At 36.4% G+C, this 72,089-nt stretch overlaps 1 protein-coding gene across 2 annotated transcripts; it reads right to left on the reverse strand.

Annotated features, from left to right (window-relative positions):
• Positions 1–30,823: 30,823 nt before the first annotated feature.
• LOC131159769 (transcription elongation factor SPT6 homolog) lies at positions 30,824–57,343 on the reverse strand. 2 transcript variants are annotated; one of them, XM_058114931.1, is made up of 17 exons: positions 57,052–57,343; positions 56,863–56,949; positions 56,044–56,164; positions 55,882–55,969; positions 55,608–55,761; positions 55,330–55,465; positions 54,972–55,218; positions 54,669–54,875; positions 54,460–54,585; positions 53,965–54,354; positions 53,090–53,200; positions 52,188–52,967; positions 48,682–48,823; positions 47,408–48,591; positions 38,003–38,212; positions 32,629–33,130; positions 30,824–31,710 (listed from the first exon to the last, which is right to left on the reverse strand). In XM_058114931.1, exons 1-17 carry the CDS (start codon positions 57,080–57,082, stop codon positions 31,043–31,045), a joined length of 5,184 nt encoding a protein of 1,727 aa, XP_057970914.1. In that variant the 5' UTR covers positions 57,083–57,343; the 3' UTR covers positions 30,824–31,042. The 2 variants fall into 2 exon arrangements, with proteins under 2 accessions (XP_057970914.1, XP_057970915.1); XM_058114932.1 differs by having other exon boundaries at positions 53,965–54,351; positions 57,052–57,337.
• Positions 57,344–72,089: the final 14,746 nt, after the last annotated feature.

Here is a 72,089-nt window from a genome sequence, read left to right on the forward strand (position 1 = left end):
GATTGGCTAGCCGCTAATTTTGCCAGCATAGACTGCCGAGCACGAGAAGTGATATTCAGACCTTCGGGGAATGTGAAATTCAGGTTTGTAGGATCACAGGTGCATTCCCCACCTTATCTAGTTTTAGCTATCCAGGCCAAGAGACTACTGCTGAGTGGTTGTCAAGGGTTTGTGGCAATTATGAAGGAGATGTCAGAGAATGAATTGAAATTTGCTAGCACGCCTGTAGTAAAGGAATTTACAGATGTTTCCCAAGATGAGTTACCAGGCTTGCCACCTGATCGTGAGGTAGATTTCCCTATTGATCTACTTATAGGTACAGCACCGATTGCTAAAGTACCTTACCAAATGGCGCCAGTAGAGTTACAAAACTGAAGAATCAGTTGCAAGATCAACTTAATAAGGGCTTCATACGACCTAGTGTATCTCCGTAGGGAGCTCCAGTTTTATTTGTGAAGAAGAAAGACGGGTCTATGAGGATGTGTATAGACTATAGGGAGATTAATAATGTGAAAATCAAGAACAAGTATCCTCTACCCCGTATCGATGATTTTTTTTACCAGCTCCAGGGTACACGGGTGTATTCGAAGATTGACCTCAGATCTGGTTATCATCAAGTGAAAGTGAAAGCAGAAGACGTCTCGAAGACAGCCTTCAGGACCAGGTACGGGCATTATGAGTTTCTTGTTATGTCGTTTGGTTTGATGAATGCTCTTGTGGTATTTATGGACTTGATGAACAGAGTCTTCCATCACTACCTAGGCCAGTTCGTTGTTGCTTTTATTAATGATATACTAGTCTATTCGAGGAGCCATGAGGAGCATGAGATGCACTTAAGGCAGGTTCTACAGACGCTACGGGAAAAGAAGTTGTATGTCAAGTTCAGTAAATGCGACTTCTAGCTTGAGAAAGTTGTATTTTTGGGGAACGTTATCTCTGGAGACGGTATTTCTGTGGATCCTAGTAAGGTTGAGGTCGTAGTGAATTGGACTAGACTGAGGAATGTCCAAAAGATCAGGAGTTTCTTAGGGCTAGCTAGGTATTACCGTCGTTTCATTGAGGGATTCTCAGCTTTGTCAGGGCCTTTGCACGACTGACTAGGAAGAATGCCAGAATTGAATGGGATGATATCTATGAGCAAAGTTTTCAGGAATTGAAGCAGAGGCTAGTCACAGCGCCAGTACTAATCATCCCGTTAGGGGGTGAGGGTTATTTCATTTACAGTGATGCGTCCTTGAAGGGACTTGGTTGTGTATCGATGCAACATGGTAGGGTGGTGGCGTATACGCCCAGGCAGTTGAAAGAATATGATAAGAACTACCCTACACATAATCTTGAATTGGCTACAGTAGTACACGCCTTGAAGATTTGGAGGCATTATCTGTACGATGAGCGGAGTGAGATCTTCTCCAACCATAAAAGTTTGAAGTACTTTTTCACTCAAAATGAACTAAATATGAGGTAGAGAAGGTGGTTGGAACTAATTAAGAATTTTGATTGTACCATTAGTTATCACCCAAGGAAAGCAAACGTGATAGCTGATGCATTGAGTAGGAAGTCCAGGGAATCAACGTTGATGACTATGGAGATCTAGTATCCAATCATGATGAATCTGGAGAGATTCGACATTGAATTAATTGAAAGTGGTTCTCAGGCTCACATTGCCAGTTTAGTGGTGCAACCTATTCTGCAGAAAAGGATTAAAGTTGTTCAGAAGGAAGACCCAGAATTAGCAAAGGTGATGGATAGAGTGCATAATGGTCAAGGGGAGGAATTCAGTATTGCAGATGACGGGGCTTTGCGGTTCCGTTCCATATTATGTGTTCCTGCCGATACTGAGATCAGAAAGGCTATTTTAGAGAAGACTCACAGATCTTTGTATACAGTTCATCCCGGTAGTACAAAGATGTATAGGGATCTACGAGAGTCATACTAGTGGAGTGGTATGAAAAGAGAGATCGCCAAGTATGTAGCTCAATGTCTGACATGCCAGCAAGTAAAAGTTGAGCACCAGAGGCCAGCAGGGCAGTTGCAGCCGTTATTTATCCCAGAGTGGAAGTGGGATCATATATGCATGGATTTCGTGTCAAGACTGCCGATGGCGTTACATGGCCAGAATGTCATCTAGGTGATTGTTGACCGTTTGACTAAGACCGAGCACTTTTTACCTATCAAGATCATATACTCCCTTAATCGTTTAGCGGAGATCTACATTCAATAGATAGTTCGTTCTCATGGGGTGCCAGTATCGATTATGTCAGATCGAGACCCACATTTTACGTCATGTTTCTGGAAGAGCTTGCAGGAAGCTCTAGGGTCTTAGTTATCGTTTAGTATGACATTCCATCCTCAGTCAGATAGGCAGACTGAGAGGACGATACAGACATTAGAGGATATGCTCCGAGCGTGCGTATTGGATTTTGGGGGTAGTTGGACTCAGTTCATGCCATTAGTAGAATTTGCGTATAATGATAGTTATCATACCAGCATTGGCATGGCACCATTTGAGGCTCTATACGGTAGGAGATGTCATTCTCCTTTATTTTGGGATGAAGTGGGTGAGCGGCGAGTAGTGGGGCCAAAGCTTGTGCAGCAAGCATGTGATAAGGTTCGGCTTATCAAAGACAGAATCAGTGTAGCTCAGAGCCGATAGAAAAGTTATGCTGATAATCGCCGCAGAAATGTGGAATTTGATGTAGGTAATCATGTGTTTTTGAAGATAGCTCCATTAAAAGGGGTTATGCGATTTGGGAAGAAGGGTAAACTTAGTCTTAGGTTTATCGGTCCATTTGAGATTCTAGATAAAGTGGGATCGGTAGCCTATAGGCTAGCTTTGCCACCTGTCTTGTCCAGGATCCACGACATACTCCATGTTACTATGTTGAGGAAATACATCCCAGATCCTTCTCATATCATCAGTTATGGTGAATTAGAACTCAGTGATTCACTGGTGTATGAGGAGGTACCAGTACAGATTCTGGATAGGAAAGTACAGGAGCTACGTAACAAGAAGATTCCTCAGGTAAAAGTTTTGTGGAGGAATCATGCAGTAGAAGAGGCTTCTTCGGAGTCCGAGGAGCAGATGAAGCAAAAGTACCCACAACTATTTCAAGAAGCTTAAGTAGTTAGGTAATATTTCTTTTGCAGGTAAATGTAATTTTTTAATTAGTGTAGCATTTTAGTTTTGGGAGAATTTTTCTTTTGTATATGTAATCTTCCAGGACTCGGAATGTAACCACGGTATTCCTTTGCCATAAGTGAGGGTAAGTAATAAAATAAGTAGACCCTTTTCTTGTTAAGGGATGACGAGTTACGTGAATAGTAAATTTCGAGGACGAAATTTTATAAGGAGGGGAGAATGTAACGACCTGAGGAATTTTCCAGGCCTCATCGACGAACATAGGGGTTTCTTTGATGAAGGTTCTTCAGGATCTCGTCGATGAGAAGATACCGAGAGAGGATTTTTGGAAGCCTGAAATTCATCGACAAGGGTTGAAGTTCGTCAACGAACTTTCTACAGGACTTGTCGACGAGATGACGTGGCTCGTCGACGAATCCCGCAATATAAGTAGGGTTAAATGTGATTTTTCAGTTCATTTTCCTGCGCAGAACTTCTCTCTCTCTTACCCTTCAATTTCTCCTCCTTCTCTCTAGAATTCTGGGCTGGATTTCTGTCGGTTCGACGATCTGAAGCCACCACGATGCTCCTGGAAAAGTTCTCTGCAAGTCTGCCAGAGCAGATCGTTGGTGGGGTTGAGTTGGAAACCATCTCAAATCCAGGGTAAGGCATTCTACTAAGTATTTGATTATTTGAAAGTTGTAGAAAGTGTAGTACGCGTAGAAATACTGAACTTTAGTTCCGAAGAATGTTGTTTTCAGGGTGTTGAGTAGGTAACCCTGCGGGTACAAGACAGATTTTCTTAGGGGCTTTTCAGAATTCAGGTAAGGAGATAAACTAAACTAATATTTTTATGGAAAGTATGTACAATATTATAGTAATTGATTTCAGGGAAATAAATATATTTATATATTATTTATATTTGAAAAATACTGTTGACAATGATGGTATGTTAAATATATGAAAAACCTGTTTAGTGTGGCATTAGTAGAAATTGTTATGAAATACTGTTTTCTGAGAATGTGATTATGATACGGATTTTTATAATGAAAAAACAGCGTACGGGCCAAGATTTTAATATATGTTTGCCGGCATACGGGCCGAGCTATGTGTATGATTTGCCGGTGTACGGGCCGAGCTATGGAAATGATTTTCCAGCATATGGGTTGTGCTATGGATATGATTTGCCGGCATATGGGCTGGGCTATGGTAAAATGTGAAATACCGGCGTACGGGCTGATGATTTTCATGATATACGTATATATGCAAAATGATATGATTGATTTGATAATTAATGATATGAAATATTCATGTATCAAAGTTTCAATATATGTTATATGATATCAAAACCTGGTTAGCTTGGTCTAGGCTAGCACTTGCACGGTACCGTTACTATGTGTCCATGGTCATCATGATCATGATATTTGTGTTAACGCCATTGTATGGATTGGTATGAGATTAGATGGTCGATGTGGTTTTTAAGAAGTGTGTGAGCGCCCCTGGTGTATGGACCAGGTCTGGCAGACCCATCAGACTTACAGACTGTACTTTTGATTTGGCAGTGGTCGGCCAACCATTGTTAGGTCCCGTCTTCGGGCCACACAACCCAGTCATGTGGGGGTAATACATGGCAACAGCCAGCTAACCTATCAGGAATGTTTTTGCATTATATTTTATGAGATGAAATATGATTATGAAAATGCAGTATGTTCTGCCATGTTATGATGATATATACATTTTCCTAGATATGACATGATAGTTTACTAAATATGTTTTTATATGATATATGTATAACACGGAATACTCATGTTGTCACACACTAGTATTAGTTTATTTCCCTTACTCATAAGTGTCTCACCCCAAAACCTGATAGGAGAGCGGGTCAAGCCCCGCTGATCTAGTACAGTTGGTCTGCCCTTTCAGAAGGGTAAGTGTCTTGATAGGGTCAGATGTATTTTGTGGGATGGCCCTAGATATCTTTTGGGTTGTGTACCGTATGTATATAAATACGGTGATTGTAGTAACTCTGGTGTTATGATGTATGGTATAATGAGATATATATATATATATATATATATGATTGTTTGTTTCCTACTGCTTAGGCTTCCGTTATGTGTTCTAATGTATCCCTGGTACCCACGAGTCCTGATGGAATATGATCTGCTGAGTTTTGTGATATTGAGTTTATTATATTATGGAACAAAATGTGGAAATTAAGCAGGTCGTCACATTACAATCATATGCCTTAAGGGGTCATGATGAAATATTGGATTCAATGAATGGAGACAACTTTATTAAAATGGTTAAGATTTTAGTCTCTTACAATGAAAATGTTTCATTTTATACTTCAAAATGCTTTACAAAATGCATCCTATGTTTCTCATGGAATTTAAAAAGAGATATTGCAAATCATTGCTAGTAAAGCATGAAAGGCCATTAGGGACGGGATTGACAATGGAAAGTTTTGCATTATCATGGATGAAGCAAAAAGTGAATCAAAAAGAGAGTAAATTGCTTCTGTTTTGCGATATGTTGATATTGATGGTTATGTTCGATAGTGTTTCTATGATCTTGTCCATGTGTCTAATACTACATCATGGACCTTGAAGAATAAGATATCATTTTTACCATCTCAACACAACTTTAGCATACAAAATATTCGAGGCTAAGGATATGATGAGTAAGGGTGGCACTACAGGTTAACGAGACGGGTCTGGGCGGGTCATAAACGGGTCGAGGTTAAATGGGTACGAGTTCGAGTTGACCCATTTATTAACGAGTGATTGATAGGTAAACTCAAACCTACCCCTTTAATAAACGGGTCATAAACCATTACCCATTTAAAAGTATAATTTATTTATTTTATATTTTTTTAACATTTCATATAAATGACAATTTTTTAAAAAAAACTGTGATGACCTGCTCATTTTCCACATTTTTTTTATAATAATATCAATGTCATACATTCCAGCTCCGCAGGTCACCATCCACCTAGACCCGTGGGTACCAGGGATACATCAGAACGCAATCGGAAGCCTAAGCAGCAGGAAATATATATATTCACAATATTGTAAATACAAAACATCCATTATTTTACCATAAATACCACAACCACTACATTCACCGTACTTCCATATATACATCTCAAAAATAAGACCTATGGACATTTCCCCAAAAATCTAACTGTCCCTACAAAACTTACCCTTCAAAGGGGCAGATACACAACACTAGCTCAGCAGGGCTTTTCCCACTCTCCTATCTGGGGCTCCTGAAAAGTTTATAAGATTAAGGGGTGAGACACCTCTCAGTAAGGGAAATAAACTAATACCAATGTGTGGCAACATGAGTATTCTGTGTTATACATATATCATATATAACATATTCAGTACTGTTTATCAAATCTGGGAAAACATATGTTTATCAAAACATGGCAGAACATACTGCATTTCATAAGCATATCTCATCTCATATCATAATAATAACATAAAAACATTCCTGGTAGGTTAGCTGGCTATTGTCATATATTACCCCCACATAATTGGGTTGTGTGGCCCAAAGGCAGGACCTGACAATGGTTGGCCGACCACTTCCAAGTCAAAACAGTAGTCTGTAGGTCCGATGGGTTTGCCAGACCTGGTCCATACACCAGGGGCGATCACAGCACACTTCTTAAATAATCACATCGACCATCCAATCTCACACCACTTCGTACAGTGGCGTTAACACAAATATCATGATCACGAAGACCATGGACACATAGCAATGGTACCATGCAAGTGCTAGCCTAGACCAAGCCAACCAGGTTCTGATACTATATAACATATGTTAAAACTGTGATACATGGATATCTCATATCGTTAATTAACAGATTAATCATATCATTTTGCGTATATACATATATCATGAAAACCATCGGCCCGTATGTCGGTATTACACATTTTATCATAGCACGGCCCGTACGCCGGCAATCACATCATAGCACAGCCCGTACGCTAGCAAATCACAGTCACATAACACGGCCCGTACGCTGGCAAATCACATCCACATAGCACGGCCTGTACGCCGACAAATCATAACACAACCCGTACGCTGGCAAATCACTTCCACATAGCACGGCTTGTACGCCGGTAAATCACACACAAAGTTCAGCCTGTACGCCAAAAAATCATATAAAATCTCTGCCCGTACACCGATTTTCCATCATAAAAATCCATATCATCCACATTCCCAGAAAATAGGTATTTCACTACATTTTTACTCATGCCACACAAATGGATTTTCACATATTCAACATACGATCATTTTCACAGTATTTTACAAAAATAAATCATATATATATATAATTATATTTATTTTTCCTGAAACCAGATGCTATATATACATATACATGCATTTTCTCAAAACGAAACTAGCTTAGTTTATCCCCTTACTTGATTCCTGGAAAGCCCCTAATAAAACTGCCCCGCACCCGCAAGGTTCCTAACTCAACACCTTGAAAATGAAAAATCTCAGTATTAAAGTTAAGTATTTTCATACGTACAACATTTTCTATAACTATCACTAAGTCAAATTCGGCTTAAAAGTCTTACCTCAACTTAGGGATGATTTCCAACGTTCCCAATTCAACACCCCTGGAAATGAAAACTCCCAGTACAAAAGTTCAATATTTCTAAGCGTTTAACACTTTTCTCAACTGTCATAAATACAAATATTGAGTAAAAAGTCTTACCCTGGATTCGAGATGGTTTCCACCTAGCTTTTACCAACAATCCACTCCAGCGGATTTGGAGAGAACTTCCCCAGGAGCGTCGTGGTAGTTTCAAATCTTCAATCTGGCGAGAAACGAGCCCAAAATCAAAGAGAGAGAGAGAGAGAAAATCGAAGAGGAGAGAGAGAAAATCGAAGAGGAGAGAGAGAGAGGGAAAACTTAGCTTCTTTAGGAAGTCAAAATCCGGATTTTCATATTTATAGAACAGGGGATTTCTTCGATGAGACACGTCACCTCGTCAACGAGTCCTTCATTAAATTCGTCGATGAGACCCTGTATTCGTCGATGAAATTTAGGCTGCCCCAGAACCTCTCTCGGTATTTTATCGTCAACGAAGCCCTATGTTCGTCGACGAATTTTCTAGCACTCGTCGACGAGGCCTTGTTTTCGTCGACAAGTTCTAGCATTTTCCTTGAAATTATGGTTATCCCCCAAAATGTAATGTCATCGACGAAGTCTACGACCTCCTTATGTTTCTGTTTCTATTTCTCTCCCTCTTATTATTAAAATCATATTATTCTTTGGGTCACTACAAAAACACTCCGTGGCAGGGGGAGGAGGTGGGGGTCGAAGGCTTCTGCCAATCTTCGAGCTGACTGTCTTCTGGCCATCTGGGTAGCACCGCTACAAAAATAGGGTAGGAGGGGGTGAGGGTCATCAGGCTTATGTTATTCCAAGCTGATTGTCGTCTAGATAGCACCGTACCAGGGGGAAGGGGTGAGGGCCATAAGGCTTCTGCCTAGCCAATTGTCAATTTCTACTTCTCACAATCTCTCCTGTGAGGTCGTGCTCTGTGCATGAGGGTCCTAAGGCATAGAGGCAGTAAGGGCTAAGAGTGAGGGAGAAATAAAGAATCAGGAGTCTGGAGATCAGGAGCTTCTCGGCTTTCTAGCAAATTGCAATCTCGCCTATGACCATGAGTGAGGCTGTGTAGAATTGACACCAACATCCCATTCCCAAACAGATATGATATGCCCCAAATATACTAGCTCTAAAACAATCCATCCACCATAATGGAGTATTAAGGAGCAGCCACGATCAAGGCCATTATTGCCCAAGGGCAGTTGTTCTTGAGGAGTCAACTCCATGCACACCAGAGCGATCCACGCACGTGCCATTAATAACTATTATCAGCTCCTTAAAGGCTAAAGTGATTCACGCCCACGCCATAACTAGCCAATAATTGGCCATACCCCCTCGGGTCAACTCTAGCCACTATAAGAAAAGGCATGGGGAAGAGGCTAAGGTAAGTCATTCAGCACCCATTCTTACTGTTGCATTTAGCCTCTTTGAAGCATTTCCCTTACTTAGGCATCGAAGTGATCCCCCGAAGTACACCCCGAGTGCTCCGGGCCTTTTCCCTTTTCCCCTTTTTAGGTCAACGAAAGTAGGAGAGCAGACCCGCTGGTCACCGCTAATTTTATCCCGCAACAGTTGGCGCCGATTTTATTCCACAACAAGATACATCTTGAATATCTTGTGACACTGCTTCCCAGTGTAGAATTGCTTCAACATGCCATCTATGAGGAACCCCATTTCCAATATATAATGAAATAGGAAGCAAAATGACTAAAACCTTCGTAAAAAAATAGTGTGGATGCGAAATGGGCGCGATGTGTGTTTGGAAATTCTTGACCTCTAAAGTTGACATCAATATTCGCTAGGATTGACGATTTGGCAGTTCATGATTGTTAGCTTTACCATGATCCCAAGAGGGGGGGGTGAATTGGTATTTTTAAATTTCTATCCCCTAGGTGTTCTTCCTAACAGCAGTATGTTCACAACCCTATAATCAATCTAATGCAAGTAATATCAGAAGTTAATTAAAGCAGTTTAATCAATTACACATGCACCAGAAAGCTGTAATGAATAGGGTAACACACATATATGTTATCGAGGTTCGGCCAACTGCCTACGCCCCCGCCTTGGCTAACCAGCACAAGGATTATCACACTAACTTGCTCACTTAAACGGGTGGAGCGGCACCTATACAAACCAGGTCAAATTAACACAGGACTGACCTTAACCTTAACTAGGTCAATTAGTACAGGGCTGACCTCAACCTTTACACCATTCCTTACCGGGCTAGATTACCGGCCCCTCAGGCCACGCCTAGAATCTCTCAGATATACAAGCAAAAGGTACAGTATAAGGGTGCTTTCACGTAAAGCAGATTTGTACCACAAATGCGCACAATCACAAACACCACAGATGATTTACTAATTTAAGCTCAGTGTAGTCTAAGTAGTTCAACTCTTAAATATATTTTATATCAGTGTTATATGTACGTGAGAGTGTCAGCAAGCAATCTTTGTATTTCTAGATGTTCTCAATCAAGAAGCTCAAACAAAGATATCATGCAATATTCAAATATCCCAAATAGCAGAATATGTCAATCATGTGAATAGTGTATATGCTTGGTTTGCAAGATATATGTAATCTTTGTATTTCAGCAAATGATGTAGACTTGAATGGATATTGCCACAAAGATTAATATAACACACACAAATATCTTTTCACAAATGTATCAATATGAATACCACAAGATATTTGAGTACGTTTGAAAATATTTTTACAAGCCAAAAACAAATACAAACTTCCTAAGATATTGCAATGAGAATGCAACACTTAGAAGTTCAGCAAAGTCTTCTTAGGATAGGCTTATGAGAAAAGCCCCCTAAGAATACTTAGGTAATGCTCTCGAGAAAATCGATTTAAACAATCAAAGAATGAGAGAGCAAAACCTCAAACCAATAACACTCAAATACACTTACAAAAGATACTGAGATGAAGTAGGTAAGTTTGAGTGGATTTGGAGATAGTATAAGTAATAGGAAGTATTTAGCTTGAGAGAGAAATTTGATTTTTGGTTTTTTCTAATTTATGTCTAATTCTCCCAAATGAAAGAGTATATATAGACATACCAAAATATTTGACCGTTGGGGACCTATTAGGGATTGTTGAAAAAGTTTAATGACATTTTAACCAATTTAACCCTGTTTAAAAAATATTAACTACGGTAAAAAAATCAGGGCAACCCGAGAGGTCCGGTCGACCAGATTAGGTTCGGTCAACCAAGTCTCATATGGTTCGGTCGACCAGGGGACTTTTGAACTAAGGGCTCGGTCGACCAGGAGAAGGAGATTTCTTAATTTTTCAAGGTTCGGTCGACCAGACCATTTTGAACTGGCTGGTTCGGTCGACCAAACCGCTGGGAATTCTCCCGAGGACCTTCCGGTCAACCAAGTAGTTAGAGAACAAAAGTTCTCGGTCGACTAGATGGTCAAATGTTGACCAAGGAGGGTTTCGGTCGACCAGGTATCTTTGAACAACCTAGTTCGGTCGACCAGGTAGTCAAACTTTTGACCTAGGGAGGTTTCGGTCGACCAGGGTTTTTTGAACTACCTAGTTTGGTCGACCAGATGGTCAAAATTTTGACCCAGGGAGGTTTTGGTTGACCAGGGCTTTTTGAACTAACTTGGCTGGTCGACCGAAAGTGCACCATGTGTGCATTTCAGTCCCATTTCGAAACATACAAGCCCTATTCAAGTGGCTAACAAACATATGTGTAAATGTGTGTGTCCTAGGGTCACTTGGGGTCCAATTTGAAGACACTGAAAAAGTCCAGTGTCGGTCGACCGAATACCCTAAGGTCTTTCTATGGTCATTTTTGGTTTGTATCTAGTTTGAGCTTACAAAATAAACCATGCATGTGATGTGTGTGCTTATTACAAACCGAATACCCTAATTACTATTACAGACAAATTTCATTACAAAAATATTACAATTAAGAGCATGAATTTGTCTTCAAGCTTTGAGCTTTCACGTGCCATTAATGATCTACTAAAATGGACCTGCACATGAACTAGATATTTATTAAATACAATCGTATTTGTCATTATCAAAACCAGGGCGTGACCTATAAGGTCAACAGTGATCAAAGAAGCTAGCTTCAGTGTGCAACATCTAGCGTGCCTTCACGGCCCATGCGTGATCGTCCTGAGGTTGAGGCACAGAGGCAGTGAGGCTGAGACTAGAAGTGAGGGAGAATCGGGAGATCAACAACCGCTAGCTAGGGTTTTTGGGTTTGATTGTTATATATATATATATATATATATATAATAAGTTCAACAAGTCACCCATCCAACCTGCCTAACTTTTTTAATAAATGAGTCGAATTCGGGTTGACTCGTTTATAAATGGGTCAGCTTGTATTAAACCTAAACCCGGTTTAAACGGACGAGTTACGGGTCACCCATCGAGTTTTGACCTGTTTTTCCACCCCTAATGATGGTGCTAATAATATGTGTAGACAATAGAATGGATTACAAGTTTTGTTCTCTAACAAGCGTTTTTATGTATACTACATTCATTGCCTTGCTCACTGTCTCCAATTAGCATTAGTTGGGGCATCATGATAGGTTATATCCATTCCTCATTTTCTCACTAAGTTGGTTTTTTTTTCAACATCATTAGTTCCTCTTGTAAATGACATGACTAATTGAAAGTTGCTCAAGCTCCAAAAATTCAAAAGCTACTTGCTAGTCAAGAGCTTAAAATTGGTAAAGATTGAATCAAGTTGGCACTCTTAAACATCTTGGTGATACTTGTTGGAGTTCTCATTTGAGCTCATTTGTAGCTTGATAAATATGTTAGCAACCACTTATTTTTCCTTGAAAAATATAATTGCTGAAGGGGCTTCTTTTTCTCGTAAAGGTGATGCAGATGTAGCTAATGACACCATCATTTCATTTTAGTTTGTGTCATTCCTTCATTTGATTAGAGAGATTATAGTAACCACTGATGATCTTTGTCAAGCATTGCAATGCAAATCTCAAGATATAGTGAATACAATGCATTAAGTATCAGCAACCAAAAGTCTCGTTCAAATGCTTAAAGAAAATGGATGGGATCCATTGTTTGAAAAGGTGAAAATATTTTGTAAAAAGAACAAGACAAACATTCTCGATATGAGTTGTTTATATACAGTAGGTTGAGGTCGACCTCATTATAAAAAAGAACCTCTTACAATAGACCATATTTTTTTATCTAATGTGCTTCTTACTACCATCAACTGTCACTTGCAAGAATTGAACACAAGGTTGAAGGACGACGTAATGAAGCTTATCATTCTGAGCTCCACATTGGATCCAAGGGATGATTACAAATCCTTCAATGTTGATAATATTTGCAAGCTTGCAAATAAAGTTTATCTTCATCCTTCAATGTTGATAACATTTGCAAGCTTGCAAATCAATTTTATCTTGAGGATTTCACTGAGTAAGAGGAGTTGCATTTAAGATATCAATTGCAACATTTTGAACTTGATGTTTGTTAATGCACAGAGTTCCAAAAACTATCAACCATTTCTCCTATGTTTAGAGTTGGTAAAAACAACAACAAAAAAATTGTAATCTATCCTCTTTGTTGATAGATTAATCTGACTTTTTTTAATTCTCGTTTCTATAGCTACAACTGAGCATATCTTATTGAAAATAGGCTTCATATTAAGATGAAAGATGAGTATCTTGTGAATAACTTGGTTATATACATTGAGATGGAAGAGTAGTGAGCACAGTTATAGGATTATTAGTTTAGATTTTATCTTTGACATATAACTTTTTTTGTATACACCAAGCTCATAGTGATGTAACTCTTGCCTCTTTCGTTTTAGCATTGACGGTTAATGAAATCATTATTTTTATTATTTATGGATATTGATACAGGGATGATTTAGATAAAAATAAATAAAATATGTAATAATTACAAACATAATAAATTATTATTAGTAAATTTTTTATGTATATAGTTTGCCCCCCTAGCCATGATTCTTGGATTCACCACCAATAAACACAAATACTAACACACACACACTCCGAAAGAGAGAGTGAGAGAATAGAAAAATGAGGTGGCCTAGGAAGTTCAAAACATAAAAGGCAAAATGGATTCTCATAACATTCATATTCAAAAGCAACTTAATGGTTTCGAGACAACTAAATAAATAGCACTATATATATCTGTGTGTCTGTGTGTGTGTGTGTGTGTGTGTGTGTGTGTGTGTGTGTGTGTGTGTGTGTGTGTGTGTAGAGGGAGAGAGTGTGATAGAGAGAGGGTACATGTTGAATCATTGTAAGATGATAATGGCAAGTGGACAATGACAAGCAACGATGAGGATAAGCGATGACCTGCAACAGCAATTGGGTGACAATGCTTTGCATTTGCAAGGGTTAAGGTTTCTTTGGGCTTTTGGGGAAATGAAGATGAATAGGAATGAAGCATTCAAATCGCTACGAGATGATGGCAGCCAGTAGGCAATCGTGAGTGACAGTAAGGATGGATGATGGCATGCGGCAATAGTTGTTGAGTGATGGTGCTCTGCATTTGCGGGGGTTAGGGACTTATGGTTTGTTTGTGCTTTTGGGAACATGGGTTTGGGATTTAAAAATTTTATTCCCCTTAGTCTTAGTTCTTTTGAATTATAACGATAATCAAAACTTAAACACAATCACAAAATTTATCTAGAGTAATCACAATCAAAACAATATGATCAAACACTCAATCTTTGTAACAATAGCTCTGTATTGATATGAAATTTTGTTGAACTTGTTATAAGCTATGTATCACAATTATTCTTTTTCCTAATGTTCAGCTTTTAAATAAACTTTTAGATTAATAATTCAAGGTTGATCAACCAACGTAGTCCCTTTCGGTTTCCGCAATCAATGTTGATCAATCCAAAACAAATTACCTTCTGGTCTATTTAACAACCAAACATTCAGAATTGAATTTTAAAGCAACCACACAGATTTTATCTTTTGATGAAAAATAAAGAGTAGGGAAGAGAAAGAAGAACATAGGGTTTTTTACGAGGTTCGGCTTCAACACAGCCTATGTCCTCACCCTTGGCAAAACCACTAAGAGATTCACTATCACTGCTCCTTTACCACATGGAACAATATAAGTTACAACACTCCTTGGGTAAGCCTAGAGCCCGCCTTCTCCAAACAATATCCCCTTGTTTGGTCCAACGATTCAGAACTTGAACTATCAATCAACCCGTTACAAAGATATAAAACAAGGCGTACAAAAACTTACTCCTCAAAGAGCTGATTAGTACAAATTGAAACACTATGTACTTCAATAAATTCAGAATATGCATTTCAGAATAAAGCCCTCAGAAATTTATCACCGTGAGTATCTTTCAATGAATGAAAGAATCAATAACTTGATGCATAAACTCAGTGAGAAACTCAGCAAAGCTTTCGGATATTTTCGTGAGTGATGAGAGCAATAGCACACTTTCAGAATTTCAGTAGGCTTTGAGAGAGTATAAGAGCTGAATTGATTTCTTGGTGTGTAAAACAATGATCCTTGAGGGTATTTATAGAGGTAGAAAGACTTCTTTCTTGTTCCCAAAGTTTACTTGGAGTAGGTTCCAAATTTTAAATTTTTTTAAGCTTCAAATAATTTAAATTTCAAAAATATATCCGTTGGAAGTTTTGAAAACTGTCGCGAGCCAAACGACTGTGAAGTCCTGGAAGTCGTCTATCCATATATTATAACTATAATATTCATACGCAGAGAGGTGGCAGTCGTCTGTCCCCAGATTGGCAGTCGTCTATCACCAGAATAATTTAGTTTTAATACAACTTAGTAGGGTGGAAGTCGTCTATCCATATGATGACAGTCGCCTATCCATGAACAAATCAGTTTTTCAATATACACAAAAAGTTGGTAGTCGGCTGGTAGAACACTCACAGACGGCTCACTGGTCACTGGCCGCCATCTATCCATTACTTGACAGTCATCTATCAGTCTTCTAACTTGTGTTAAAAACACTTCAAAAACATACCAGTCGTCTATCACTAAACAGACAATCATTTGTCAGCAAGATTTTCCTCATTTCAACATATTTTTGAGTTCTCTCTTCTTTGCTCAATTAATCTTGGAATATGAACTTGTTTAACTTTGAAAAACTTGTTCCAAGTTTTATACTAAGGTCTCTAAGTCTCTTTGCCTAATGAGCTTCAAAATGAAAAATTCATATTTGAATACACTTAGAAGTACTTAACAAAGACCTTTTCCTAAGCTGATTTGACATTTTCTTTGCTTCGAGTCCTTTCAATGCTGCTCTTCAATCTTTTAGACTTCTATGAGCTTTCATTGTGGATCTTTGGTATTCACATGTGACTTTCCTTGTTCCTTGATCCTTGTAAGCTTTCATGTCAAGTTATATGTAATTTGAGTAAATCATCTTTTCTTGTAATCATATCACTTGAAAATTCATTAAATAACTTTACTTTGTTATCATCAAAACCAAGAGTTTTTAAACCTAACTAGGCCAACAATCTCCCCCTTTTTGATGATGATAAAGAATGAGCAAAGATATAAAATTAAAATTAATGCTAATGCTCCCGCTGTCAATAAGCATAGGTTTAAAATAATCTCAGTAAGACACATTAAGGCATAAGTTCAGAAGATTTGAAAGTTCCAGGATTAAGGCATATATATATTCATAAAACTCTTCATAGAGCTCGTAGTACATCAGACTGGAAATACAAATACGTTCAAATTTCAGAACTGGAAATACATGCATACATAAGAAAATACAATCATAAGTTCAAAGACTTTGCTCACACACATACTCCCCCTTTTGACATCAACAAAAAGGCATACAATCAGAAACGAAGTATGTGTAGAATACAAAAACAACATCAAAAGTCTATGTCTCAGAATCAGTGTCACTATTTGTAGCAATTCCTTTGCCTTTGGATTGCTGTGAACCTTCTTCTTCTTCTTCTTCTTCTTCTTCAGTTTCTTCTTCATCATCTCTTGCATCTTCCCTTTTTTCTTTAGCTTCTCCTTCATCTTCTCCTTCTTCACTTGCAGCTTCTTCTTCATCATCATTTTCATTGCTCTCTTTATTTTGTCTGACATGGTGTTCTATTTTGGCAATGCGATTATCCAGCAAAGTGTATTCGTCATCAATGTTTGAAATTTTATCCTGAAGAGAAGCAAAATTTTCCTGCATTTCATAACTGAAGCTGGTATAATTTTGATAAAATGGAACAAACCAAGGTGGCATATCAGCTTCTTCAAGAGCTGGATTCCTTTCTTCTTGTGCAAGTCTTGTCGGTCTATTTCCCTTAAACATCCATCCCTCGGTATACTCTTTGTAACCCATTCTTTTTAGTGTAGTAGTGGAGAAGACATGGTAATGGGTTCGCTTCACTATTTTTGAAGATGGAGAGAGGACTTGAAAATGAATGAAGACCGAGGAAATAATGCCGCCATACGGAAGCCCAATTCTTGGAGATTCGATCTTCATAACCATCCATTTTAGTATAATACTAGCTAAGTCTAATTTCTTCCCTTTTAATAAGCACCACATTATGAAACAATCGAAGAATGACACATGATCAAAGGATCCAGACCGCGGAATTATATTATAAGCAATGATCTTATGGAGGATTTGAGCTTAGAGATTGAACTGCTTATATGGTGGAAGATGTCCAAAATATACAGGTGGATCGTTCATCACAAGAGGTAAAAATTCTTGTGGTGAAAAAACTTGCTCCATAGTCCACTGTCTTTCTACTGGATTACACTCAAAATTCTCATGCTTGATACTAACAATTTTCCATAAAGAGTGTGGAGTAAGTGTTATCTTCTGGCCGTAAACTTTAGTAGCAATTCCAATGTCTTTCTTTACCAAGTTTAAGTAAAAAATCTTAATCTAATATAGGTAATATCCCTTAACTTGGTGAAGAATGAACTTATCTCATCTTATATTTTTGAACATTTCAAGAATTTCAGGGAAGTTTTTTTCAAAGAAAGTGACATCTAATACCTTAAAAAACATTGGATCAATTGCTGAGATGTGATTTTGATATAACGTTTTCGCATGCAATGAAACCAGCCATTTCTCTATGTCGTCGTTGCTTGTAGACTTTGAAGAGGACGAGGGTGCTTTTTCCTTTTTCCCCATTGTTTTGGTACTAACCATTTTGATTAAGTTGAAATTCAGGAAACCCTAGGTGTGAAGTTGAGGAGAGAAGGAACTTTGAAGAGAATAAAGAGAAGCTGGTTTAGAGAAGAGGAGATGAATGGACAGATATCTGGGGGGGTTTTAAAAATAGTGTTTTTATATGAAATGAACACGACCCACCGCGAGACAGTCGTCTGTCACTAAGTTGATAGTCGTTTGTCAACTATCTTTTTACACAGACAGTAGTCTACCAGTCGCCTGCCAGCTATCTGGCAATCGTCTGCCCTAAACAGCTGTTTTCTTCTCTCTTAGTTGACTTCTCTTACATGTAACAGTCCTAATTCTTGTCTGATAAATACAAATTGATCTTCAACTAATGGTTTTTTAAAAATATCAGCCAATTGATCGTGAGTGTTAAAAAATTCAAGTACTATTTCTCTCTTATCCACATTATCTCTTAAAAAATGATGACGTATATCAATATGTTTAGTTCTTAAATGTGATACTGGATTCTTTGAAATATTTATCACGCTTGTATTATCACATTTCATGGGGATTGTTTGGTATTGAATTTTGAAGTCCCTTAATTGTTGTTTCATGTATAAAGTTTGAGCACAACAGCTCCCAGCTGCTATGTATTTCGCTTCAACTGTAAATAATGCTACGGAATTTTGATTCTTTGAAAACCATGAAACTAGTGAGTGTCCTAGGAAGTGACAAGTCCCACTAGTGATTTTTCTATTTATTTTGCATCCCGCATAATCTACATCTGAATAACTTATCATTTCGAAATCAGTTCCTTTTGGATACCATAATCCTAAATCTAGTGTGCCTAACAAATATCTAAGGATTCGTTTCACTGCTATTTGATGTGATTCCTTAGGAGCCGATTGGAACCTAGCACACATACACACACTAAACATGATATCTAGTCTACTTGTTGTTAAATAAAGTAAGCTTCCTATCATTCCACGATAATATTTGGTATCTAATTGTTTTCCTTTTTCATCCTTGTCAAGGCTTGTTGAGGTGCTCATGGTAGTTCCTATAGGTTTACTTTCTTCCATATCAAACTTCTTTAACATGTCTTTAATATACTTAGTTTTATTTAAGAAAGTTCCATTTTTAGCTTGTTTGATTTGTAATCCTAGAAAGTAATTTAACTCTCTCATCATGCTCATTTCAAACTCTCTTTGCATAGTTGTAGCAAATTCATTACACAAGTCTTCATGAGTTGCTTCAAATATAATATCATCAACATAAATTTGTACTATAAGCATATCATTATCTTTGGTTTTTATAAATAAACTGCTATCTATCTTTCCTCTTAAAAAATTGTTTTGGAGTAGGAATTTGCTTAGTCTATCGTACCAAGCTCTAAGAGCTTATTTCAATCCATATAAAGCTTTAGTTAGCTTGAATACATGATTTGGGTTTTTAAATTCTTCAAAACTTGGAGGTTGTTTAACGTAAACTTCTTCATTTATATAACCATTTAGAAATGCACTTTGTACATCCATTTGGTATAATTTAAGGTCTTTATTAGCTGCATAGGCAAGAAGCATTCTTATTACTTCCATCCTTACTACAGGAGCAAGGATTTCTTCATAATCGATGTCTTCTTCTTGATTATAACCTTGTGCTACTAGCCTAGCTTTATTTCTTACAACTACTCCATTTTCATCCTATTTATTTCTAAACACCCATTTAGTTCCTATGATTGACTTATCTTTGGGTTTAGGTATAAGTTCTCATACTTCTTCCAAATTGATTTAGTTCCTCCTGCATATCTATAATCCAAGAATCATCTTTTAAAGCTTCTTCTATATTCTTGGGTTCATCTTGAGACAAGAAAGCATAATGGTTATAAATATTTTTTAATGAGGCTCTAATGGTTATTCCTTTTGATGGTTCACCAAGAATTGGGTCTTTTGGGTGACTTTTAGCATATCTCTATTCTTTAGGTAGTTCTAGATTTTCTATGATGTTTTCATTTGAAGCTTCATTATTATTTTCTTCTTTTATTTCAAGTTCTTCTACTTTTTGTGAATATCTTCTTTTTCATCAATCTTAATTTTGTTGTCATTATCATTTGATTCATCAAACGTTATGTGTATTGACTCAATAATTGTAAGAGTTCTTTTATTGTAAACCCTATAAGCTTTACTATTTGTTGAGTAACCTAAGAAAGTTCCTTCATCAAATTTTTTGCATCGAACTTTCCTAGATCATATTTAGTATTAAGGATAAAGCATTTGCATCCAAATACATGAAAGTAGGAAATATTGGGTTTTCTTCCTTTCCATAATTCATATGGTGTTTTGTCTATACTAGATCTTATGGATACTCTATTCATAATATAACAAGCTGTATTCACAGCTTCTGCCCAAAAGTATTTAGATAGATTATTTTCGTTTAACATGGTTCTTGCCATTTCTTGTAGGGTTATATTTTTTCTTTCTACAACTCCATTTTATTGTGGAGTCTTAGGTGCTGAAAAATTATGGTTTATTATATGTTCATTACAGAATTTTTCAACATTTTTGTTTTTAAATTCCCTACCTTGATCGCTTCTAAAGTTTGTTACATTATAGCCCTTTTCATTTTGTAATTTCTTACATAATGTGATTAGCATGTCACTGGCTTTATCTTTGTTTGCTAAAAATAATATCCAAGTGAATCTTGAATAATCATTCACTATTACAAAAGCATATTGTTTACCTCCTAGGTTTAAGGTTTTAGTTGGACCAAATAAGTCTAGGTGCAGTAGTTCTAGGGGTCTTTTAGTAGATATGTATTTTTTTATTTTTGAAACTTGTTTTAACTTCTTTTCCCTTTTGGCATGCATCGCACATCTTGTCTTTTATGAATTTAGTATTTAGTAATCCTTTAAAAGATTTTTCTTAGATAATTTGGATAAAAGGTCCATGCTAACATGTCCTAATTTCCTATGTCATAGCCAACTTATGTCATTTATTGCTGCCAAACAAGTTACGTTTTGATTTACTAGATTCTCAAGGTTTATACAATAAACATTATTTATCCTATGGGCTATAAACAAGGTTTCGTTGTTCTTAGGATTTTCGATAATACATTTTTCTTTCTTAAAAGTTATTTCGAACCCTTTGTCGCTTAATTGGCTTATGCATAAAAGGTTGTGGTTTAATCCTTCTACCAATAACACATTATCAATGGTAAGAGAAGGTTCTTTACCTATTTTCCCGATGCCAATAATTTTACCTTTGGCATTGTTGCCGAAGGTGACGTATCCCCCATCCTTTTGTTTCAATGTAGTGAACTTGGTCCTATCACTAGTCATGTGCCTTGAACATCCGCTGTCCAAGTACCATTTATCTGTTGACGGTGTAATCCTAAAGCATACCTACAATAAGGGATTCATTGTGTTAGTCTTTAGAACCCAAATTCTTTTTACTTTCTTTGTGTTGTTTTTAGTTGCATTATTGACTTTCCATTCTCCTTGAACTTTAACATACTTTCTTTTTAGAAGGAAGTTGAACATTACATAACCTGTAGCCTTGCACATGTAGCAAGTGGTGTGTTCATGTTTGTTGTTTGAAGAAGTACTAGCATAGTGCTTGGCTTCTTTGACAAAGTATCTCATGTATAATTTTTTACTCTTTTTATTTGTTTTACCATTATAGCCTATTCCTTCTTTATTTCCATGTAGTCTTTGTTGTCCAATCATTTTTTTAAAATTTTATTTTCCTTTAGTGAAATTATATATAATTTTCTCCTTATATTCTACTAATTTCTTAAGTTCATTTATCTCTAAATTCTTTTTATTCAAATCATCTATATGAGTTTTGCCTAACTCTTGAGTTATTTCATTTACTTCCTCTTCTAACTTTTTAACACAAGAGTCTTTCTTTTTCAATGTTTTTGAAGGATTCAAGTTGTTTCATTAATTCTTTATTTTGATCTTTTAAGGTTATATTTCTCTTGGATATTTTTATGAATCTCTTATGTAAAGAAAACAACTCAGCTTGCAAATCCTTATAGGAAGGCATGCTGTCACATGACTCATCACATGACTCATTATAAGATTCTGTAAAGGAATAGTAGGAGTTTACCTCTTCGTCATTAGCCATGAAGCATATATTTGCCATCTTTTGTCCGCTTGATTCATTTTCCGTCTCGCTAGAGCTTGAATCATCCCACGTGGCCTTCATAGCTTCCTTCTTTTTCTTCTTATCTTTCTTGAGCAACGGGCAATCCTGCTTGATATGCCCTGGTTTCTTGCAGTGATAGCATATAGGAGTTTCATTCTTACCTTTATTTTCTTTTCTACTTATCTCTCCTTTTTTAGATTTATTTTTGTTAAATTTTCTAGGAAACCTCTTATTTTTCCTATAGAACTTTCCTAGTCTCTTAGTGATGAATGCTAATTCATCTTGATCTAGGTCGCTTGATACACTTTCCTCTTCACTCAAGTTATTATTAGAGGCTTTTAATGCAATGGATCTTTTATGTTTGGGTTCAGGATTCCTTTCCTTTAAATCCATCTCATAAGTGAGTAGTGAACCAATGAGTTCATCTAGAGAGGTGTTCTTAAGGTTTCTACCTTTTGTGATAGTTGTAGTCTTTGGTTCCCATGTGGAGGGAAGGCCTCTTAGAATTTTTCTAATCATTTCGTAGGTAGTATAAGTTTTTCCTATGGCACTTAAGGAATTGATTATGTGGGTAAATTTGGTGTACATGCTTGATATTGTTTCATCTGAATTCATCTTGAATGCTTCATATTCGCTTGTCAACATATCTATCCTATTATCCCTAACATCTATAGTTCCTTCATATGTCACTTCTAATTTGTCCCATATTTCTTTAGTCGTCCTGCATGCCATGACCCTATTAAAATCGTTACAATCTAAGGCACAGTATAAAGCATTTTTAGCACTTGAATTAATTTGAAGCATTTTATAATCTGAATCGGTCATATCCTTTTTCTCTTTTGGAATCTGTTTTCCATCTATTATTTTAGTAGGAATAAGTCTCCATCCATAACTACTTCCCATGCTTTCCAATCCATGTGTTGATTTGCATTCTCTTTTTCCAAAACATATAATTAAGTCCACAAAAGATTGGTGGATGGGTTGAGGATTGGCCTTCACCGAAGGGTGCTACTCCTATATTTGCCATTTGATATTTTTATAGTTTCTTGTTAGGAATTACTATAACTAGGCTTTGATACCAACTGAAATTGGAATAGCTTCCCAAGAGGGAGATGAATTGGGATTTAAAAATTTTATTCCCCTTAGTCTTAGTTCTTTTGAGTTATAAAGATAATCAAAACTTAAACACAATCACAAAACCTATCTAGAGTAATCACATTCAAAACAATATGATCAAATACTCAATCTTTGTAACAATAGCTCTGTATTGATATGAAAATTTGTTCAACCTGTTATAAGCCCTGTATCACAATTATTCTTCTTCCTAATGTTCAGCTTTTAAATAAACTTTCAGATTAATAAGTCAAGGATGATCAACCAACGTAATCCCTTTCAGTTTCCGCAATCAATTCTAATCAATCCAAAACAAATTACCTTCCGGTCTATTTAACAACCAAACATTTAGAATTGAATTTTAAAGCAACCACATAGATTTTATCTTTTGCTGAAAAATAAAGAGTAGGGAAGAGAAAGAAGAACACAGGGTTTTTTACGAGGTTCGGCTTCAACACAGCCTATGTCCTCGCCCTTGGCAAAACCACCAAGAGATTCACTATCACTGCTCCTTTACTAGGTGGAACAATACTAGTTACAACACTCCTTGGGTAAGCCTAGAGCCCACCTTCTCCAAACAATATCCCCTTGTTTGGTCGAACGATTCAGCACTTGAACCGTCAATCAACCGATTACAAAGATATAAAACAAGGTGTACAAAAACTTGCTCCTCAAACTGATTAGTACAAATTGAAACACTATGTACTTCAGTAAATTCAGAATATGAATTTTAGAATGAAGCTCTTAGAAATTTATCACCATATCTTTCAATGAATGAAAGAATCAACAACTTGATGCACAAACTCAGTGAGAAACTCAGAAAAGCTTTCAGATATTTTCGTGAGTGATGAGAGCAATAGCACACTTTCAGAATTTCAGTAGACTTTGATAGAGTATGAAACCTGAATTGATTTCTTGGTGTGTAAAACAATGATCCTTGAGGGTATTTATAGAGGTAGAAAGACTTCTTGCTTGTTCCCCAAGTTTACTTGGAGTAGGTTCCAAGTTTTAAATTTTTTTAAGCTTCAAATAATTTAAATTTCAAAAATATATTCGTTGGAAGTTTTGAAAGCTGCCGCAAGCCAAACGACTGTGAAGTCCTGGCAGTCGTCTATCCATATGTTATAACTATAAAATTCATAAGTAGAGAGGTGGCAGTCGTCTGTCCCCAGATTGGCAGTCGTCTGTCACGAGAATAATTTAGTTTTAATACAATTTCATTAGGGTGGCAGTCATCTGTCCATATGGTGACAGTCGTCTGTCTATGAATAAATCAGTTTTTCCATATACACAGAAAGTTGGCAGTCGGCTGGCAGAACACTCACAGACGGCTCACTAGTCACTGGCAGTCGTCTGTCCATTACTTGACAGTCGTCTGTCAGTCTTCTAACTTGTGTTAAAAACACTTCAAAAACATGTCATTCGTCCGTCACTAGACAGACAGTCTTCTGTCAATAGGATTTTCCTCATTTCAACATACTTTTGAGTTCTCTCTTCTTTGCTCAATTAATCTTGGAATATGAACTTGTTTAACTTTGAAAAACTTGTTCCAAGTTTTATACTAAGGTCTCTAAGTCTCTTTGCCTAATGAGCTTCAAAATGAAAAATTCATATTTGAATACACTTTGAAGTACTTACAAAGACTTTGTCCTAAGCTGATTTGACACTTTCTTTGCTTCGAGTCCTTTCAATGCTGCTCTTCAATCTTTCAGACTTCTATGAGCTTTCATTGTGGATATTTGGTATTCACATGTGACTTTCCTTGTTCCTTGATCCTTGTAAGCTTTCATGTCAGGGTATATGTAATTTGAGCAAATCATCTTTGCCTGTAATCATATCACTTGAAAATTCATTAAATAACTTTACTTTGTTATCATCAAAATCAAAAGTTTGTAAGCCTAACTAGGCCAACATAATGTCTATTAAATATTATATAGTTATATATATTTATATTATCGATTCGATTTGGTTCAGTTAACCTCGGTTAAAGAAACTAGCAAAACTAAAAGCGTATTGTTAACTAAAAAAACCAAAATTTCAAACCAAATCGATTAAAAAAAATGGTTAACTATTTTTTTTTTTGGTTCAATTCTATGGTTTGGTTCGATTTTTAAATTTTATAATAACCAAAGTTTAGCTAATCAAACAAAAAACAAACTTATATGAATTTGTTATCCAACTGTACCTACCACAAAATTGAGTGGCTCAAAGGTCATATGCATATTTTAATTAAGCTTTCACAAAGTTACTTCTTACTCAACTACACAAGTTGTTCTCCACACCTAACAACTATAAATATAAAGTGAGTGTGTGTCCACTTTGTCATGTAGTTGCACCTGTTCTTTTTATGATTTCATGTAGTATCTATGTTTCATTATATCGCATCAGATCTCAAGGCACCATGGAGTGTGGAGCGTGCAACATTCACATAGTGGTAAATCTTGATGCTTTGTTAAGGATGCCTTGGTTGTCACCTAATCGCTCCTTATTTTGCATAAAGTTGTGGGTAACATGCAAGTATAGTTATGTCAAGTCATATCTCAAGGCACCATGAAGCATGCAACATATATAACATTGATGAATATCCTAGAACTATCAAGTATGCTTGTGCTATCACAGATTGCACCTCATTTTGCACAAAGTTGTGTATAACATGCAAGTGAGGTTCACATCGGATCCTTTAGCACCATGGGACACACAACATATGCATTTTATTTTAATTTAAAATAAATAAAAAATAAAATAAAACTATTAGAAAAAGGTTGTCGATTGGTTAAGTGAATTGATCGATCAATTTGGTCACATTTTAAAAAATAGCACATGGAAGGGGGGCGCTCCACGTTAGGGTTTCTATGAAACCCTAGCCACTAGCTATCCCTACTAGTCATCACCCATAGCCACTATCGAGGAAGGCTGGGCTAGTCTCGTGATCATTTGTCAAGATTCCAATGACTGAAAAACTTGCTTATAAACCTTCCTCTCTATTTCTCTCCCTCTCTTTCTCTCTCTTTCCCTCTATATGGTGGTCGTTCATGGCTATCATGGCTATAGGCAACCCCTCAGGCCACCACCAATCCTCATTTCGACCGCTAACCACCTCGTCGTCATTGGTCAACGCCTCATCGGTACTCTATCATCACCCTTTAATTTTGAGGCTTCTTCCTTTTTCTTCCTTCCTCTCTCATCATTTCTCTTACTCTCTTTCTCTTTCTCTAAGCTTCCTCATGGTGGCTATGGCAGCAACCTTGGTCACTCGCCATGACTTTTTCCTAGTCAATGTTGTCGTACCTTCCTACCTTTTTACCAGATAGCTTCTATTCCAATGAGAGAAACCAAACATATAGTCTCCTCCTTAGGGGAATGTAGGTTCTTTTCCTTTTGAGCGTCCTCCTGTTGATTCCAATAAGCTCCCCCTAGTGGCCCCATTGTCATAAAAAATATCATTTTCTTTCTCTTCACCTTAGCCTCCTATTTATAATAGGAGTAAATCCTTATTTCCAATAGTATCGTTGAGGGCAAGGAAAAATCATTTCAATCTCCTTTACGGTGCTTGGAAACATGCACAATTCCAAACCTACCCCGAAAATCAAATAAAACATGGATAAATGCTAATTAATGATTTTAACATGCTCAATTGTGTAATTAAAAGCAAAATTTGCATTTTAGCAAGCACCTCGATCAAATTGGGCATCGACATCTCCCATTAAACAAAGAGAACTAATAAACAACATCAATACCTCCTTAGTTTCCCTCAATAATTTCATTCCAAGAATCACTTGGAAGTCATCCAACAACATAGCTATGAATTTGTAAGTCTTAACAACTATTCAAGCTTCACAGTGACTTGTTTGGCTACTCCTAAGGTAGGTTGAACTATGGAATTAATTATTTTCATGTATCCTCAATCCTTCTTTTAGTACAAGTTAAGTCTCTATTCTTCTACTTATCAAACAAAGTTGTGGGTAGTCGTGGTATCAATCATATCATGAGTGCTCTTCCCATTGATCCACAAGTAAACAAACGTTAACTCTTTAGCTTGAGTAACTTTTGGTTCTCTCCTCTGCCTATACAATGTGTTCACTAACCACATTGCACCCATCCTCTAAGTTTCCTCTTCCTCCTCATCATATAATGCCCCCCTCCACAATGAAAGCTCATAAGGCATTGAGTGATGACTTGTGATGACACTCAACAACTCTATGAAGGCCTCGACATAACAAGCAAGTCATCTTACCTTTACCATTGGGCGTGTTGAATGATAGAGATAACAAAACTTACTTTGAAGTTGGTGTCTTGTGGTCGGCTCCCCCACTTTTGGGTTTGCCCTTCTTGAAATACTTTTTGTCTTTTCCACCCACGCCGCTTTATTTGGACATTGGGAAACTCTCTCCAACATAGTTAGTCAAGCATTCTACAACAACTTGTGCAATAGACAAGTCTTAAACTCTTTGTCAATGAAATTTTGTCCTTGCCTATGGTTTTGACCTCTCTAAAAATAGAGCAACTTTTCTTTCTTCGAAATATCCTGAATATCCAACAAAAAAGTAAAACATTATATCATATACCCCCTGATTGACCCATTGTGCTTAAGGTATCTTCATTTGCGTCAAACATTATACTTAACATTCTCATGAAATAATTGGGCCTTAAGCTCTCTCTTCAAGTCTGCTCAGCAATCAATGACATAGCATCCATTCTCAATTCCTCATACTTGGTATGCACCATAGTTTAGCATCACCAATCAAGTATATTGTTGTAATAGTTACTTTCACTTATTTTGAGTTCGTCCTTATCATGCGAAAGTATTAATCCATATCAAACAAGAATTTTTACAACTCCTTGGCATCACATGCCCTCCCAAATGTTCTGAACACTAGTTCCTCTATACTCTGGAGCATTGGAGTTTCTCATAGTAAGAACCATCAAGTTCACCTTACAATCAAATCCGCCATCTGAGCCTGCAAAGTTTCTACTGTATGGTGGAGGTCTTCTATCATTTCCACCAAGGAAATCTATTGATGTTTTTGTGATCCCTCCAAATAATCAACACATTCAACAAGTCTAGCCATCTCCACAACCACATTGTGGGTTGTCTCAGCCTACACCTCTAGCGCTTCAATTCTTTTGGTATTGGTTGGCGTAGTCTTTTACCAATGTTTAACACAATCCTATAATGTAGGCAACTAAATTCACATAATAATTAACCGAACTTTGACACCAATTGTCACGCCAAGTATTTCATACCTTATAAAGTGTTATGCGGCACTAGCTAAAGCACTCTTACATAAATGGTCAACCAAAGATTACTATGATTTATCGACAAAACACATTTATAGTAGTTGAATGAAATATAAGCAAAAGTAGTAAGCAATTCATGAAAATAAATGGCAAACAAGCGGTAAACATTGAAGTAATGTAATTCATCAAACAACACCTCCATAAGCAACGTGTGTCTAGTGAGGGAGGCAAGTAGGCTAAACGCGTTTACAATGACTAATGAGTTTTACAAGACTAATCAACGTGCACCCTCCCCGAAAGAGCTTTATTATTTTAACTCAGACACTAAGAAACATCAAACTATACGAAGAGTCATACTCCGATTTTTACACTAGGACAAAAATAACCTTAATGCAATAAAGCTTATACTAATACTTACATATTGTAAACCATCTCATGCATACGAGACAAGTAGTTACAAGCAAGCATAATACCCTATACAAGCTTAACTCATCATTTGGCTACATTATTTTCTTAAAATGTGAGCAATAAAGGAATTTAGTAATGGTATTATTGTTTCTAAAGATTTTTTTATTAGATGATTCAAAAGGTATGGAGGAAATTGCATGGCTAGAAATCAAATATTCTATAAAGACAAGAAATCTGCTTTGATCACTACACTATTTTTTTTTTTAATCTTGTTTATTTGTGTTGAATGAACTATTAAGAAAATTGATTCTCTAAATGTGTTTCAAATTAAGATCATTTGTCATACATCTAAACCCCTTCTTATTACCTCTTATTTGGTTAGTACTGAGAATGATGCTTATTACTATTACGAGACAACACAATCTCTCTCCCCGCTCTTCATTCATCCCCCTTCAATTCTCTCTCAAAGACACAATCTAGCAAGCCTTCTCTCTTGCAAATGAAGAGAATATATGACCAAATCATATACTAGTGTTGCCTTGTCTCTATGAAATAACACTAAGAGCATAACCAATTCCGTATTTAACAACCAAGGTCCTAGTAATTTTGGAAACCTAAAAATGTCTAACAATCTTGAAATTGATCCAAACCCCCAATGAATGTTAGTTCAATTTGATCCAATTCCGTATTTAACAACCAAGGTCCTAATAATTTTGGAAACCTAAAAATAACTAACAATCTTGCAATAGATCCAAACCCCCAAAGAATGTTAGTTAAATTCCTCCGCCTAGATATACATGTTTGTCATTTTTACATATTTCTTTATAATTGCTCACGGAAACTTCAATTTCAAGAAGAAGAAGAAGAAGAAGAAGAGGATATGATGATCATCATCATTTTCAATCATGAGGTTAAATTTTTCTTTTGAGGACAAACTGAATGATATCTTATTTTTTCCTTGATTATCTAGGACTTTTTTTTTATTTTTTTTGTTATCATTTCTATTGTAACTTTTACTAGACCTTTACCGAACAACTTAAAAGAGTATTCAGTATTTAGTTGTTTACTTCTAATTTCAGTTCACAAATTAAGCACTAATTCAACATTTAGCACTTAATTTTAACACCCCCAGCCTTACTTTCAATTGGGTATATATGGGTATATAATGCAACAACTACTAATCTTGATAGGATTTGTGGGAATCCTACATTGAAATTATTAGCAAAGAAGTTACCAAAACACACAGAATTCTGGAATTGAAAAGAAATGATCTTATGAAGATACAAGCGAAAGCAAAGAGCATTAGGCTCGACATTTGGAGGCAAGAGGTTCTTGGCCCAGTGCCATCATCGAAGAACTTGAATGACCTAGTCGTCTCATTCGGGAAAGAGTAAATTTAAAATTTCAAAAGCAATTACACGTTGAACTTGGGTAAACAAAAAGTTCTAATCCTATATTCAAAAAAAGATATTACTTCAAATTTATATAAATTTAAATAACATATCATAAAAAATTATATTATATTTTATTCAAATTCATTTAAATCCAAATTCAAATCTGAAGTCTAAAAATCATGCCCAGAAGCACATAATGTAAGTGAACTTTGCAAGCAATACAATTATTATAGGGAGGGGGATTCATCGGTAAACTCCCCTACCTTCTGCATAAACATAAATTCAATTGTCTAAAACCAACCTCAGCACCCTCAACCCCACCCTTTGGTGGCATCTCAAGACCAGCTTAATTGTTGCCAATATATGTTTAAATTTAGAAGTGAACCGAAGTATAAAAAATAATGAATGAAAAGGAACGGCAGAAAATGAAAACTGCCAAACACTTAATTAAAAAAAAAAAAAAACCCCTGTACCTACCGAATCACTTCATGCCATGCCCAGTTTTGACATCTGACATCTCATGGTCATGGATTAGAGCTTTAATAATATGAATCTTGCATGGCCTATGGGGCGGAATAGATGTCAACCCTAACAACAAAACAAAAACAACAATAAAACAGCTTATTGTCGTCTCACCAGAAAACACTGGGAAGAATTCACCTGCCAGAAGAAAAGAGGCACTGCTAATATATAAAGAAAAAAAGCAGGAAGCCCATTACTGTGCATAATTAAAGATACATACAAGGAGGATAGAACTTTGTCAATCCAATCTGGGCAACAATGCAAAATTTCCTAAAAAAAAGGTTGTCCAGAAGTATGAAAAAATGCTTGGAAAACAGGAATCCTTAGGTTGTGGGGATTCACTACCCAATCCTAGACTAGGTATCACCACCCACCACTGCTGCCACCACCACCACCTTCAGACCAACCACCAGCTGCTTGCGTTTGTGAGGAGCTTCTCTTGGGGCCACCACCCCACCCAGCATTCCCCATTTCTGCAGCAGAATCAATTCCACCAGTCAATTTAGACCCAGCAGAATCCCAGGTGCTACCGCCAGCACCACCCCAGCCACCACCACCACTGCCGCCGCCGCCGCCGCCGCCACCACTGCCACCCCAGCCACCACCACCGCCACCCCAGCCACCGCCGCTGCTGCCACCACCACCGCCACCGCCACCGCCACCACTTTCATTTCCCCATCCACTCTTGTCATTGCCACTACCACCACCACTACTGCTGCCACCACCCCAGCTACCTCCACTACCATGTCCACCAGTGCCCCAACCACCAGGGAAAGCTTCCCTGCCAGGCGAATTTTGAACCTTAGCACCTGGGAAGTTTCCCCATCCATCATCGCCCTCCTTTGAAGCTGAACCCCATTTTGGAGTACCAAAGTCAGAATCACGCCTGTCGTTGCTAGAGCTATTTCCTCTGCCACCGTTATAAGAACCTCGACCACGGCCACCACGGCCACCGCGGCCACGCCCACCATATGGCCTAGGGAGCCCACTTGGATGCCCATCCTGACCACCATTTCCAAAATCACTTCGGCCTACAAAACCAAACAAAAACGGCACAACACAAAAATTCATAGGAAGAAAATTTCTAGAACATACAAAGAACAGCAACTTGAATTTAAAAATAACAATTAGGAAAGAAAAAAAAAAAAAGAACTCTGAAGTAATATGACAAAAGGCAGAATTCTTTGCATCTGCAAATGACTTGCTAAGGTCAAGAACAATTAGCACATAGGAAGAGAAATATGCAAAATATAGATCTTCACTTGACAATAATAAGCATGCACCATGCATGTGAATTTCATTTCATAATCATAATAACTCTCATATCTGGTTAATGTACTACTATCATTGGACCTATTTAGGTATACTTCCATTTTAATTCCTAAATTTGAGCATGCTAGGAGTGGGAATGCCTTTCAGGACTAGGCTATCATTTTCTTTCCTTGTGCAATGCTTATAGCCAATAAATAAATAATAAATAACAGTGGTGATTTGTAAAGGGGTAGGTTGGCATTTCTTCCAACCACAAAATGCATTTTGAAATGAAGGGGCATATTAACCCCATTTTCCTACTTCACTATTACAAAAACAGTTTAGTGATCATTTTTCAAATTATTATGCACATTGTCCATTACTTTCAAATTTGTTTCCATCTGCACCATTTGAGAATGGGAAAATGGGAAACCCACACGATGTACAGATCTAGATACAAAAAAATTACCATAATGGATTATTGAAATTCATTAAAAATGCAAATTATCCCAGCCTTGGAAGATTGAATCCCAAATGCCAATCCTAATTATCTATGAACCCAAATGTGACTAAAGTGCCAGGCAGTCAGACAAGATAAAGAGAAACTATACTTTAAAAAAGTTAATTATCAAATAAACATGCATTAATCAATAACTTTGAAATGTGCACATGTACATACAAAGGCCTTTTAAACTTACCAGCTCTAGAGCCCGGTGTAGCAGATCTATCTCTGTCAAAAGACTGACCTCTCCAGCTACCATCATTGCTGTTGGCTGAACCACCCCAGCCACTACCCAAGGATGCCCCTGAAGAGCCCCCAGAGGCAGGGCTGCGCATTGGAACCATAGCAGCGACGGACCGAATGGATGGTGCTGAATCATGCTGTGGATCGTCAATATGTCTCTGGAAGTATGCCACAAGGCGATCAATGTCCTCAAACATTCTTTTCCGGAACTTGAATCCTTTTGGGTACAGACCAATGTACTCATGGTGTGGATTTGAACTTCGTATATAAGTTAGGATGAAGGTGCCAGGGTGTTCATGAGATATGCCAAAACAATAAACTATCCTCATAGGATACTCTGCCTTCTCAATTCTCAGAAGCTCGTCAACTTCTGCTTTGGAGCCCTTCCTGAACTTGCGATAACCCAGCATTGCCTTCAAATGAGCAACCAATGGATCAACATATCGATCCATCACCTGCATTTAAGGTAGTCAACAAGGCCATTACATTTTAGGGCATATTTGTAGTGTCAAATTCAAATCAAAATCAAATGAGCTAAAACACTGAAGGACATTGATATTCATGCCTGATCACAATGCATTATGGGAACAATATGCATGCCAGTTACTCTAACACGACCTTAGTTGGATGCCCAATTAAAAAAAATCAGGGAATCACAACACTGCAGTACATCATCATCCAGGATCCTTGGATGCACCTAGGTTTTCAACCTGATGCCCTTTCATTGATGAAGAACTAATCAATGCTCTAATCAACATTTGCACCAGAGGCTGAAGTACCTGTTTTTCAGCTCCTCGCACAACTTCATCAATTAATTTACAGAAGACTCAACAGACCACTTTTGGGACTTAACCTAAACCATAACAGAAGACAAACTATGTCTCGCCAGCTAGATGTTGAGAAACTGTTGTGCATTTTATCTTCATAAAAAAGAAATGCTATTTTATAAAAAAGAAGAAAAAATAGGATTATGTCTTGGAGTATTAAACTATAATAATTAAGTAAAAGAATTACAAGTACTTTTAAAGTTCATGTCTTTCAATTTGTCCTTCGTGTTTTCATCATTCTAATCATATTAATTTTTATTTTTTCCACGGACAAAAATGAACGTGTATAATTGATTTTTAATTTATTTTTTATGAAAATACTAATCAAATCTCATTAATTTAAATGTTTATTTATAGTTTCTAGATGCGATACTCATAGCAGTAACATTTTTATGCAGGGCCAAGATCAAAGGCCATGCATTGGAAGCAAACAGTGCAGTACCTGGAAGATGTGCAACAATATGCACAGGGGAGGTGATGGTTGGGAGCATGTGTAGCGCCAAATAAGAAAAATCACTTTATGCGCCACAAAACAGCCAACACTAAGATGCATAACAATTCGATACTTGTAATGGTTTATATTTTGCTTCAGAAGGATAGATGTTAACAGGGTGTCCTTGTTTTGAGTCATCTAGGCAATATTCCATGGAAAAACCAATATAACAGAGGTTTTTCCCATTCTTCATCCCAAACTCTTTCCCGTCTCTAAAAAATTGGACAAACCAATAAAAAAAGATGTAATTAAGAGTTTGTCAGATTTTCGGCTTTTAGTGGATTACATTCGCACCTGAAAATGATGAAATTTGTTTGAGCAGTAAAGTACAAGAAATAGTAAAATTTCTAAATGGCGCTCTCTAAGCAGTTAACAATGTCGTGTCTCTGAGTCAACTGTCTAGAACGGCATCATTTTGTTTGATTCAGAGGCGACTTTATGTTTGTTTAAGGAGTTCTACTATTCCAAAGAAATCGAGTAACAATTAAAAAAGGCAGTTGCTTCTTATTTCTCCTTACAGTGAGCATCCCTGAGGTGGTGTCCCTGCAGATCAAAATTTTTTGTGGTCAAAATAATGTGAGAAGGATTTACGAGGAGGATAAGGTGCCCTCGTAAGAAGCAGCAGGGAAAAGAAAAGGAGAGAAAGAAAAAATGGAACCATATAAAACAAAACAGTCAACCTAATAAGCTGTTCCAATCCAGTGGAGATGTGAAAAACCAAAAATATCGGAACATAAGAAGAAAAAGCCCACAAACATGCGAAGAAATAATCCTACTCCACGTCAACTGCATAGGTAAACAGCGATCCTGAAAAATGCATGCATTTCTCTCCAACCAAACCACCCAAAAATATACTGCAGAAACTGCACACTGCGTAACCTTTGCGCATCCTTGCATCCCAAAACCTCTAATATTAACCAACATGAAAGCTTCCAAGGATCGAAGGCACACCCAGCACTCACCAACAAACCCAAAAAGCTTGTTCCATAAGCTCCAAGCCACAAATCAATGAAGGAACAAATGAGCTTAAGACTCATTGGTAGCATAGCACATCATCACACATCTCAATGGTGTGCAAAGTATCCTAATAGGCAGCAGATTGTTGGCATCTATATCTATTAAGGATGGCCATCCACAAAAAAGCCTTGACCTTGGGAGATAGCCTAAACTTCCCTCAGAAATAAGGAAGAGGGAGGGCATTAGAGAAACAAGCCAAATGAGATATTACCTAAACTTAGAATTTGGGGCTTCACTCACGTTGAGCCTTGACCATGGGAGATGGCCTAAACTACCCTCAGCAATTAGGAAGAGGGAGGGAATTAGAGAAACGAGCCAAATGAGATAATACCTAAACTTAGAATTTGGGGCTTCGCTCACGTTGAGCTATCACTTGGTTTTAAATCATGTATTTGAAATAAATCTAAAGTATGCAGGTATCAGGTCCACTTTCCTAACTCAGCCAGTTTTCAGCCTACATTCCAAAAGGAAGTGATGCTAATGACACTCAACCCAAACCATTCCAAGCCCATACCCTCCCACTTGGAGCCACGTGTCCCCCACCTCCTCCTCACAAACCCTAGCCCTAGCCACTAAGTTGCAGCTGCTGAATCCCCAAAGCAAACCAGCACTCCTCCACACTTGCTACAATGCAATCCTTATGGGTTAGCAGCCTAGGACACCCATTTGTCAGAGAAGATTATTCCAATCAAATTTCTGAGATCTGCTCATCTCCTTCAAACCAACCAACTTCAAAACAGTAACAAAACCTCACCTCTCCACATTCAAACTTGGGGACAAAGATGGAAAGCCCTTTTCCATTCAAGTGCATCACCAACTCCTGAAACACAGTAACAAAACCTCACCTCTCCACATTCAAACTTCAGGACAAATATGGAAAGCCCTTTTTCCATTCAAGCACATCACCAACTCCTGAAACTTACATCTTCAATTGGTTTGGCCATCACAATCCAAACTTCATGTGGTGAATGAATGCTCCAATCTTCTAAAAAACTGAGATCACCAGGCACTCGCAAGCCCATCTAACCAATAAAGTAATCCTGATTCACTTATATATTTTGGGCCTTCTCCAACATATGAAGAAGCCCCACCCACTTCTCAAATCTCCCCAAGCCAGATCAATAGTTTTTGCTTTCTATCTGCACAGACCCAAGGAGACTTCCCCATGAGAGAGAGAGAGAGAGAGAGGGAGGGAGGGAGGGAGAGAGAGAGAGAACTTAAAGGAAGAAGGAGAAAATAAGGATAGGCATATGGAGAGCATGAAAAATCATAAAGAGATCATTACATGATTTGAGTGAGGAAAAGCATACAACAAATTTATTCAGTCATCATGTAGCTGATTGGTGGATTCATACATAGCTTAACAAACTTTTCTATCCGAACTGCTTTGTCTGCAAGTTAATGTGTCAAAAAGTGTGTATGCCTGTGTTATTTTGTTTATTTATTTAATCTGATAGAAGATTCACTCATTGCATGAATTTTATAGCTTTAAAAAATGTTCATAATGCCATTTTTTAAAGCTATAGTACGCTCACTTGCAATAGGAGGCAATTTTAGACAACATATAATGCTTTTATGTGCTGTTTAAAATGCCAAAAATGTGTTGCTATAGCACCTTCACTGGAACAAAGAGGATCAAGTTTAGACGCAAAACATTTGAATGCTTTATGGGAAATATGATATCGCAATAGAGCAACAGAGAAGGGAAAAAAATTTTAATCCACTAATTACACAACTTGTTAATTAAAACAGAATGACATCAAATGGAATCAAATTTATCACTTGTTTATCATGTTCTCTATTCAAATTTTCGTTCCATTATTGTCCTTCATGATTCCACTCCACAAATCAAACATGACATAATAGTATAATAGTATATCATAGAGATTCCGAAAATGAAAAGATTCCACACCTTCCAACCAAAATTTATCTCAGCTTGACAATGAAAAGAATTTTCAAATCAAAAGATACTAAGGTTGTGCCATCATCAAGCCATGAACAAGGAGACTCAGGTAGAACATACAGCTGATGTTCCTCTTTGTTTAGATTATTAATTATTAAATAATTACCAGAGTTCCAAGTGAGTATTAACTTGGACTCCATGTAAATAGGCACTTAACTTTCAGGAACATTTCTAAGTCCCAATGTTCATCTAAACTTGATTTTACTTAAAGGACAAAAAAGCAATATTGTCTCCACTTTCAGAAAGAACGGAGGGATTTTATAGCGGCACATTAGCATAGGTATATTGGATTGAAGATTAATATTTACAGGGAAGGTTTAAACTTTAAAGTGATACCATTTGCTCTTTTCTGAGATGCTAATGTGTAGCCTTATTTGAGACCATTTCCGTTGCTGTATGAATCTACTTTGCAACGACACTTCCTAGTCCTATAACACATTTGTTGGTATATTGAATGAAGATGATATTTATGGAGAAAGTTTAAATTGGGGTAGATGCTTTCTAAATGTAATTTGAAGTGACAATTCCTATAACTCGTTTTGTCAAATTTAGAGAACATAATTTTGTAAGATAATAATTAAGGTTTGCAACTCCTAACACCCCCTCGTCCTAGACCCACCCAAAAAAATGGAAGGAAGTGCATCTTAAATAGGTATTTTTTTATGAATGTCCAAAAGAATGCCAGAGAAAATATTAAGGCATCATATATATTATATATATTTTATATACATATATATTTATACATTGATGTTTACAAACAGTCACAATTTATATACTACAATAAAGAAATTATGAACGCAAAATTCAAACACCCCAACGCCTTCAAGCTTTTGGCTTAGCCTTTTAAAAGCCTTTTGAAAACACACACCAATGTACATATAGGATAATAATTTTAAGATCACAAATGTTGTCGTCTGTAGAACAAATAAATAACTTAATACAGTTCACTGCCAGAGTCTAAAAATAGAAGGTAACATTGAGTAAGAGAAACAATCAGATCAAAAATAATAAACCAATGAATACTCACCTCATCCAAATCTTCAAAAGTGTCCTCCCCAATTTTCAATGTTTTCCCTATACGGAGCAAGCTTGTGATGTCCTTGTGCTCCTTTCCACCTTCAACTATGTCCTTGTGAGCATAAACTCCATCATATACCTTCAGGGTTAAAGTCAAAAAAGAAGGTCCACGAGAACTTGGACGGATAATACTTTCACCTGGATCCTTGTCTGACAAAAACTGTCAGCAAAATTGACTAGTGTCAATACTTGTGCAAGAAAAATTATACAGCATAATCATGGAAACTAAAGAACAGGTACTAGCATAACCCCTCTTACAGCAGTAATGTCCAATTTAAATCCTACATATTTTTTAAGGAAATTATATTTACACATAAATGAATATACAAGGAGAATTACAAATCCTCCAAAAAATACAAAAATCTTAAACTAAAAGAAAGCAAAAACATATGCAACACATCAAGCTAACACCACCATCCAATATCTCTAAGAATCAGCGAAATCTTAGCACCCAAAACATGCACAAGCAAAAACTCATCAGTGGGTAAAAAATGATTCTGCCCCACATCAAATCAGCAGCTATATAACAACTGTGGAAAATTCGAGCATTTCTCTCAAGCCAAATCACCCATAAAATAGCCAAAACTGCACACCACCATAATCTCCTTCCTTTATCCTCCCAGAACCTCTAAAAGCATTCAAAGGAAAAGCCCCCAAAAAGTTAACACACACCCAGCATTCACCAAATAAGCAAACAGCTTGCTTGAAAAACTCCTAGCACCAGCTGAGTAAAGAAACAGGTGAACATGAGTCTCAACCACTAGAAAAGCCCATTACAAAAACATCAGGAGACAGCCTGGTTCTGCCTTCTAATAAACATCAGGTTGTTGGTGTTAACTCTATCAAGAAGCCATCCACACCCGTGTTTCAAAAGGCGAGGCGTTCTTCCCCCAATTGAGGCAACGCGAAAGCCTTAAGGCATTGAGGCGAGGCATAAGCCTTAAGGAACGCCTTAAGGCATTGAGGCGTAACCCTTTTGAGAATTTAATTTAATATATACACACACACACAAATAAATTATATGTATTATAAATAATTTAAATTTTATTAGATAAATTATGAATATCAGTTATATAAAATTTCCAACACTTTCAAACTCACAGAATTCCAGCTGAAATTGTAAGGTTACAGCCAGGTGGCTATCCAAATAAAGAGTTATCTCTTCAGCAAGTTAAAAAATAAATAAAACACACATGCCTTGAGAATTCTGAAAGGTCCCACACAATTACCCAAACTTCAGTCTTCACCCCTCATCTCTCTCTCTCTCTCTCTCTCTCTCTCTCTTCCCTAACACACATCGTCTCAGTCAGTGAAGGGCTCACTGAGATTTCACAAATCAGGTGCCACCGTAGGTCATGTTGCTTGCTTTTCAAACCAGATTCAATCATAGGTAGGGAATCAAAGAAACTGACCAATGAAATAGGTGGGCCAAGAAAGGTCATCAGAGAAGCTGCTCGTGCGCAACCATCTGAGAGTGCAAAGAGTGGGCGACAGCAGTTCGTCACTTGATTTTCTTCCCTTTCTGAGTTTCTGATCTGGAATTTACAAGCAATAGGGGTTCAAGCCCTGAACAGTTATCCTCCTCCCATTTTATGTTTCTGGAGAAGTTATGTTCCACTATTCCCCATTATATGTACACTTTTCCTGGTGAGACGTGAAAGGCGGACCTTTTCTCTTGGGCATATGCCTCACAGGAAAATGTGTGCGCCTTTTAGGACTTATGCCTTCTAAAATGCACTTTGATGTGTATTCGAAAAAATTCCCTGAAAATGCCTTTGAAAACACTGATCCACACAAGAGCCTTAACCTTTAGATCTCCAAAAAAACGTAGCAAGAGAGAATGAATTTGAGGACTGAATCAAGCAAAAATAAAAATATTTATAAGAGAATGAACGAGAAACATCTGAGTCCAAATCCTAATATCCACTTCATTGTAGGGCCAAAAAGAATCAAACAAACGAAGGACGGGAAGACCCTCTGACTCCTGTCATTAAGACTAGAAAATGAGAAATTGGAGCATGCGGATGCAAACTAATGTGAAACAGTGGTGGAAACTCATCACGAGCAATGATCTCTTATGCATGGATACTGCCAAAAGCAGATCTGATAACCTTCTCCTATTAATTTTTAAAAGTTAAACCATCCCCTATTTTATATTCATACAAGGAAAGAAAAAAGGTGAAATTCGTCAGATAAATTTCCAGAGACATCCTTGAGAAACTCTACTTCCAATATTAGCTTCCATTCAATCCTGTGCAAAAATACATTTACTTGGGACAATTTTATGCCAAAGCGAGTGAGTTTCCACAGGAAAACACCATAATCACTCACCCACATTTTTAAGACACCAAATTTCCCAGACAAAAGCGCCCCTCCCCCGCTTCCCTCCCAAAAAAAATTTATTCAACTTTCCAACTCATAAGATGATCCCTCTCCCTCAAACCCAACCAAAGGAAGTTCCTCATAAACCTCTTCAATCTAGATGCTATACCTACAAGGCCGTTAAAAATCAACAAGAAATAAAGAGGTATGAAGGACAGACATGCCTGAATTTAAGTAATATGGAAGCCCAACGGGGAGAAAGGACCCTACCAACTCCAATCATTTTGGAAACTTAGCAATGGCTGGGTCCCAAAACCAAACCAATCGAAGATTCCCACCCAAAGGAATTCCCAAGTATGTCAAATGGACCTCGTCAGAACTCAAGTTAATAACCATTAAAGCCACACTAACCCAAATTAAGCTTTCACCCTCAACATTACAGAAGGATGGTAAGAACAGAAGAAATTCATTAATAAAGAGGAGAAGAGAATACAAGGATGAGAAAAAAAATACTACTACAAAAAAAAAAAAGAAATGAGAAAAAGAAACCAAAAATCTAAGATCCATAGATGAAGCACAATCATGAAAAATCGGATCACTCCTCTCCAGCAAGATAACCCAAACAGCTGCATGAACAACACAGTTCCCATAAAGCTTCTGCCTTCTTTTGTTTCCTAAGCGAACAAAATCAACCGACAAAAGATCCTCCAAAATCTGAAGACAAATATGATACTCTCCCAACAAACAAAAAAGTTCTCCATAAACCCAAGGCACAGAGCAAACAAGAAATAAACTTGCATAATCCTCACTGCTATCATAACACATAATGCATACATCAGGGAAAGAGATATGTATGGTCTAAGAACCTGCTACAGATTGTTACTGCTACAAAAGCCTTTACCTTCAAACAATTTTTAACTCTCCACAAATGATTAACAAGAGGGAAAGAATGAGAACAGTTCAGGTGAGAGTAAAATGATTTACAACAAAATTCCAGGAATTATGCAAACACCAGATCCTAGTAGCCCCCCCAGCATAAGAATATGTGAAAGAAGCAGGCAAACCTAAAAGAGAAGAAAACTTTTAGGTCTCCTTATCATGAAGACTTTTTTCTACAAAATCTATAATCCCAAAAGACATGTGTCATGAATAACAAGAAAAGAAGAAATAAGATGCATCAGGACTGAAGTAAGACAGAAAAATTCAGTGTTTTAAAAGGCTCAATCGAGGCTTGCCTCAAGGCAAGACATGCCTAAAATGCCTTGAGACTCAATCTAAAAAACCAAATTCCAAAAAGGCTAAGGCATTACATGCTGAGACTCACACATTTTCACAAAAGGGCCTTTCTAAATGAGGGCTTACGCATTTTTGGGTGTTGGATTCTCAAGTCAGAATTAATTAAAAAATGTTAACTACATGTTTGTTTATAGAAGAAATGTCTTAATATGAGTTGATTTCTAAAACTCTTCAACCTTAACCTTTAAAAATAACTGAGTTGTATCTTAAAATATGAAAATAGATTGAACTTTGTAATGGTATAAGCTATCTCTTGCCATGATTTATGTCATGTATTTAAGTTAGCAATTTTTGAATGGCCAACAGGTAGTACGCAAAGTATATATAATTTTTCCTTTTTACATTATATTTGTGATTTTCTTAATTTTTACTTATTTTAAAAAACATATAATTTATTCACATATTTTTATCCTAAAAAGAAATTCTCAAAAAAGCTTATGCCCCAACTCCTTAAGGCTTGCACCTCGCCTCCTAAGGGTTGAAACGCCTTGCCTTACGCCTTCGCCTTTCAAAACATTGCGAAAAATAGATGGAAAGGCAGCCAAAAAACACAATTCACCTATCCATATATCCTTCAAAAACCAAACTCCACCACCATTTCCCAAATTATATTTGATGCAAGAGAAAAAAAAAACACAAGATAGCTGCAAAATGAATCTTTTTATGGGCTTCCACAAGTAACTCCAGCCGTAAAATTAGCATCCCACACATTGTCCTGCAGACAAAATTTAGTTTTGATAACCCTATGCTGTAAAGAATCTGTTTCCAATAAGGAAATGCCATAACCACTTACTACCAAAGCAATGTTCTTGAGATGACTTATTTAAGGCTCAATCCCTCCTCCTCAGACCTACAAAACATCCCAAATCCCAATTCACAAGATGATCCCTCCTCTCAACCCCTGACCAAATAAAATCTGTCATAATCCTCTCGAGCATTACTAGCAACCCACATGGCAATCTTAAAGAAGGACAAAAAATCACAGGGTAATAGAAGAAAGACATGCCTGGATTGAAGTAATGCAGCCACCCAAGGGAAAAACCTACCCTTCCACCCATCAAGATGTTTAGTGACACAAAACCCCTCAGCTCAAGGATTCCCTCTGAAGACACTCCTAAATAACTCAAAGGCTACTGCTGGATCCTACAATCTAAAAGGGCGGTAAACCTAGAAATCATTTACAAACTCAGGTCAATTGCAGCTAAACCACACTTGGGTAAATTAGGTAAATTAATCTCAAGACTAGAGACTAACACAAAAAGAGAACTTACCATCAAACACAACAAAAGGACAGCATCATCAGTGAGTTGCAAATATCACACAATCACATCATCATTTCCCACAGATAGGCCCTAAACCTCACCCCTATCCACCACACTAATCAATCATCATCCTCAAAACAACCTCTCCCTTTACCCTAATACAACCTCATTAGCAATGAGAATAGAATCCGACACCTACAAATGTCGACTGAGAACTAGATATGGTGTCATCTAAACCTCCCTCGACCTATCAGAAGAACCTTTGCAATAATCATACACACACTTATAATCAAGCTAATAGATCTAAAATCATTACCCTTAATGGAACAGTCCTCACAAATGGAAGTGATGAAAGTGGAATTCGTGCTTTTAACTACCACATTACCATAAAATTATGGCTTTCAACAATTACATTCACCACATCCCACAACTACTTTTTGAAACCCCCCCCCCCCCCCCCCCAAAAAAAAAAATATCAATACCATACCATACAAGGAGCCTTCTCCGCTTACATAACAATGACTACCTTCCTATCTCCTCTTGTCGTACCACACCTCTTATCCCCTTGAAATAAGATCCCAATCCAATCTGCAATCACTGGCCTACAACTAAGGTCATCAAAATAAAGATCCCCAAAAAAATCAGCAATTTCTTCTATTAAACCCAAACCCTGAGAATCAACCTTTCCTCAGCTTCCAACTCTAATCGCACTCTTCCTTGGCCTGCCATCAGCAGCCCCGTGAAAAAATTGTGCTGTGGGTTCCCTCTTTGGCCCATTTAAACCTAACATTCTGTCTCCAACAAACACTTCAATAGTAGTTCCTCTAATTCATTCTTAAGAGACACTATCCTCACCTCCACCTCTGTAGAAAGCAGCCCCCTATCCTCCAAATGGTCAATAACCTTAATTTCCTCTAAAAAATTATACTTCTTGACCCTCACAACACAAACACCTCCACATTCCCATTTTCAAGCTCAGTTTAAGATGTTACAATTTCATCATAACATAGTAGTTAAAAGCGCACCTCCTAGGCACAAGGCGCAGTGAGGCGAAGAGGCTTGCACCTCAAACCATGCGGAGCGAGGCGACCTGCAAGAGGCAACGCAACACAAGACGAGGCACAGTGAGGTGACAGGGGCAGTGAGTCGCGCCTTGTAAATTTTTAGCCTTTTAAATGAGAGAAATAGCCACGGCCAGAGCCGTAGCCCTCATTCGACTTGAACAAACAGGAGCCCTAACCCCTTTTGGCCCTTCGAAGCCCCACAACCCTTCGCGAGTTCGTCTTGCACATTCGAATCAGCACAGGAGCCTTCGCGATCCTTCGAACCAGCAGCGTGAGTTCGTCTGCGAGCCTTCGAACCAGCCAAAAGCCTTCACGACCTCGTCTTCGCGCTTCGAACCAAGACTGTGAGTTCGTCTTCGACATTTCGAAGAAGCATGACCCTTCACGACTTCGTTTCGAACCAGCAGGAGCCCTCGCGAGTTCGTCTGCCAGCCTTCGAACCAGCCGTGAGTTCGTCACGTTGTCTTCGACATTTCGAACCAGCAGCGAGCTCATCTTTGAGCCTTCAAACCTTCGTAAGTCTTCTTCTTCTTCTTTCTGCTGCCTGCGTGCTGCGTTCTGCTGCCTGTTGCTTCTCTTCTTCTTCTTCTTCTTTTTCAGTTCTTCTTCTTCTTATTCTTTCCGCTGCCTACTGTTGATCTCATTTATTATTCATCAAATTTAATCTTCTAAAGGAAGCCATACACATGAAGAAACGGAGCAAACCTTGAAATGGAGGTTTTATAAATGCTATTTCATGAAAATCTTTATGGTTCTAAATCAAAGGAAACATATAAGATTTTGGTGCTGCCTAAATGGGTCAGTTAAAATACAAGCCAAAGCTTCCAACCTTTTGGCATTAATAGAAATACATAACACTCAATTCCTTTTGCTATAACTTTTTTTTTCCAGTTTGTAAGTGGTTAAATTCAACCAAAATAAGTTTTAAAAGTCACACTCACACATCTCATTAAATTTATTCAATATTTAGTACACTGATTTGCCATGAGATGAGAGTGAAATGAAATGAAAATTCATCCGCTGCCTGCTGCCTGCTTGGTTATAATATTATATGTAATTACTAATTAAATATTTAGTTTAATGTAAGTTTATAAATTTTAAGTTTATAACTAATACATAATATTCTTTTTACTGAAAATTAGCTACTATTTTTTAATTTGTTTGGAAATGCATTATATAAGTCTTAAATTTTAAATGGGTTATTGCCTGTATTAGGTTATTAGCTACTAATACAAAATAAGTCATGGCCTAATTTGCCTGAAATATATGATACATTGATACATTTTTTTGGCATTTTAAATTCTAATATTACTAGATATTCATATGTTCATATATCAATTACCCCAAATAGACATTTTGCACCATTTTAATATTTGTGCGCCTCACTCACCTTGCGCCTCTGACTACTATGCATCATAAACCTAATGCCTCTAAACTATTTGCCAAAGGACCAGAACTTGTACTCCAACTATCCTCAACAAAAGAAAGAAAAGAAGGATGTATGAGCCACATATTTTCAAGCCAAAACAAAGTACAATAACCTTTAAAGACTCCAAGATGATATAAAAATGAGTAGATACAGGCATAATTAAAGTCTCCTGGGAAATTTTAGGAAGGGCACCTCCCACCAACTAGAACATAGAAATTGGTCTAAATGACTGGACACTGAACCCCCTCCTTATCCTGACCAACCAGGTCAACATAGCATTAGGAAACTCCCTCAAACCAAAATCTCTAACTTAAAAAAAAAAAAAAATTCAAATTCAAAAGACAGCATACTCTGTAACCCTGGAACCAATAGGATCTTAGAAACCATTTTAAAACAAAAAAAAAAAAGGAGCTCATCCCACTATAGAAATCTAAACCAATACCTTCATGGCCCATAGATGGACAAAACAACCACCAACCCTTCGCTCGAGTATCTAATAGAAAAAAAGAGTAAAAAGATATAAAGGACTATATTCCCTGGAAACAAACCTTGCTACAACAGCATCAATTGACCTCCAAAGCTCCAGATGAAAGAAGACAGTCACACAGTCCCACTCCTTAAAAGCACAAATCTCAAATTCTCCAAATCACACTCCCATCCACCAATTGGAGTTTAGATTCCTGCAATAAAATGACCGAGGGAGATGATCTAAGGATAATCTAGCAGCCTGATGCTTGCTAACATATCCTAAACCCCCACATGGAACTAAGGATCATCATTGAAAATAAATTAAAGCTCCCCATCTTACACAATTGAAAGATGATAACTTTTCTAACACTTCTTCAACTTCCTTTTTTCTTTGTATATGAATTTATGAATTATGAGAGATAGGACACTCTAACCTCTTGACAAAACACAATAACAAATCTCAGACCTGAGAAAAGGCCTTGATGGTCTTGGTCGTCCTTCTCACCCCCTCTAATGGAATAATGGACATAACATCCCCCCACTGCCTGCACCCCTCCCTTCTCCCTTTAACAATCTTTGGCAATTGCTTGAGGATCTTGGTTGTCCCTTTTACCCTAATGGACATACAGACACCGCATTCCCTCTTTTCCCACTAGCAACAATCTTTGGGTTAAACCATCAGTAACTTTAATTTGCTTAAGAAGACAGACATAAAATTGAGGACTTACTCAGAATGAGAACAATAGCTAAGTCAGACCCCTTTGGCAAATAATGGAAATTACAAATAGAAATTTAGTTCCAATAAATTATCCCCTACTCAGCAAAATCAAAAACCTACCATCACACTTGCATATCATTTCCTCCTTGCAAAAGATAGTAATAGATTCATAATAGCTTTCTCTTTCATGTATATTACCAAGAAGTACAAAGTACAAAATCTACGAATTAACATCATTATACACGGTATCATTGTATCAACTATCAATATCACTTTTATGCATGTAAAATATTCTTCTTGTATTTTGTACCAAGACACGAAGGATACACATCAACACTTGACTAGTTAACTGCAGTATGCTAGAAAAATAATTTAGCAGGAAAGAAAATGACTACCACAACACTTCAAAAAATCTAAGAAGTTTCAACACTACGTCCTAAATCTTGTGTCCATTTAGCTTCAACCGATAGTTATGCCATATTTCTACTGTTTATTTAGCTCAAACCCATAGGCTCTCAGTATAGATGTGTTGACTGTTCTTCCGGCCATATATTTTTTGAATTGCAACTATTTTACCGCCATCTATTTGTGAAATATCTCATCTTCTGCATATACCACTCCTTGCAAAAGTATATTTCACAATAAAACAGATAATGGGGAAATTGTTCTTATATATATAATAAAAATATAAATATAAATAAAAACAGAGCTTGTTTCCTATAGAAATTCTAATACATAACATTACCAGTTTAACCTAACAAATGAGGAACTTCAAGATGACAGATCAAGAACACACCTCCATTGCCTCATCAGCAGTAATATTTTGGAAACGGGGATGCACAATCATCCTAGGCTTAAAATGCCTCTTCGCAAGCTCCTTTTCTTTTCGAGCTTTTTCTTGTTCACCCTGTAAAGTGCTCCGGTCTTCATGATAATAGGGATCAAGATTTTGAATGTTCTGATATCTATTGTTTCTCATGTCACTGTCTTTGCAAACAAGGAACGCCTGATACCTATTCTTTTGGATTGACTTAATCTTGCAGGTGATCATGTCACCTTCACACAGCCTATCAGTCAAATCAACAATGTCCCTCGAGTCATCAGAATAATCTTCCTTAGAAAGCATCCCAGTCAACCCAGAATCAAGCACACAGATTGCCCTTTGACCTTGCACCCTGCGAACTGTTGCTTGCACTACTCTTCCTTCAGCCAAGGTATCCTCTGTTTCACCTGAAATCATATAAAATTCCTCATCCTGGCTGGGTTCTTCGTATGGTTTACGCCAATCTTGGAAGCCCTGTATCAGTTCCAACTGTATATCAAGGAATGTCTCTCTCTTGTTCTCACGTTTTTTTGATTCAAGATACATATTTAAATCCATGGTTCTCAAGCTGCTTGGATTGTCTCTGACGTGCTCTATAGCCATCTCCATCTCCTCATCATCGTCGTCGTCATCATTCGCGACACTACCAACGTGTTCCTTATAAACATCTTTGGCCAACTGCTGTGCAAGACCATATGATTCTGGATGTATTCTAGTGTCATCCAACAAATCAATAAATTGGCTGCTGCTAGCAGCCAGTCCACTCCGACGAACACGCAAGAAACCGACTGCATTAACAAACACCTTTTTACCCAGTCCATGCGCTGTTACAAAGTCTTTTCGAGTGAAAATTGCTCCAGACCTTACCAGGGACCTTTGCAAGGATGCTGCCTTCCTGGGTCCAAGCCCAGAAATAAACTGTAGCGGCGCAAATAACCATTCATGGCTAGCTGCCAAATTAATGTCAAGGCCCACCTGGTTAGTAACATCCACCAAAACCTGTTCAACAATTCCATACTTCTCATCAGGGGAAAGAAAGCTTTCCAAAGAATAAAGTTTCCAGGACAATATCTCTCTTGCAGGTCCACAAAGTGTTGCAGCCATTGCCAATGGATTTTGAAGATGTCGTCCAAGAGCCACAGCCCGCTTAACAATGCCTGACAATATATAATAAGAGGATATAAAATCAACTTTAAGAACTCATCAAGCACTCACTGACTGAGAACAAATGAACCACATATTTTTACCAGACTGTCCAGGTAACTGATCAGACGAAATTCGTGAATTTTCATAGAGACGAGGTAGAGATTCATCCCCATATACAACACTTAGCCCATCCATCTCATGACCAACATCTCTTGGGTTCTCCTCCACCATCTTAAAAATAATCTGTCAACAAAAAGAAAACCAAAACCATCATAATATATTAACCTGGCAATTTTACTCAAGTAACATAAAATATACTACAAGTATTGAATGTTATCTTGGTTTCGTTAGCTGCTATTGGCAAGAAAAAGCTTCTATTTGCTACTCTTTAACAACTTTATAGACCATACGCAATTTAAACTAAAAAATGATAAATATAAAAAACAACAAATACAGAATATTCACATTTCTTACAAAGCATTTTTCCACACGCATACATATATAGATTTTCATAGAAGCACGTCAACGCATGGCAAGAGACTCTGGTTTATGTGCAGCTTAAGCGTAAGAAAAAAATTACAATAAACTGAAGGAACTTGCAATATATAAATATTAAAGCTATTTTAAAAATTGAAAATAATGGATTTATTTGAAGACTAGTTATCAAACAAGTGCGAACTGAATATCAAGTAAATTAACCTCAAAATGAAAGTGTTAACAACATTACTAATTAAAATAAACCAACTTAAGATTGAGCTTGGATATAGGAAAAAAAGCTTGGAAAAGGAAAAAAAGAAAAGCAAAAACAGGTCTCATAGGGGTTGGATTCATAGCCAGTCCAGAAAACACAGCTGTGTAGCAGACAGCAGCAAACTATAACAACCAGTAGATGCGCTCAGATGATATCTGAGACATCACATTACCTTGTAATGGTTTGGAAGCCACAGATGCCTATGCCTTACATGCACCAATTTTTAGAACAATGTAGTAGACTTCTCAAAAGCCACATATGCTGTTCTAAACTCAATTGCCATGAAAATTCAATGAATTAAGTACCATGAAAATTCAGTAATTTATTGCTCTTGATTCTAAAGATGATGTGGTTTCTGCTAGGTCGATTTAAAATAAAGAAAAGTTTGTTTTTTCAGCTAAGTGGTTACTCTAAGTTCTATGTAGATATCTTTGTAACTTAAAAGACACCAAAAGCACACTTATCATGACACCAACCCAAGATAGCAATAAATCCCAGACACACTTCTGGAAGGAGACTTAACTTCATGAAAAAAATTACACAATGGTGACTATTAAAATACAAAAGAAGTTAATTCTACTTTGTCCACCCTTCTTCAAAATCATTACTTGACAATATCTAAAAAAGGAGCAGAGTATTACATTTAGTCACAAGTTCTGCAAGAATTTATTCCTGTGAACCTTCTATTTTTTCGTATAACCATGTCCAGTTATTTTAGGATTTCTGAATAAAATATCAGTGGCCAGGGTACAACTTCAATTTTTACTTATATTATCTATTATGTCACTATCACATCACAATGTACCTTGTACAATACCAAGTAAACCTGCAAGATATGCACCAAGCCATGACCTAGACAAAAGTCCTTGAATGGTCTCGTTTTCAAAAACCTTAAACATATCTTTAAACTTCAGGAAACTAATTTTTCCTCTCACAAATGTGGTCTCAAAATATTGATACCTTACTTCTTAAATATTTTAAAAAATTAAATACATATTATAACTTTTTGAGGTCAGTTGCATTTAATAGTCATAGTAGTTCACAACCATATAAAGAAAAGACTACGGTATCATGTGTACCCCTTTTTTACTTATCAATGAAGAAATACTGCTTCAGCAATCAGAAAAAAGAGTACATCTTCAAAAAGATCTATATGGCTATTGGATATTAGATGTAACCAATGAAAAAAAAAAGATAATTATGCACAACATATACATCCAAGTTTAATCAATATGTTATGAAAAAATTAAACTAAAGCCCCCATCCCAACCATTTGAATAAGCCACCATGAACCCTTTTTTCGAATTACTCTTCTTATTGAAAAAAGATTAAAGCACAAACATCTACAATTATACATCTAGGTTTCACAAATATATTATACAACTAAATTAAACTTATCTGTAATCCCCAACTGTTTGGAGTCGGCTACCGGACTCATTCTGTACATTATCCTCCATCACAAACCATGTTCTTAACATTATCTTCAACTGCTTTGATATGACATATGAAATGAACAGTGCTATGAAATTTTCCAAACTACAAGTGGCCCGTGATAATGTAAAGCCCTAGAGGTTAGACCGGATCTGATAATCCACAATCTAATTTTTAAAAATTATGAGAGAAATATGATATTTTACTATCAGCCCTTCAAATTTAACTTTCCAAATTTTGGTCATTTTACAAGCTTGAGACATTTCAAAAAATCTGGAGCAGACAATTCCAATATTCTAACTGCAAAATTTCAAGCAGTAATCCAAAATTTTAAATTCAAAACTCTCTCACTTAAAGGGATATGGTACAAGAACATTAAAAAGCTTCGTAACAAAGATAGCATGTGAGGTAACAAGTAAAAAAGCAGGCTTCCAACCACTGGGTTTGGCTTGTGTTACATGCTCAAACAATCTTCCTGAAACTAGCTTACACAAACTGGACAATTGCTAGACAAAGAACATCCATCGCACAAAATAGCCACTTTGCCAGAACAATCAATGTTTTAAAGGCGAAGGCATACCCTAAAGAGGCGAGGCATAAGCCATAAGGTGTTGGGGCACAAGTCTTCTAATAATTTTATTTGTTGATTAAAATATCTAAGTAAATTACATATTTTGTAAAAATACAGAAAAAATAAGAAAATAAAAAATATAATGTAAAAAATTAAATATACTTTGCAAACTACTTGTTGGGCATTCAAAAATTGCTAACTTGAATTCATGACGTAAATCATGACATGCAATAACTATAACATTATAAAGTTCAATTATTTTCATGATCTAAGATACAACCCTCATTTATTTTGGAAGGTTGAGGTTCAAGAGTTTTGGAAATCAACTCATATTATGGCATTCCTTTTATATTAACATGTAATTAAATTTTCTAGTCACACACCCAAATGCGTAAGCCTCAACTAAAGAGGAGCAAAAGGGTGCCTTTCGCACAAATGCATAAGCCTTAGCATGTAATGTATTAGCATTTTTGGAATTTGGTATTTTAAATTGAGCCTCACAGCATTTTAGGCATGCCCTTGCCTTGAGGAGAGCCTCAATTGAACCTTTTAAAACATTGAGAACAACCAAGACAAGATGAAAGTTCTGCTAAAACCTTTGTTTGTGAACAATAACTCAAAACAACTATCACCAACATTGTACCTATATACAAGTAAGATGCAGTGGCCCAAGTAACACTACACTCATTTCAAATAACTAGGCCATTAGCCTTACACAACAATTCATGTCACAAACAGGGGTACCCAAAACTGCACAAATGCTATAATTTCAGCAATTAAGACCAGCCTGGCATCTGAACTGGAAAAATCCCATCTGTTAAACAAAAAGTTAAAAGGAAAGCACTTAAAATTACCTCATAAATATCCTCCTTTAATCGTGTGCAAGACAAATTTGCAGCCCCTAGAACAACAACATGTGGTTGATGATCTGTCATGAACTTCAAAACACGCTGTTGGTTATTTTTCTTGCGCTGCTGATCATTTACATTTTGGGACCGTGAAGTGAGAGACCCTGTGTATAATACATCAAGCACTTCTCCTGACGAATCCAGCATTACAAAAGTGGTTGCTGGCTTCCCAGGACCCCAGCAGCAAGCCATAACCCTCGGTGCAGCATCATCTTCAGAGCTTGCATCATTTTCCTTACGTTGATATGGTGCCACAGAGACTTTGTCCCAAAAAGCCTTTCCATATTCTGATAGCAACCAGCTTTTTGCTCTACTCATCAACAAGGACCTAGCTTCCTTTTCCATTGAAGGAATAAGAAAACCAAAAAATGCATCTTTCAGTATATGCTCCCTCTGCTCATTCCATAGTTGAGCAGATTTACTAACCCCACCACTGAGATAGTAATCCCTAGAATCATTTAGTAACTTATTTAGAATATCTTCAGGTAACTTAATGGTAACTTGAAGGAGCTTCTCCTCTTCAGCCTTTTGGATCATGAGCCATTGAGCATCTGCAAATTTAGTCAATGGCTTGTCACTTAACCACTTCACCCCTGCAAACTGATGAAAGGAGTCTATAACCAAATTTCCATCAGAAGTTGGTCTTGTAGATACCACAGCCTTTTCCATGAAAGTACTGCGAACATGTTTCCTGACATACGGCTCACAACTGATCTCAACTGCTGCCTGCAAAAAGTTCCAGGAAGTAAGCATGCAACAAATTAAACATCACTTTACACCATGTACCATAAGCAGAATACTTCATATTTACTAATTTATCAACAAGCAACATAAACATCAATGCGTACCATATGTCTAGCACCTTTAAGCACAGCTTGAGGTGTCTCAAACATTGCACATGTAAAATTTGAGGCCATTTCTTCTGGTGTTTCCTTGGCATCCTCCAACTCATCCATCCTCTGCAATCAAATTAAGTACAACATTATGTCTTTTCGTCAATATAATAGTACTACTATGGTTTTAAACCCAAACCAAACCAGCTGGCCCAGCCCAGTTGGAGCAGAATCTGTCCATTTACCAGGTGAGGTATGAAACAGGAAATTGCAAGAACAATAACACACCAGGCCAGACTTTGACAGCTTGGCTTAACTCGCCAAACCCGGTGAACGGTAGACCCAGTCACTTAGCGCCTCTCATAAATACAGCAAATGAACAAAATGTTAAATCTGCAGCTAGCAGGATTGAAAATCTAATCCTCTACCTCATTAAGGAAGAGTTCTACCACTAGAACTACTGGAGTTTTTTGTTAAGAATATTTGAACAAACATACATATGCACAGAGACATTTATACTTTAATATATACAAACGCTCATCCATCAGTATATATAATTAATCAAATTCTGACTTCTTTTACCATAGAAACATTTTAATCAAATCAAATCCTCTCACTCTTATTTAATATTTATGAATTGATCAAAATCTTATAGCCTTAAGTAAATTCTAATTAATTAAAATTTAAATCTCTCGCACTATTATTTAATATTAATTGACTCTTAACAACAACTTTTATAAATAGTATTTATCATTATCACTTAAAAAAAAATATACATATATAATCTTAATATCACCGGGGCGACAGCTGGTTGAACCTGGTAAGCTTTACCAGGTTGATCACCAGTCTAGGTTTTAAACAATAAGTGCTACTACTTCAAACAAACTTACCATATTTGCTAAAGATATCTGCAATCCAAACTGCTCAGAGCTGTACCCAAACTTGTTTGCAACCTCCCATAGGCCTGCCTTACTGCAGATGCTATACTGTGATTTCCTCTTGGGTCTCTTATATTGCCCTTCATCCAATCCAGCCTCGCATGGAGGAAAATGCAAGTTAAACTTGGAGTCAACATCATCAACCTCTCTTTCTGATTCTGCAGCCTTCAATGACTTCATAATTGATTCAAAAAGCTGCTGATTCAAAGTAAGCCTCGTTTCGTCATATATTCTCCGGGATTCTTCTTCAAATCTCTTATTGTAATATAATTGGAGAGCACTTTTTCGCTTCTGAAGAAGCAACCACTTTCTGTCCAAATCCTGGATTGCCCATAGCACCTGCTAAAAAGCATACTCACCATTTATCCCCGTATTTACTTCTGATTAGAAATGTATAAACTTCATTCTGCGTGCATAATTTAGTTATTAGTTCAAAAATTCTAAAACCTTGTGCCACTTCATTTTAGGTGCTTTCTCAGCTCTATCCTGATTCTCTTCATCTGCTTCATGTTGCTCTGGGTCTTTCAAGAGGCTCAGAATCTCCTCCTTTCGATACATTGCAATAAAAGGAATCTGGAAGAAAAATAAAGTTGGTATTCTACAGAAAAAAAGTGGCTCAGCAAACCATACTTCAACCAAACAAAATAAATACTAACATCTAATTTCTGCAAATGCACTAATTCCAAAAATCTCATAACATCGTCCTTGTTTATCGATTGATTTTGACCTCCTTCATTTGTTTCAGTACCTTGCTTGCCCAACAAAGGTACCATACCAGATGCAAGCTGATTACATATCCAGCTGCTCTCCTCAACTATACTCATCTCATCTGTTGGAGGAGGACCAGTGCTTTCCTCGGACATCTAAAAAACCAAAGAAGATGCAGAAACAACGTTTCAAGGGATGCATTTAGGCAGTATCTAGAATATTAAGAATAATTTTTATGAGTGTAACACAACCTGCATTCTTTCCGGAACATCAATCTCCCTAATCCTGTCGTCTTTTTCCGTCATATACTTCTCAGAAAGTACAGCTGGTTCAAATTCATCTTCAAGTCTCCTCTCCCTCCATTCTCCAGAATCTAAACCTTGCTTACGACGCATTAGAAGGTCATCAACATCACCAAATATGTCATGAGCTTCTTGCAAAGCCGAGGATGAAACTCCTGGTGCCTGCTTAGACTTCTTTCTGTTCAGCTTCTTCCGTCTACCCAATGAGTTCATTGACATTCAATTGGAAACAATGTCATAAAAAGTTGCAAACATGTTTAATATCAAAATTGTTAAAACATGAACAAATTTATAGATCAAATTATACCTCACAGGAGCTCCATGTTCATCAACTTCTTCTTCATCCACTATAAAGTCTGCCATTTCATCCTCTTCACCAATGTCTGCATCCTCTTCTTCTTCTGGCTGTTCCTCTTCTTCAGCAATATCTTCAAGCGGTGCTCCTACAATGAAGAGGATATTTCATCCCAAGTCAATGAAGAATTGGCTCATATTAAAAGTAACATAGCTTGCGCCTGCAGCCATGCCCCCAGCCACTAGGAGTGGATGGATTATTTAGCCCAAAAAAAAAAAAAAAAAAGTTACCTTCATCATCACCAAATAAACTGCGCTTAAGCTTCTCCTCAGCCGTTCGCCCTCCCTTCCCACTTCCATCAAACTCTTCTTCATCAGAAAATCCTGAGTGCCCCTCCTCAGTGTCCCTCTGTGCTTTTTTAAGCCTCTTGAACTTTTTGCTCTCCTAATCAATTTGAAACAACAACCACAAAATGAGAACCAAAAACAAGCACAAAAAGGTTAATGAAACAGTGCAAAGTGTCAAAAGGATGATGAAAACAATCAAATGTATCACAAAGCTCACAGCTTTAGGCCGGTGAAAACCAGTGATGTTGTTGTCCTGCAGAAGCTCATAGTCATCTTCATCAAGAACATAGTTCTTCTCTGACTCCCTGCAACCAGTGTGAAACAATAACGACTAAAACACTCGCATAAAAGATTTTATGTCAAATCTGAAAGATTTTACCTTTTCTTTCTTTTCTTCTTCTTCTGCCTATCGTCATCACTGTCAGCTTCCTCCTCCTGCTCTTCCTCTTCTTCATCATCAACAATGAACCCATCCTTCTCATACTCATCCTGCCCCTCTTCTGCTCAATGACAGAACATTTACATTGTAAAAGTTCCATATAAAAATATCGCATTAAAACACTTTATCAATATCTTCATGCAAGATGACAACAAACTGCTAAACATATGATATATGGCTTCTAACAAACAGCTGAACTCCAAAATTGGTACATAAGTTGGTTCAATCCGAGTCAGCGACTCACATATCAACCACAAAATGGAGTTAAAATAAGACATTTTCACTTGACAAGGACGTTCAAACCTATTTCGGCCAAAATCAAAAGCAAAATGACTAGCTTGAGCGCAAGTATATGGAAATGAAAAAACACCCCACCTCATAACAGAAAATAATAACCTTACAACTAATGTGGCTTCCCAAAAACACAATCGAGTAAGAATCCACATTCAACTAAAAAAATCTCATTACTAGAGCAAAATAATTGGGCTCATAATATACTTTGCTTGGTTGATAGAAACAATTCCATTGAAAACTCTTCCAAGTAAGTTAAAAGGACCATTTATTTGACGCAATCGTTCCAAGAAAAATTTCCCCAACGAAACAAACAGCAACTTTGAGCGAGCTCAGAAAGCCAGAAACCCTAATCAAGTCATCCAAACCCTAATCAACCCACCGTCCAAAAAAAATAAAAACAAAATTAAACCCAAAAAAAAAAAAAAAGGCCAAGCTGAAGTGTTAAAAAAAACATAAAAGACGAACCAGAGTCTTCGTCTTCATCGCCATCGCGCTCTTCAACGTCTTCGCCGTCGACAGGTTCTCTCTCGTCCTCCTCGAGTTCAACCTCCTCTGCACAGACAAATATGCAGAAACGTTCCCAAGTTAAGATCACAAAAAATTGGCCTCAAAGAAAATTTAAAGAGAAAGGTAAAATTAGGGTTTGGAAGCAACCTTCGTCGTCTGAAACTACAGTTTTGCCCATGGTTTACAGGTGAAGTTAGGGCAGAACCCCTAGAGCAGTCGCAAACAGAGCTTAAACCCAAGGCCAAAACCCTTTTCTTCGCTCTCAGATTGGAGACTGAACACGATGCGAGTAACCGACGAGAGCAAGAGACAGCAAGAGGTGGGGGGAGCGAGGGAGGGAGGGAAGATCGTGGCTTCGTGGGGAGACGAAATACGGCATGCAGTAGAAAGGTTGGAATTGAGAAGAATGGCAAATTCGTAATACCGCGAGGTCTGCCAGAGAGGCCTGCCAGGTGGGTTTTTACCGACGAGTGCCATGTCAATCGTCTTAACTGGTGAAAGTACATAGTTGCCCTCCAAAATTGCTGAAACGACATGATTGCGTGACGCCGTAGAGGATGTATGCAAATCAAAAGCCCATCGCGTTGGTAGGCGTTTGCCTTTTCAAAATGAAATTGAGATATAGATTTGATTTTGCATAAATTCGACCAAAATTCAGAAAGAAATTTAAAAGTTTTCAAATATTCTTCCGAATTTTCTGAAAAACATGGGAAAAATATAAAATTGGATGGGAAAATTTTAGTGTTGTTCTTTTTGCATATGTTTTGTTTTTTTCATATGATTTGTTGCCTCTTTTTGTACAACCTGTGAGTAATGGAGAGATTTGAGTCAAATCTTAGTCATAACAAAGAAAAAAGAGATCTTGCAGCGTAGATGCAAGCCAACTTATTCCACAAATTCATTAAAAAGTTAAATGTAATGTCCCGAAAATTCTGACTATATTATTATTATTTTTTATTTTACTTAATAAACTCAAATAATACAAATTATAAACAAAATCAATCCAGACCCAAAGTGGGGTACTGGAGATATACTTGTTTATAAATTTCTTATCAACTATGCAACGAGAAATATGATATACCTGAACCTTATACACAATATCAAAGTCCTACTAACTTCATAATTATACATATACATCCTCAGAAATCCATAGAAATGTTCTAGGGGCTCACACAAAATCCTTCTTCCAACTCAAACACTTACCCTACAGTTATGGCAGTACTAAAACCTCTTCTATCTCGAAGTTTGTTCTGCTCGTCTGTCTGGGTTTCTTGAAATGTTTGAATTATGGGGTGAGACGTCTCTCAGTAAGTGAGATAAATTAGCATTAGTATGTGACACATGAGTTTTATTGTGTTATAAATATATACTGTACAAATTAACTGCATCTGATAAATCAAGTAAATATGTTTTGTATAAATTTGAAGAATTCATATTTCAACATAGACATATTGTGTCATAATAAATTTCGTATGCATATAAATTGTCTGCTATATCTATATAATACTGAAATTTTGTATGCATATAAATTATCTGATATATCTATATAATATTGAAATTCTGTATGAATATAAATTGTCTACTATATCTGTATAATACTGTAATTTTGTATGCATATAAATTGTCTGCTATATCAGTATAATACTAAAATTCTGTATGCATATAAATTATCTGATATATCTGTATAATATTGAAATTATGTATGCATATAAATTGTCTGCTATATTTGTATAATATTAAAATCATTCTTAGGATGGATAGTTAGCTGATATCGTGTATTACTCTCACATAATTGGGTTGTGCAACCCGTAGGCGGGACCTAACTATGGTTGGCATACCATGCTAAGCCAAAATTGACTTGTCCGTTAGTACGATTGGCCTACTCAGCCTGATCCGGATTGCTAGGGGAGCACATTACTACACTAGGCTCAATCGACTATCCATACACTGACACTCTATCTGAGACGTGTGGTGACACTAATTTGAACTAATAGCTACGGTATCGTGCTCTGAAACTAAATTAAGTCATCTGGGTTCTGCTATAATATAGTACATTTCATAAATAACTATAATATAACTATTTTATGGTTCTGCGTAAATTCTGTCATAATAATGTTTCTGAATAAATTGTTATAAATAAATTTAATCACAGCATCTGGGCCGATTGAAATATCACGGCATCTGGGCTGGCTAAATTATCACGGCATCTGGACCGATTGAAATATCACAGCATCTGGACCGGCTGAATTATCATGGCATCTGGTTCGGCTGAAATATCACGACATTTGGGCCGATTGAATTATCACGGCATCTAAGCTGGCTGAATTATCATAATATATAGAAAATATCATAAGTTTTGTACTATTTATAGATTTTCTAAAAATTTGTTATAAAAACATGCTTGTTCTGTGTAACCATAAAATAATCTCACATGCTAATATCTGCAATGAAATATCTATACTCATGCCACACAATTTGAGTATTATTCTATAGTATGCTAATTGTCTGAAAAGATCATATTTTTCTGAGAAATTATATTAAATCTATTTCCATAAATCTGAATATCCAGATAATTCATATATATAATTTTTGAATCAAATACTGAATTTTAAATGGTGAACTTTCTGAAAATACCTGGCATAATCTATCCTCTTAGCTGTTCCATAGAACTATGCTTGTAGGGAATTCAATATTATGCCTGCGGCACCCACACAAAGCATGTATCCATAAACCCAATTTTAATCAACTTAACCCCAGAATAAAAGCCATTCAACATACCTAGGCCCACATATTACCAATAACTAACTAAACTTTTAAAAATAACCTCCCTACCCTGGTTTTGGAGTGGTGTATGAAATGTTTGAATTACGAAACCGCTCCGGTTGAATTACAGAGAACGTCGCCAGGATCCCGAAATGGCATTCTTTATTCAATTCGGACTTAAACCGAGCGAGAAAATAAAGAGAGTGAGAGAGCTAGCTGCAGCCCCAAGAAGAAAGAGAGAGAGAGAGAGAGAGAGAGAGAGAGAGAGAGAGAGAGAGAGAGAGAGAGAGAGAGAAGGAGAGAGGAGAGAGAGAGAGAGAGAGAGAGAGAGAGAGTTTGATTTTTTAATCAAATAAAATGACTTAAACCCTTTATATAGGGTTGCTGGCGCAAGGGAAATCGTCGACAGTTTGGTCTTTTAACCAAGTCGTTTTCACTGACTTACTGTTAATGAGCTGCGATAATTACAAAACCGTCGACGATTTTTTGTTTTCCCCACCAAACCGTCGATGGTTTGGTCAACACCAAACCAAAATCCTTTTTTCTTTATTTTTTATTATTCTTATTTTTTGGGTTGTTACATTCTCTATTCCTTATAAAAATTACATCCTTGAAATTTGTCATCTATCTATAATATCAATATTAAGAAAAAACGCTGAAATTTTATTAAGTACCCTCACTTATGGTAGAGGAATACCGTGGTTACATATACGATTCTAGGAGATTACAATAACTAAATCAAAACTCTCCCAAAACCAACAAAAACAGAAAACTATTACATTCACACTACAAAAAATTAGGGTATTAGTGAAGGATTAAATCTGTCACTAATACTTATATATTCGTCACTAATAGTATTCGTAACGAATTTATAAGTATTAGTGACGGTTTTAAATTAGTTGTTATATCTACCGTTACTACTAACTATTAGTGATGAATTTAAAATCCATCACTAATAATGGAATATAAGTGACGGATTATAACCGTCACTGAAACCCTAATACCGTCACTATAAATTATATATCGGCTCAACTCAAATTCGTCACTTATTAAGGTATTAGTGACGAATTTGAATTCTTCACTAATACTGTATTATTAGTGACGAATTTATAATTCGTCACTAATATCCTACTATTAGTGATGGATTTGAATCATTTACTAATAATTAAGAAATTAAAAAAAATTAATACTAATTTTTTTAATCACCAATTCTTGTAAAAATCTGTAATGACATTTTCGCATACATAACTTGAAACCATAATTACTACAAAATTCCTAAATTATTCAAAATTTTGAATTCAAATAAAAATTCAATTAAAATAAAGAAAATAACATCTATTCAGATAAAAAAAAATTTCAAAAAATTTAAAATTCAAATACAAATAGATTATACAAATTCAAATTAAAATACAGAAATTCCATTTATTCAAATAATAATAAAAATTACAAAAAAAAAAATCAAAATTAGTTGCATCTGACGGTTGTAGTGCATGCATGGCATCGTGTTGATGGTATGACAGCTGCGAACCCCACGAATTAAGAATCATAAAAAAAATTAGTATACAAATGAAGAATAGAATGGAGAGTCGGCATTCAGTATAATCAGGAAGAAAAATACTTTAACTCGTTCTCAAAACAGAGTATCCCTGGTGGTGGATAAATGATAATGTTTATCCATAGTTAAAAGCAAATGATATGTCATGTATGTTAATAGATGTAAATTTAGGACTTAATGAAATAACTTTTTGTTTAACTATCACGCATCCTTTCAGAAATATTTTAACATTCATTTTATCATAATTATCTTTGCACGTGATTTTTTTTTTTTAAAAATTTTAACAGAATTTCAACAACATGTCGTTTGTAAATTGGACATTTTCTTATAAAAATCTATACCTGAAACATGATTGTTTTCACAAAATAAAAAGTTTGAGCGTACGAAAACCTAAATCCACTACCAACATGCAATTCACAATGTACTGCATCATCCATGCAGTTGGCCTTCAACATAAACATGTGTTTCAATAGTTCAATATACAATTCATATAACATAATATCATCCATCAAGAAAATATTACGAGGAAACCGTTAAAACACAATTCAATTAAGGTTTTCTAGTTTGTCCAGAAGGTTGCTTCTCAAGCATTTTTGATGCAACTTGAGTTGTGCATAAAGTTGTTACTTAGATTGTGAGAAGGCTTGCGATAAATTGAGTTGGGGTTTTTTGGATTCAGTTATGGACATAAAAAGTTTTGGTTATAGATTGAGGAAATGGATTATGATTTGTTTTCTTCTATGCAATGATAGATTATGGCAGTTTGTTATTTCATTTTTTATTCATTTTGGTGGTAAATGTCTTAATTAGAGTGCTAATTAGGTGTAAGGCTTGTGGCCTTGTGGAAGGTTTGTTGCTTGACAAGAATGAAGTTTGTTTCTCATGTACACTTTGCTAAAAAGTTTTAGAAGGTTTTAATATTGCCTTCGCCTTGTTAGAGATTTTTTAGCTTGTCTTTGGTCCCTAGGATTTAATTTTCTAACTTGAGTTTGACTAGAAAAGTTTTCAATATATAGGAGGTTTCAAGTTGTGATTCTTTAATGAGTTTTAATGTTCATAAGTGGTTAAGTTATAGTGTTCGGAAGATTTATTTGGGAGGAGGTTAAGAAAGCGTTGGAATTTAACAAAATTTCGGCGGCATGCCGTCTGTAAATAGAACATATCCTAAACCTACAAATCGCAAAAGTCTTTCCTAAGTTTAGCTAAGCCAACAACAGTAGTACACAACCTAGGGTCTATCAATCAAGTAGTTGTACATTGATCTACTAGAAGCCCGGTGAACTGCACATTAGACAATTGAGTAGCACACAAATCAGAGTCTCTATTAAGCCATAAACCTTTTTATTAGACCTAAATGAAATGAACTCATATGACTTAACTTCAAATTCAAACTTCTTAAAATTCATCATTCCTAATCATAACCAAACCATGTCACTGGGTGTCCCCAGAAAGTAGATGATGTACCTCCATTATTCTTCCCCAATCAAAACTTCTATGTAGCCTTGTATTGCAGATCCTTTTTGAGTTTTCCACTAATATGGTATAAAAAATATCTCAACTTTCTAGAAATGATAAAGTTGGAACTTTTCTCACCAATAAAGTTAAAAAGAACTATCAGTTTAGAAGCATTATTTTTGATAGTTGCCGCTTATGGAATCACTTATATAAAAAAAGTGTTTTCTTGAAAAAAAAGTACTTACAATAAGCATTTTTCCATATAAATATTTTTTTTATAAAAATTCTTTTTTTTTAGAAAATACTTATTTTCTAAAATAATAGTACTTTGGAAAAGTACTTTTTAAAATGAATATTTATTTAAGTGTAAACGAAACACTACTTAACACAAGTATTTATTAAAAGTACTTTTTAAAATGGGTATCTATTTAAATATAAACCAAACACTACTTATTGACACAAATATTTATAAAAAGTAATTTTCTAAAAAAGAGCTTATCTTTTAAGATGTTCCAAACAGGGAATATTCACACGGTTTTGGGACTAGGATATCCATGTGCAAGTTTGCATGCTTACTTTGGTCTGAAGACAGTTAAAATGTAAATCATATAGCACTATATGAAGCATGGTACATTATAATGCTTCCAGTAAGAGTGCACTGATGTGCTTGGAACTATAGCAGCATATTTGAAAAGAGGTACCACTAATTATGGGGGGAAAATCTTTCCCATACATACCTCAATAAATCCATAAGAGAGCAAGAAACAAGAAATTGCCCATCTGGGGAGAACTGAGCACATTCTGGGTGACTTTTCTTCCCAAACTGCAAGTAAAACAAATTTAGAAAACGTAAGAAAAGAAGATTAAGAACTCGTGAATATTCAAAATACACTAGAAAGTAATTAGAAACCCAAAGCCTAGTAGCATAAAGCAGAGGAAGGAGTCGGGAGCAAGTGCAGCGAGAAGGGGGAAGGTAGGAGATGTAGAAAAGTCAAAGATTAGAAGCATCTAGGAAGCCTCTACATTAATTCTATATAATTTTTCTGTAAATCTGAATAAAAATATGAAATATAAATTCGCAAATAATATTTTCAAAAAAAAGTATGTCTTAGCTCTGACACAAAAACTAACATATAATTACATGACGGTATTTTAAAATAACAATGTCTAGAGCAGTAAAAATTGCATTAGAACTTCATATCTATTTGACGTAAAAGAAATAATATTTTCAAAAAAAAAAATTATGTCTTAACTCTGACACAAAAACTAATATATAATTACATAGAGATAGTATTTTAAAATAACAATATCGAACGACCAGTAAAAATTACATTAGAACTTCATATCTATTTGATGTAAAAGAATAAATTTTAAAGCACACTATATACTAGAAATATTTTGAGTGTTATAATGACAAGAGGGAGCTTGTTCTGATGTTGGCATAATTTTTTTTTTTTAGATAAACAAATAAATTCATTACAGAGAGGGAGAGAGTAAAAAGGAGTATAAGAAGAAAATGAAAGAAAATAGAGAGGATAAGATATCCTCTGAAAATAAAAGAAAAAGAAAAAAATAAAAAAACCAAAAACAAAGATTGCAAATCAGCTCTACTTAAGCAAAATATCCCAGCTCCATGAGTCGTCTTCCAGATGTCAATGTTGAAAGAAACCATTCACTAAAACCCACAGCAATGCGAAAAACAACACTCTATTTCAAAGCAAGTTGAGTATCTAAGTTCTTAAATACACCAAAAGATAGTAATAAACACTGCCACAAAGCTATCACTCCTTCCTTTTTGCAAACCCCATAAATATCAAAGCAAAAACACCTCAGAGCACGCCCAGTTCTCTCCAAAATACCAAATAATTTTCTCCAAAGAAATAACTATCTGAGGACATGCATGAACAAGTCCCTTAAGTCTTCAAACAAAGGACCTGCACATCAGGTGATAAAGACTTGTTAGGTCTACATTTCAATAGCAAGTCCTTGGTATTAATTTTTCCTGTCCACATAAAGGCCCTAAACTCAGAAGGAACTTTAGCTTAACAAATGGAGGAGTAAGGAGCAAAAAAGGCAGCATTAGGAACACAAGTCAAATGGGAAAACAAAGACTTAAAAGAAAAATCCCCAAAAGAATCTAAACCCCAAACTCTTTTGACACTTCCCTTTGAGCTGAAAAAAATTGAAGGACGTGGATTAGAATTCGAAAGGACTAGCTCGTTGGTCTCTCTAGTTTCTCAGTAAGGTTCCTCACAAAAAGAAAATACTAAGAGTGCCCACTCTCTTGCAAGGGGAAGAAAGCAAAGATAGGGAAATAAAAGAAGATAAGCGATTGAGATGAAGATACATAATAAGAAGCTGATAAATTTCCAAGGTGGAATCCCCTTAGACACATGACAATGGAGTTCCAAACAACATCCTTATGATAGGGTTTTTTTTTTCCTTTGATAGAAAAAGAAGCCTTACCAAAATAGGAGGAGAAACAAATAAAATGGCAAGTCCTCACTCATGAAAACAAAGAAAATAAAAAACAATATCAATTTAAGTCACCAATATCAGTTGATATCTTGAAAACAGCATCCCTTGAAACATTATGTGCTATGAGCCCAAAAGGAAGCCAAATACCTAACCCTCTTGAGGCCCCATTAATAATCTCTTTCAAGAAAAAATTCTAGCATTCATTTCCATCCAAATTCCCTGTAACACACCAAAAAGACAGACTCCCACAATCTCTTCTCAATGGAAAATAGCAGAAGCTTACCTGGAAGTAGCAGAACCAGAAGAAGAAGAAGAAGAAGAAGATGAAGTAAACCTAGATCCTGGTGAGGAACAGAAGTGGTAGCAGTCGAAGTAGCGAATGGCAAAGGGCGAAAGCTGGGCTGCGACGGCAACGGCGACGGGTGACGGCAATGGGCGATGGCGACGGGCAAGGCAACGACGAACGACGACGAAGAGAGGAGGATCGGAAGAGAGGAGGATCGGGAGGGAGGGGTTGCCAGAGAATGGAGGGAAATTTTCGGGGAGGAAAAAGGGGAAATAAGAGATTGGGGGAAGGGGCCAATAGTTTTTTTTTAAAGGCCAAAATTAGTGACGGTTCTCAAATCCGTCACTAATAATGGGCCAATAGTGACGAATTTCTAAATTCGTCACTAATACTCTGAACTAAAAATTATTTATTTTTTTTAAGAAAAAGGAAGTATTAGTGACGTTTCTCAAATCTGTCACTAATAATGGGCTAATAGTGACGAAATTATAAATTCGTCACTAATACTCTGAACAAATTTTTATTTTTATTTTTTTAAATAAAAGGGAATTATTAGTGACAGATCTCAAATCCGTCACTAATAATGGGCCAATAGTAACGAATTTTTAAATTCGTCACTAGTACTTGGAACAAAAAATTATTTATTTATTTTTTTAAAAAAGAAGTATTAGTGACAATTTTCAAATCCGTTACTAATAATGGACCAATAGTGACGAATTTAGAAATTCGTCACTAATACTTTGAATAAAAAATTATTTACTTATTTTTTTAAAAAAGAAGTATTAGTGACGGTTCTCAAATTCGTCACTAATAATGGGCAATAGTGACGAATTTACAAATTCATCACTAATACTCTGAAAAAAAAATTATTTATTTATTTTTTTAAAAAAGGAAGTATTAGTGACTGTTCTCAAATCCGTCACTATTAATGGGCCAATAGTGACGAATTTAAAAAATCGTCACTAATACTCTGAACTAAAAATTATTTATTTTTTTTTAAAAGGGGAAGTATTAGTGACTACTAATGTGCCAATAGTAACGAATTTAAAAAATCATCACTAATACTCTGAACTAAAAATTATTTATTATTATTATTTTTTTTAAAGGAAGTATTAGTGACGGTTCTCAAATCCGTCATTAATAATGGGCCAATAGTGACGAATTTAAAAAATCGTCACTAATACTCTGAACTAAAAACTATTTAATTTTTTTTAAAAAGAGAAATATTAGTGACGGTTCTCAAATCCGTCATTGATAATGGGTCAATAGTGACGAATTTACAAATTCGTCACCAATACTTCGAATTAATTTTTTTTTTTTTAAATAAAAGGGAAGTATTAGTACAGTTCTCAAATCTGTCACTAATAATGGGCCACTAGTGACGAATTTACAAATTTGTCACCAATATTGTAAACTAAAAATTATTTATTTATTTTTTTAAAAAAGGAAGTATTAGTGATGGTTGTTAAATCCGTCACTAATAATGGGCCAATAGTGACGAATTTAGAAATTCGTCACTAGTATTCTAAACTAAAAATTATTTATTTTTTTTAAAAAAAGTGAAGTATTAGTGACGGTTGTTAAATCCGTCACTAATAATTGACCAATAGTGACGAATTTGTAAATTCGTCACTAATATTCTGAAGTAAAATTTTTTTATTTTTTTTTTAAAAAAGGAAGTATTAGGGATGGTTCTCAAATCCGTCACTAATAATGGGTCAATAGTGACGAATTTGTAAATTCGTCACTAATACTCTGAACTAATTTTTAAAAATTTTTTTTTAAATAATAATAGTGACGGTAATTTAATCGTCACTAATATTTATCTTTTAGTGACAGACTTAATTCATCACTAATACCACAGAAATCGTCGTTAATATTTTTCCGGGATAATTTCTGCACGAAAAATATTTTCGCACGATATTTTCTGTTTTTAGTGATGAAACTGATAGTGACGGATTCAATTTCGTTACTAATAGTGTCATATTAGTAACGGTTACTTAAACCATCACTAATACCCTACTATTAGTGACGAATTTAAATCTTTCACTAATAATTTGGTCACTAAAAATTATTTTTTTTTTAGTGTCAACTAATTAACATGCATAAAAATCTACTTACATATATGATTTCTTACCTGAACCATTACCTTTTTATTGAAATTGGTGTATTTCCGAGAGGGGGGATGAATTGGGTATTTAAAACTTTTCTCATAGGTCAATTCAAATTCCACAAGCAGTATTACACAAGCCTAGAGTCTTTCTATATAATCATAAACCCAATCAAATATTCAAACACTTAAACACATGTACTGCATATAATAAGACACTCAATCTAATGTCAATAGTTAATCATGCACAAGAGTGCATCAATAAGTGACAGGGATCGGCATGCGTTACCCAAACCTTTTGCAAATGTTCTGACATGCGGACGACCTCCAGATGTCTACGTTCTTCGCCGACATGATGACCACCTTTCGTTCGCCGACATGGTGACACGTGGATGACCCTCAGAAGTCCATATATAATTGAAGACTTTATGGAAATACTTGAAGATTTTTTTGCACAAAGAAGCCCGAGTTGTGATTTTGCAATTTTGAGATCAAGACCCTTGTGGGCCCCACATGGCTACTCTAGGCTCCATATAGCTTGGGTCCTTTTGTCTTTATTTTATTTAATTAATTGCATTATGAGTTGTTAGGTATTTATTTTATGAGAGGATTGAAGTGATTAATAAGTTTTAATTGTGAACAACAAAGTGAGTAATCCCCCATGGCTGTATGGGGACTTTTAGGTCATTTTATTATTAGGTCTTTACTTCCCCTATATATATTTTATTGTAAATGCTGGAAGAGGCAGCCAAGTTTGATTATTGAATGAAAAGAAAGGTTCTTCCTTTGAGAAAGCTTTGAGCTTTTGTTCCAATCCTTGCGATTAAGTGGTAACCTATTCAACATCTATCTATCACAATCCATCCATCACATCTACACCATCTTAGATCATTTCACACCATCCTCACATGGCGAACAACAAGCAACAACCTTTGCATCGGTTTATTGTGATCTTAACGGATTTCTTGGTTTGATTCATGTTTGTGATCATTGGTAAGTTATTCAGAGGATCCACATCGTAAAACTCATCCCAACCCATCCATAACTTTGTTTACCATATTTTTTAAAGATCCTATAAGCCCTCGTTTCACAAAATCCCATAAAAATCCCGTTTTTAAGCTGACCCTTCATTGCACAATCGCCTGACAGTGTCTGTCTTCCGACTTGATGTGCGAGTTTCACTGTCAAAAGTTTCCCATCTTCAAAAATTGTAAACACAAAAGTTGTGCGAAATTTTCTTAGATTTCTTTTGACACCAAGGTCACCTTATTTAGAGTTCTATAACGAATGTTATGCCTTAAATACCGAAGGGTGTTCGCGGCTAAAAATCCATTAGTAGCTCTCAGGATTCCCCAAATTTCTCAATTTGAATATGACTGTGGTAGCTTAGAATTATTTTATTGAATGATTGAAGAGTATGTTCATGGCATATAACTTGATTATCTTGTGAAAAAACCACCTGGGACTGAATTTGAATCTAATTATACACCTTTTTAAAATCCTTAGACTACATTATATGCATGATTTATTTTGTTTATGTTGGTTGATTAAATTCTGATTTAAAAATGTTTATCATGTTTGTGTTGATTGAGGGTTGAACATAAGTAGGGCTAGGTTGTCCTACCCTGCCCTACATCATCTGAGCATAAACAACTAGGGTGTACCATCTTGTCATGCATCATCTTGGTATCAGAGCCTAGGTTTACTCAAGCTAAACCCTCAAACCTCGTCCTCTTTTGGCTGAATTGACCTTCCCGAACTTCTGTTGTGAGAAGCCGCCCTTGTTGTTATGCTTTGATGGCAACTAGAGCTAGTAGCCATTACCTAGGTTGTTGGATTTGTGATGAAAGAGAACTTCCTATCCCTTATAGAGAAAGACCTCCCCTCCTTCCACAAAGGCAAGTGAATCGTCAAGATGATCTTGCTAGGAGACCACCACATCATGAGCTCTATGTCCAACATTGGGATAATGAGCACTATGACGTTGATGACCTTCATATTAGGAGACTTTGCCTTAGGGATCTTCGTGATCCTTACAATGATGAAATAAGGATGGAAGCCCCCACCTTTGATGGACAAAAGGATCCTAAAGTATTCGAAGATTGGTTGACTGGAATGGATGCCTATTTTGAGTGGTGTAAGATGCATGACTCACACCGAGTGAGGTTTGCAAAAATGAGACTAACCGGGCAAGCCAAACTCCATTGGATAAATGTTGAGAGGTAAGAAGCAAGGTTAAACCATAGACCCATTGAGCATTGGGATCTAATGAAGGATAGATTAAGGGAGAAGTATGCACCCCTTAGATATAGAGAGCACCTTATAGATCAGCTTTACAACTTTCGTCGAGGTAGCATAACTGTTCCAAAATATATGAATCAATTCGATAAGCTGACTATAAGATGTGGTGTCTATGAGACTGATAGTCAACATACCTCCCGATTCTTCCTAGGATTAAAGCCTAAACTGAGGAGAAAAATGTTCCTATATCACATTGAATCCCTTGAGGAGGCCTATAATTTAGCTTATGAATTTGAGCAAATGACTAAAGGGTCCATAGGAAAACGGTTTGATACATCTTCCAATGAATCATACTCTCACAAGATTCAGAGTTATGATAACTCTCAACCAGTGCAAATAGGTCTAGTCACCTCTTGAGAAAGCAATTCCCTAGTCCAACAATCTATGAACAAAAGACAAGCACCCATGAACTTGGCACTTGAAAAGGAAGATGGTGAGAAAGATAAGAAGGAGAAGGAAGAAACATGTGGTGAGTCTTTGAACACCATAAGTAAAAAGTTGTGTCAAGATACTAAGGTAGTGTCGGTGGATGTTACTAAGGAGACTAAAATACCTCTTCCTAAGAAAGAAACACCCTTAGAAATGTCATCCCTACCTTCTGAGTTTGATGATGTCATTCCTAAGCCACCTAGTGAGCTACCTCTTGTGGGAAAGTTTCTGCATGTCACAGATCTTATTCTTTGTTCATCTTTGCCTCATTTACCACATCCTAGAGTGAATCTAATAGAACATGAGGAGTTGAAACAAGTGAATGAATTGAAGGAACATGACTTTGTTCATAAGAATTTAGTTCCACTTGCCTACTCTAGTTTCCTTAATCCTAAGAAAGCTAAAACTTTGAGCACATGCATCAATTGTAGGGTAACCAACAAAATTGACATCAAGAATAGGTTTCCCAAAATCATTGTTTCTGATAGAGATGTGAAACTCATAGGTTACTTCTTGAAAGCCTTGAGGACTATGTTAGGCACCAAACTCAAATTTTCTAGTGCCTATAACCCTCTGACTAATGGGAAAATTGGGGTAGTTGATAGGAGCCCTAGCGGCCTATTGAGATGTTTCATAGTTGACCACAACATAGCTTGGGATTTATGCCTTCCTGTAGCCAATTTTACGTCCAGTAGTTCAGTGGATAGGACTGCCATACTCAGCCCATGTCAAGATATCACAGGATATATTCCTAAAAAGCCTGCAGATCTTATTCCACTACCACTTGAGTCTAGAGTGAGTGAGCCGACTAATGCTTTTGCTAAACACATATATGAGCTACACTCTAAAATTAGAATGACGATCAATCTGAATGATGAAGATTATAAATCTACTGTTGATATTCATTGCAGGTTTCAAGAATTTTTAGAAGGTGATATGGTCATGATCCATATTCGTCCCGAATGGATTCTGGTAGGAAAGGTAATAAAGTTATATGCTAAGAAAATGGGTCCTTTCAAGAGTTTAAAAGAAATCAATTCTAATGCTTATATGATTGATATTCCCATTGAATCTGACATTTGTAATGTGTTTAATGTTGAGAACTTAACCCCATTTCTTGCAGCATCTACTTTCGTAGAGCCTTTTAATTTTAACCCTGTAGGTAATTCTACTCCATTCTCCATTCATCATGCACCCGAACCTCAGAAATTGCCTTTACCACCATCACCAACAATATCCAAGAACCGTGATGACATTAAGGAAATCCTGGATGACAAAACCATGATCACACGAGCTGGATCCTATCAGAAATTTTGGGTCAAGTGGAGAGAGAAACTGATTTCAGAGCGCAGATGGATTTTGAAGGAAATCTAATTTGTCTCAACTCAGAATGTTATTCCCAGCACTTTGTTTTAATTCTTCGGAGAAGAATTCTTTTGGTCCCGGGAGAGGTGATGGGGATGGACATGTGTTACCCTAAACTTTTGCAGATGTTCTGACATGTGGATGACCTCCAGATGTCTATGTTCTTCGCCGACATGATGACCACCTTTTGTTCACCAACATGGTGACACGTGGATGGCCCCTGGATGTCAACATATACTTGAAGACTTTATGGAAATACTTGAAGATTTTTTAGCCCAAAGAAGCCCGAGTTGTGATTTTGCAATTCCAAGATCAAGACCCTTGTGGACCCCACACAGCTACTCTTGGCCCCACATAGCTTGGGCCTCCCTTTTGTCTTTATTTTATTTAATTAATTGCATTATGAGTTGTTAGGTATTTATTTTATGAGAGGATTGAAGTGA

This window comes from Malania oleifera, chromosome 7 (genome assembly GCF_029873635.1).
Source record: "Malania oleifera isolate guangnan ecotype guangnan chromosome 7, ASM2987363v1, whole genome shotgun sequence".
Lineage (NCBI taxonomy): Eukaryota > Viridiplantae > Streptophyta > Magnoliopsida > Santalales > Ximeniaceae > Malania > Malania oleifera.

Excerpts from the sequence above, each read along its gene's own strand:
- LOC131159769 (XM_058114931.1), bottom strand. The coding sequence starts at position 57,082 with ATGGGCAAAACTGTAGTTTCAGACGACGAAG. Across the intron at positions 54,355-54,459 it reads CTAAAATGAAGTGGCACAAG|CAGGTGCTATGGGCAATCCA; the intron begins GTTTTAGAATTT and ends TATGCTTTTTAG. Across the intron at positions 31,711-32,628 it reads TACACCGGGCTCTAGAGCTG|GCCGAAGTGATTTTGGAAAT; the intron begins GTAAGTTTAAAA and ends TTGGTTTTGTAG.